This window comes from Hemicordylus capensis, chromosome 3 (assembly GCF_027244095.1).
Source record: "Hemicordylus capensis ecotype Gifberg chromosome 3, rHemCap1.1.pri, whole genome shotgun sequence".
Classification (NCBI taxonomy): Eukaryota; Metazoa; Chordata; class Lepidosauria; order Squamata; family Cordylidae; genus Hemicordylus; species Hemicordylus capensis.
This window is the reverse complement of record NC_069659.1, coordinates 30,410,316-30,482,404: the sequence shown is the minus strand read 5'-3', so window position 1 is coordinate 30,482,404 and position 72,089 is coordinate 30,410,316. Positions and strand designations below refer to the sequence as shown.

The following is a 72,089-nucleotide window of genomic DNA, read 5'->3' as shown; positions in this document are numbered from 1 at the left end:
TTAAAACAATGTTAAAACTATTAAAACAGTATTTAATTAAAAGCCTGGGTGAACAGATATGTCTTTAAAGATTGTTAAACAATTGTCAGAGATGGGGAGGTTCTTATTTCAGCAGGGAGCGCGTTCCAATAATATGACTGTGGACAGCTGGGTAACCTGGATTGCACATACATTCCACACACTATGAGGCTATCATCACAACCCCTGGAAAGCAGGTTAAGGGAGCCCAGCCCACTTTCCAGTGGTCGTGTTCTGCGACGGGAACCGTGTGGCTCGCAGCAGCAAGCCTCTCTAAATTTCTACCATTAAATGAAGTTAGGGGAGTGAGCACTCTGCTAACCCCATTTCCCTGATTGTGAATCGCCATGGCATGGCTCCATGCTGCGGTGACTCATGAGAAGACCCCCCAACAAGGAGGCTCCAACAAGCCTCCTGCCACAGGGGTATCCCCAGAATGCCCCACACACTTGCACGGGGCATTCTGGGACTTCCTGGCAGCCCCCGATCCCATCTGCCCCAACTGGCTCCATGATGGAGTCAGGAGTTGTGTGGGCGGCTGATCCGGCTGTCCAGGGCTAGCAGCATGATCTTCTGCAGGGAGAGTGGGCCAAGCCAGGTCGTCCTGCCAAACCCTCCTCGGCTCTCCACACTGCTCACGTGGAGAGCCTCTATGTGTGAACCTGCCCGCAGTCTTAAATCTGACCTCAGTTTGTCTGTCCAACAGGAAATGTTATTTTACCCCTAGATCAGATGCTTTAGCCAGACTACCTTAGTGAAAGCAGCATGGCTTGTCCAAGATCCAATTATCCCCCAAGAGAGCCTGACTCTTCAGGGCAGACCCTCCCAGTTCATGACAGCCCATACTCCAATACCGGATTTGCCCTATTATTAATTTCTTATCCTTGCTGTCAGTATCTAATGTTCACAGTATCTAATGTTCATTCTCAATATGCAATAGCAGTTTTGCATTCTGTCCTTCCCTGTTTCCTGAGATACTTATTGTAGCAATACTAAAGGAGGCAACAGAAATGGGTTTGCTCTTATGCTGGTCTAGACATTTGGAATTACATGTCCAAGACACAGAAAGAACCAAATTGCTGCCAATGTGGGTGGCACTGGATGCCAGAATAATCTTATGAGAAGGTAGCCAGCAAAAATTCCTGTCAACTCGAGAAGAGCCTCAAGATCTGCCAAATACAGTGGATATTCAGGATGAGCTGGGCCAGACTATGAGGCTCTTCACTGGATTTGTGTGAGGAGCTGTAAGGGGGTTTGCAGGGAGAGTGGGCTTAGCCCTCTCTCTTCGCAGACGATCAAGAGGCAGCCCTGGGCGGCTGGATTGGCTGCCCACATGACTGCTGGCTCCATCATAGAGCTCGCGGGGGGTGCAGGGATTGGAGGCTGTGTGCAATCGTGTGGGGCATCCTGGAGGGACCTCCTGAACCTGGGAGGCCATGTGCCAGGGCAACACCTTATGAAAAAGATGAGGTTAATGGAGCGCTCACTCCCTTAACCTTGTCTAAGGGGAGGGGTATTTATGGAGGCTAGCTGCTGGGAGCTGCACGGCTCCTGTTGGAGAACACGATCACCCTCAAAGCAGGCTAGGCTCCCTTTGCCCACTTTTGGGAGATCATGAGAATAGACTCTATGAACCTCTTCACTTGATCAGAGTGGGGTGGTTGGGGCTTGGGTGATTCCTAGCCCCAACCTGTTTGCATGCCCATAGCCTCCGTTTGGTCCTGCAAACCCTGCTCACGCATGATCATGGCAGCAGCAAGCATAGCACATGGAAGTCCACCCGAGAATCGAGGGAAGCTTCTCACAATGCCAGAAGAAGGGGGAAAGCTCATTACACCATAGCGGAAGTTTGATTGGCAATGAGGGGAAAGGGGGCAGGGCAAGCCCCATTCAAACCAACCTGACCAAGTGAGCATAAAGAGGCATGTGTGGAGGAGCACATTCACTGCTCATAGCCCTGCCAACTGCAGCCCTCTCTGGAAAACATGGCATGTGGCTGCCCAAACCTGAAAATGGATGGGGAAGTGGACACACAATCAGAAAATCCAGGAACTGTGTGCACAGAGTGGAGAGACACTGGGACGGACCTTTAAACCCATTCAGAATTCCAGTGCCAGGTCCAGTGTTGCAGCACATGAAGACCTTGTGGTGTGGGGAATTGCATGAGAGGGGAGCCCTCATTTTCAAGCTACCCTGGGAGAGTGGGGTCGCCAGTTTGGGGCACTGGCAAGGATGCACATGACCATATGGGTGGAGGGGCTCACAGATGATATGCCTTGTCAGTGGCAGTTAGCAGTCACCAAGGAAAGCATTCCCCAGGGCATGCCTCCCCACGGCTTTCCTCCATACAGCAACCTGGCTCGATACAGAGCCCCAGGTAGCCTGTTGGTCCCATGAGGCAGTGATTTGTGGGAGAAGATGATGTTTTGCCATAAGGCTTCAAGACTGAATTTCCTCGACATCTATCTCCCCTCCCACTGATGGTTTTCTTATGAGTTGTAAGGGGGTGTCCCCAGGGCCTTTCACTCTCATGACTGAGCAGTGCGCCTCCCCTGTCAGGTGGCCCTGTTTTCAAAACAGTAGTGCACTTCGCTAAGACTTGAGCACTACTGACCCTGGCGACTGGCATTGCTCATGAGTAAGTCTAGGGAGCACAAACCCCCAAAGGGGAAGAGGCTGGTCCCTGGACGGGGAGACCAGGTTCTGTGATGGACCTTTAAACAGGTCCAGTCTGCTATTGCATCATATGCAGATCTGCCAGTGTGGGAATTTACGGGAGAGGAGAGTTTCCTGCTGCTGCAGGAGAGTGAGGTTGCCCTTCAGGGGTACGGGCAAGGGTGCACACGTCCACAGCAGCCACAGGTGGGCTGCTGACAGCTACTTGGCAGCAGTCTACAGGACCGGTACAGCACTTGTGGAGAAATCCGTCCTTGCAGCTTTCCTCAATAGAGTATTCTCACTCAGTCTTGAGCATCTGGTGGTTTGTTAATCTTGTGAGAGAGCGGTCCATGGGATAATGGGTGGCAAGTGCTCAAATACCATCAAGAAAATTTTACATTAGTACTCACAGATGGGAAGGGATGCAGACTTCATCAAGAGCGTCTCAGAGTACACCCCCTCTCCTCACATATGGTTCTTCTCATGAGTAAGACTAGGACTGATAATCCCCAAGGGGAAGGGGCTGGGCTTCCCACCCTCAACCTTTCTGTTAAAAAACTTGAACTTAGCTGCTCCAGGATCCCTACTTGCAGCTGCAGCCATGGGACACCTCCCCCCATCGGCACATGCCCCTTTTAACTTTGTGAGGCATCTTTTAACGTGGTGATTCTCTTTATTGAGCAGGGGGAGAGTAACTGGCCCTATCCACCCCCAGCACAGTACTTCCAGTGACTGTTGCTGGTGTTTATCTTGTATTTCATTTTAGACTGTGAGCTCTTTGGGGACAGGGATCCAACTTATTTATTTGTTATTTCTCTGTGTAAACCACCCTGAGCCATTTTTGGAAGGGTGGTATAGAAATCAAACAGACAGACAGACAGATAATAAATTCAGACAAGCCTGTTAGTGGATGGCAAGGCTGCAATGGGGAGTCGCTGCGTTCCTGTTGCTGGGCAACTCCATAGCTGTATACGTGACAGGAGGGGCGGGGCTGCTACTCCGAGAAGCTGCCAGTGAGAAGCGCTGCCGGCATAGATCAGCCACCTCCCTGGCATAGAGCAGCATAGAGCTTAGAGCTTCTTTATGATTGCGATTTGCAAACTGGTGCAAAACTGGTTATGGCGGTGTTCAGAGTTAGAAGGGGAGCTTTGGTGGCCAAAGCAGCGGTCTCAGCAGCAAACCTTTGTGCAAACCAAAGGTTCAGTTGTGAATTTGGTGAGGCAAATCAGAGGTCTCTTTTGCCACAAAGCTGTCGTTTCATGCATTCAGATGTACTGGAGTTCCAACTTAATTAGATTAATTAGATACTGTTTAAATTGTGTTATAATTGTGTTTTAACTGTGTTTTAATAGTTTTATCATTTTCAATTTTATTTGTTGAAATGTGTTAATCTTTTTATTGGTTCTTTTTATTGTCTTGTAAATCACCCAGAGAACTTACATTTTGGTATACAAATGTGTTAAACAAACAAACAAACAAACAAACAAACAAACCTCTGCCACATTTAACTCTGGGTTGGCGTTACATATGAAGCGGGCCAGTGACTACTGTGGGGAAAGCGTTTACCCTTGCCAGTCTCGATTGGACCCCCTATGACTGCTATTTGCCTCAAATAGAGATGTGAACAAAACCAGATTTTGCAGATCAGTTTGAGTTAGAACTGTGCTCAAACTGGGTCCCCCATTTCAAGTACTGGTTCTGTCAAATCAGCTCGTGGTTCTGTTCAAGCTTGAATGAGCTCAAACCAATTCTAAAAGATTCGTCCATAGGGAATAATGGGGATTTTTAGCAGCCCATAATTTCCCATGGGTAGCACCTAGGGATACCAAAATGGTTTGGTTGGTAGGGCCCCTTGGATGCCAACTACCACACAACCCCCAAAAGCATCAGGCAAAGGGTGAATTTTTAGGAATTTTTATGTGTTGTGGATTTTTGGTTTGTAATGACTTCTTCATAGGGAACCGCACTGAGCAGATGGTGCCCAGCCTGGTTGCTCCACCCAAGCAAGCCACTGGAACGGGTATCCCAGTAACACCTGTCCCTGTCTTGGCAACTGCCGTGAAGAAGCAGCCCAAGCAGGCCTTCTGCCAGTCTGGCCAGCCATGGGAACATATCCTTGTATATTTTTGCCGAGCATAGTGACCCTACTCTTCTGGGATTGCTGATAGTAGGGGTCCGCTCTCCTGCGATTTCCTGCAGCAGCCAATGTGCATGTGCAATGAACCTGGGAAATGCAAAAGAGAGTGAAGATCTATCCCCAGTCCTGGTGTTTCCCTAGTCTGCCTGCCTGGCACCACCCAGACACATGGAGAGGCAAATGCTCCTTTGGTTGCATGAACGGGTTGCCTGGAGAGGAGGGGGCTACTGTTTAAATTCTATTATTAACCAGAGAGAACGGGTCCCCACACAAGCATGGCCCCCTTTATTTGGTTGGCCTACCTTATGAAGGTCTAGGAGACTCTGGTCATCTCCAGTGGATTGGCCATCTCATGAGAGGGCTAATCCCTGGGCAGCAAGCCAACACAGGTTGGGAATGTGATTTGGTGTCCCTGGACAGCTTTGCCAGGGTTGGCCATCATGAGAGCATCCTTGGTCACAGGGGACCAGATCCCAGGATCCTTTGCTCTCTGTCATATACGTATGCCCTCTTAGGAAGTCATCATGATGCCTTCTTGGAGTAACAGAAAAATGGTGCCCCTCAGCATTCCCCTGTTGCCAGCAATTGTGCTTCTGCCAGACTGTCTTGGTGCACATCTCTTACATGGGCTGTGGTGCAACTGCTGAAAGATGAAGGGCTTGCATGCCATTTAAAGAGATTTAAATGCCCTTTCCCTATTGAGGTCGGCCGGTCAATCCATTCAAAAAAGCCATGATCGCGCTTGGCATGACCTTTTGAAGATCATGGCCAATACCTGAGCCCTGCAGACATTCTGATGCCTTGACCACAGTCTGGCAATTTGAGCTCTATGGAGCTTGCTGGGATGTGGTCTTGGTGGACAAGGAAGAGGGAGGGGCTCCTCTACCCTGAAACTGGAGGTTGCTGGGCTGCAGTTTGATGAACGTCTGTGATGCAAATAATGGTTAAAAAAACTAAATGTGGGTTTGGCAAACTCTGGTTTCATGTTACGTGCAAATGCAGTCTAAGTAACTTGGGAGTTGGCCAGATTCCAAGAATTAGTTTTGCTTACTCAGGAATGAGAAGCATGGTGCATGCAAGTCCTGGTTCCAGGTGGAGGGTTCTCCCCTTTAGTTCTCCCAAAGTGTCTCCTTTATAGTCCAAAGGAGGCATTTTTCTGGCATAATTTTCTCCTGATAACTGTTAATGGAACTGCCCTGGAGTGTTTGGTCAGACTCCAGTGTTCAGGCTTTGTGGGGGAATTAGCTCTTAAAGGGGGTCAGCTCTACCAGTTTTAATTTGTGCAAACATTTGGACTTGGGAAGTGACTGGGCTGAGATAAGGTTGTAATTTACAAAAATAAAAGAAGAATTTATTTGAGGAAGGTGGAATACAGGAAGAGTATTGTGTTGTTAAAACAATGAAGATATGTTACTAAGCAGATTAACTATGGTATGGTGTTTCTAACTTTAAAGAGCAATAGTGTATGTTTCTAAGTAAATCAACTTCCATGAGGCATTTTAGCTTAGATTCCTAATTGTCCAGCTGAGTTATCTAGAGTTGTGAGGGGGTTAGTATGTACCTCACCCCCCTTGAATTTATATTTGGAACCATCAGTCACTCGCTGTGACACGTTTAATGACATTGCCGATACAATCTCTCAGATTTGGGCTGAGCTGGATTCCATAGTTACTGCAGAGTCTAGCAACTCCTCTCATGGGGTAAGATTGGATCATTTTCAGTTTGTGACTCCTGAGGAAGTGGACAAACTGCTTTGGACTGTGCGTCCTACAACCTGTTCTCTTGACCCTTACCCAGCATGGCTTATCACATCTGATAATCATATTATCAGAGAGGGTCTGGTTAATATTACAAAAGCTTCTCTGAGGGAGGGCAGGATGCCTCCTTGTCTTAAGGAGGCTATTATTAGACCACTTTTGGGGAAAAACCGACTCAGAGTTAGCTAATTAGAGACCTGTTTCTAATCTTCCATGGTTGGGCAAGATGGTTGAGCCGGTGGTGGCCTCTCAGCTCCAGGCAGTTTTGGATAATGCAGAATATCTAGACCCATTTCAAACTGGCGTTCGTGTGGGCTATGGGGTTGAGACTGCCTTGGTCGGCCTGATGGATGATCTCCAAGTGGCTATCGACAGAGGGAGTGTGACTCTGCTGATCCTTTTGAATCTCTTTGTGGCTTTCGATAACATTTACCATAGTATCCTTCTGGACTGCCTGAGGGAGTTGGGATTGGGTGGCACTGTTTTACATTGGTTCTGCTCCTACCTCTCTGGCAGATTCCAGATGGTGTCGCTTGGAGACTGTTGTTCCGCTAAGTGAGAACTGAAGTATGGAGTTCCACAAGGCTCCATACTGTCGCCAATGCTCTTTAACATCTACATGAAACCACTGGGAGAGATCATCAGGAGTTTTGGTGCTGGCTGTTATCAATATGCTGATGACACCCAGAACTACTTTTCCATGCTGACCTCATCAGGAAATGGCATATTTTCCCTAAATGACTGCCTGGAGGCAGTAATGGGCTGGATGAGGGATAACAAACTGAAGTTGAATCCAAATAAGATGGAGGTAATGACTGTTCCCGACACCCAAGAAGACACGAGACACAAGGTTTTGGTATAAAATTTGGCCACAATATATTTAACTTTAACAAGAACTTGAAGAGCAAGGATGGCTTCCATCTTGGCAGTTCGTAACTATAGGCATGCGCCCCCAGGGCATGCCTAACCTATGGTATAGGGTGATACACCTTGGCTCCAGGCAACCCCAAATGTTCCCAAATCCGAGGCTGCCTATCCTAGCCAGCCTAGTGCCGGGCCCCTGGCTAGCATCACCCCAAGGTAGCCGTACAGCGATTCCTAAGGGCTTAGCCTGCCAGGGTAGGTTAACAAGGGCAGATCTCCCTGAGCCGTGCAGTCTCTAGGGAGATGCCCTTCTCAACCCATAGCCAAACGCTTACCCGAAGGTGTTCACCAGCCTAAAATCATTTGCCAACCGCACTGCACCTGCCACAGCGCGGGTTAGCCTAGCTTAACCCGAGCCACCCCACCAAGAGCGCAGATAAACAGCCAATCCCTGCTCTAGATCACGTAAAAACAAACTGTTCCCACTGGGCGAAAGGTGGACACCGTCCCCTCTAAACAAACTGGGCTCAGAAAAAAGAATACTAGGATGGTCTATAGGTCCCCCACCGATGGCCGCTAAGAAACGTGCCATCTGTGCGTTAACCTTCCTCCTAGCCCTTTCCACCCTATAAGGGTCCCTCGCGCCTCTCCAAACTCTGCGTTGGAGCATGGCAGACCAAAGAATGAGAATTCCCAGGCACCATTCCAGGACTAGTAAAATGTCCTTGCTCAAGCTATGGAAAATGGACAACCCTGACTTGGACCCCAAATCGTCCTTCCCGAGGTGAAGAACCAAAATGTCGGGCGGCGTATTGACCACCAGAAATTCCTGCAGCATGGGTAAAAACTGGGCGATGACCATGCCCCTGCGCCCGATCCAGGAGATGTCTGCCCACTGACCCAGTCCCAGCTGCGTTCCAGGCTGCGCCACTCGAGCCGTCTTATGCGCCCAAAAAACAATGGAGTGGCCCAAAATGAGTACACAAGCCCTCGCTGCCCATCGCGCAGGGCCTGTAAAGAGAAAAACCGTCAGTGCCGTCACCAATGCTCTTATCGCACGTATCTTTTGTAGGTGGCAGACCACCAATGCCCAATGCGCTGAATGGTCTCACCCGAAAGACCCAACCGGGAGGCAGCCGAAGCAGCTCCGATGCGAAATGAGTGTAGAGACAGCTGCGCAGTATCGACCCCGGCCGCACTCAGTGCACGCCGTGCCACCGTCCAGAACTGGTACTGGGAAAGGGGGCGCCCGTCTTCGTGTACGAATAGGCATCTGGGAGCGGACCCCCGCCGGGACATGTAACTGCCCAAAGCACGTACCGGGCAGAGGAGCACATTGTCGGCTCTGTGTAATGACACCAACTGTCCCCTGCCCCGTTGGTCGGTCTTGGAAAACCTAAGGCTCAGCCGCGCCATGTCCAGCCCCAAGCTAACGTCCCCAAACTGCACCACCTTGAATACGGGGCTGTGATGACCCCTGGGGAGCAATTCACTGGCTCGAACGGCCCCAAAGAACAAAACAAGAGTGACTGCGTGGAAAACAGAGGCCTCATATGAGGACCGGCAGATCGCTGAGAACTGCCCGACCGCGCCCTGTATGGCAGCGGGAAGAAGGGGCCGCCGACTGTCAAGTGGGACCGGGTGTTCCCGTGTCCAACCTTCCAGCATCCTCCTTACCCTGAAATCCCCGGTTGTATCGGACATTCCCTGCACCTTAGCGTGGAAAGCCAGAGCTGCTAAATAACCCACCATGGCCCCAGGAGACAAACCCTTACCCTTAAGGTGGACCAAAAACTGCATCAGCTGCTCCGCGGGCGGGGCAGTCTTGGCACAATCCTACCTGAGTCCTAAAATCCTGAAAGGCCCTGCACTGCCTAGAGTAAGCTGCCCGTGTGCTGGGGGCCAAGGAGGCCCAGACCGCCCTCTGGGCTTCTAGGTGCCAAGGCTCCAAAGCCACGCCGGCATCTGGTCGGGCAAGCTCTCCGCCTCTGGCACCAGCTGGCGAAAGCGCTGAACCTGAAAACAAGACAGCGCGTCAGCCAGGCCGTTCTGCACGCCAGGCACATGGCAAGCCAGAAAAAGGATGTTATTAAACAGACAGGTCAATACAAATGCTCTGACTAGGGACATCACCCTAGGGGACCTGGAAGTCTGCCTATTGATCACTTGTACAGTGGCTTGGTTGTCACACCAAAAGCGCACCGTCTTGTTCCTAAAGAGATCCGCCCATAGATGTATAGCCACGACTATGGGGAAGAATTCCAGGAACGTCAAGTCCCTGGTGGCCCCACTAAATACCCAAGCGGCCAGGCACCGCTCAGCGCACCAGCGGCCGCGTAAATAAACGCTGAAGCCTGAACCTCCAGCAGCGTCGGACTGAACTTGTAGATCCGCTTCCAAGAGGAGTGAATCACACCAGAAAGAAACCCCATTGTATGCTTCCAAAAAGGATGCCCACAGACGGAGGTCAGCCCGCATGGGGGCAGTGACCCGTATCCTATGATGACCGCACCTGACCCCTTTAACGGCGTTGCATAGGCGGCGCAGGAAAGGCCGTCCGGGCGCCACCACCCGGCATGCAAAATTCAAATGCCCGATAATCTGTTGAAGCTGCTTAAGGGTAACCTTGCGTGCCTGGATGCAAGATGCCAACAAGGCTCGCAATGTGTCCAACTTAGTCTGGGGGAGTCTGGAACAGCCCGCAATGGTATCCAGTTCAATGCCCAAGAAGGTGAGAATAGCTGAAGGACCCTCGGTCTTTTCCTGAGCCAATGGGACACCTAGGTCCGCACAAAAGTGCTGAATAACCTCTAACAGATGCTTGCATTGGTTGGTTCTAGGCCAGCCCACCATGAGAAAATCATCTAAAAAATGAGATGTGGTAACAAGACCCGCCTCCCGCCAAAGGGCCCATTCAAGAAAGGAGCTAAAAGCCTCAAAGGCTGCACAAGAAATTGAGCAGCCCATGGGCAGAGCCCGATCAATGTAAAACTGCCCCTGAAAGGCGAAACCTAAGAGATTAAAATCTGTAGGATGAACCGGGAGGAGGCGGAACGCAGACTCAATGTCGCATTTTGCAAGGATGGCGCCCTTCCCACAAGAACGAACTACTCTGACAGCCTGGTCAAAGGACGTGTACTTCACAGAGCACAGGCTGTCTGGGATCCCATCATTAACAGAGGAACCATGTGGGAAGGAGAGGTGGTGAATAAGGCGGTATTCGCCTGGTGCCTTCTTGGGCACGACCCCCAATGGCGAAATGCGCAAATCTGGTAGGGGCAAGTCCCGGAATGGGCCTAGAACCCGCCCCAAAGCTACCTCTTTGTTAATCTTGCGGAGCACCACTGCTTCCATCCCCTCCATGGACTTAAGGTTAGGGGACATACTGTGAACTCTCGAACCAGCGTAGGGAATGCGAAAACCAAAAGTAAACCCCTGTCTCAAATATTGTGCTTGCTCTCTAAGCGGGTAGTCCCGCAGGAGCCATTCTAAGACCGGAAGCTTCACTGGGCTAGGGCCCTTTTCCAGGGGTGGCACCTTGTACAGCGCCTCCACCCTTTCTGCCACTGCTTTGCTGCTCCCTCAGACCCGCTCGGGGGCCCCTGACTCACTGACAATGAATGCTGGCATGTTTTCCGCCGCAGAAACCACACTCATGCTTAAACCTACAAGGGGACCTGTTGCAGCTGCCGCTAGTATTGAAAGCCCAGCATGGCAGGGTACTTTGAACACCCTGCGCAGCTGCAGGCCCTGAAGACTGTGCTGCGGGAGTTCTAGAAATCAGATGACCACTGTCAGCCCGTTCGCCCAGAATGGGTCTCGAGGGGGTCATAATTAGGAGCCAGAGTTCCCGATGCTGCCTGTCCCACGGAATAGCCAGGTTAAGGGAGGCCCTCAGATGAAAAGAACGATCATAGCACTCCCAGGTGTTGCCCATAAAGTCCATGTACCCCCTATGGATGATGTCCATGTACTTAACCATGGCAGGTCCTCTGGATGTGTGCACCTGAAGCACGACACCCATATAGACCGTGTAACCCGACAACCAGTTAGCCCAGTTATGTTCCACTGGCTTGTGTTATGAGTTTAGCACGTTTAGCCCCCCTAGTAATGCTTCGGGAACTAGCTGGAATACCAGAGGGACCACCCTTTTCTGCCGCTGCTGCCCCACCCTGTTTTTCCCTTTCAAGTGCTTCCAAGCGTGCTATAAATGCCCGCACGGCACCCATGTCACAGTCCTCATCGGAAGAATCAGAAACCAGCGCAGGGCGTTGGGGAGGACGAACCCGCTTCCCACCAGACTTAGCCTTGGCCTTCTTTGGACCCATGGCACAGGCAATTGAAGTGAGTGATCAACGAAGCTCCAAACAAGGTCTGTAACCAGAGATGCTCCCAAACCAACACACTAAACCCAGAAAGGGATAAACCGGCCAATGAAACCCAGGCTGCTGCCAAACTGACTGGGAACTGGCCTAGGCCACCTAGCAGGCCGTACAAAACCCACCATGTTGCCCAGGACTAGCCCAGCCCCTGTGAAAGCGGCCCTCCACACGCCAGAAAGCGCCGCGGGGCGGGGAGCACCGCCGAACGCTCGCTCCGGTAGTGTGTGTGTGGGGGGAGAAGCCAAAAGCGGCCCTCCCAAAGCCGAAAGCGTTGCAGGGGCGGCGCCGCCAAAGGCTCGCTCCGGTAGTGGCGGGGAGAGAAACCTACGCCCACCGCTACCGCCCAGGGCTCGCTGCCCAGAAGGAGCACCGCCGGGGCCCAGTGCACAAAGAGGACCACCTGCCCCCAGAAATGCTCCAAACCTTGGGGGAGGCCTTAAAAAGCCACCCCCTGTTGCCGCCGCCACCGCTTAGGGTAGAGAAAACCCGCTCCCGATCTCGCACCGGGCCGACTAAGCAGGAGCCTTAAAAGGCGTCCTGCTCCGATGCCTGTTGAGAGCGAACTGAGCTCGCCCGGGCCCGGAGCAGGACGCGGAGCTGAAGCCCCGCCCCCTGCGCGGGCCCCCTGACCAATCAGGTCAGGAGAAGCCTCGTGCTTCTCAAAGGGGGCCAGGCAAGAGCGCTGCGCCGCTCATTCGAGCAGCGAGCAGCGTAATTGGGGGACAGGATCTGAGAGATGGTTTAGATCTGTTCTGGAGGGGTTACACTCCCCCTTAAAGATCAGGTACATAGCTTGGGAGTGCTCCTAGACCCAAAGTTCTTCCTGGTTTCTCAGGCTGAGGTGGTGGCTAGGAGCGCTTTTTATCAGCTTCAGCTGATACGTCAGCTGCACCCATTTCTAGAGGCAAATGACCTTAAAACAGTGGTACATAGGCTGGTAGCCTCCAGGCTTGGCTACTGTAATGTGCTCTATGTGGGGCTGCCTTTGTACATAATCCAGAAATTACAAATGGTACAGACTGCGGCAGCGAGATTGGTCTCTGGGACAACATGGAGGGACGACATAACACCAGTTTAGAAAGAACTGCACTGGCTGCCAATAGGTTTCTGGGTGAAATACAAAGTGCTTGTTCTTACCTATAAAGTCCTTAATGGCTTGGGTCCAGGCTATCTAAGAGAGCACCTCCTTTGTCATAAACCCTGGTGCCAGTTACGATCCTCTAGAGAACTTGTTTGGTGGTGACCCATGACCGGGTTTTCTCTGTGGCTGCCCCAGGGCTTTGGAATATGCTCCCTACTGAAATAAGAGCATCTCCTTCACTGTTTGTTTTCAGGAAGAACTTCAAGACTCTCCTGTTTTCAAAGGCTTTTAATTAGAATGAATTTCAACAACTTTAAAACTTGTTTTAATATCTGTTTTATTTTATTGTTTTTATTATGTATTTTAATTTGTAACTTTAAAATATTTTAAATTTTGTACACTGCTTAGAGTATCAGGCAGTATAGAAATATGATAGATAGATAGATAGATAGATAGATAGATAGATAGATAGATAGATAGATAGATAGATAGATGATTGTGTAAATTCCCAGGCAGGCAAGAGAAAGAGGCTTGAGAAAGAGAGTGAGTGTGAGAGTGAGAGCGAGAGCAAGAGAGAGAGAGAGAGAGAGAGTAGTTTCAATCTAGAAGTTTGATCTTGAAAGAGATAGTTGGGGGCCTAAGAGCAGGGCAAGCATTCGCTTTCACCTGATCTGGGAGGTGGGACTTCGGGGCTGCAGTGTCTTGTTCCTCAGAGATGCCGGGATTGGAAGCAGGAGGGTTGAGGAGATGAGTGGAGGGAGAGATGGCCATGAGAAGGGATTTCTCCGTGGGTCCAGCTTCCTACAGCAGATAGGCAAGTTGTCTGGATCAGCAAAAAGACCAATTTGGAAGATGGCACGAAACACTGAATGTAGCCTGGCATGGCCTGTGCACAGTGGATCGCGCAAGGACTCAGTGATTTCAAGCTCTTTGGGGAGTGCAGGAGAGCACGAAGCTTGCGGGTTGCAATGGAGTGCCAAGTCAAAGGCATGAGGGAACACAGTGGGTTGCGGAACTGGGGATACTTATATCCCAAAATATGCCCCGGGGGCACATTCCTGCAATTGTACTTTGCTGAGTAGAAGTGCTAGGATGTACCTGCATGGAATGCATTGTGTCTGATCGCTCTTCCGGGGTATGACAATGTGGGGATTGCCTTTTGTGTGCAAGGCTGATTGTGAAGAAAACCAGAGTATGCAGGGGCACCAAAGAATATCTGTGCTGGGATGGGCTCCCTGGTAGTTCTATCAATAGTTTCAGTACTTACACCTTCTAGGTCTACATCACTGACTCATCTCCCTGGTGATGGGGAGGCTGTTGCTCCACTGCCTTCTCTACTTTTCTTCCTGCCTGGCATATTCCGCTTGATAGTGTGTTGTTATCTCTTGCGAGAGGATAAGGGGAATTAAGATAGTTCACTCTAAGTTCAGACTGGCCTTGGATGCCAGTTAACTTGCTATAGTTAATTTTGGAATCTACTTAGTTGAGGCTACCACATAGGGACAGGGGATGCATCTTAGGCCCTGTTCCAATTTGCTTTGTTTGTAGCCAGATCTAGGGGTGATTAGCCCACTACCAACTAAGTGACCTGTCCCCATGTGTACCATAAACTGAGAGAGCTCAAGTTGCTGTGAAGCTCCTGAGCATATTCAAAGTGCAATCTTCAAGCCCGAAGATGCAACTGCAAACAGGGGGCTCCTGGGAGCCAGGCAGAATAATCACAGCTAACAACATCACCACTCTTCTGGATGTTGGGGCAAAAAGACCTACTTACTCAGCATGTTGGAAAATCTTCCAAGCAGTGTTGCCTCTAATTTTTTTCATCTGTGTGCAAAATTAGTTTTGTTCTGGGCAGCACTATCAAGGTAGTGCATTCAGAGTGGGGCCTTCCTGATTCAACCTGAGCAGGATCTAAAATTAACAGAGCAGATATCAAAAAACGTCTGAGCATATCTGCATGCCTTAGAAGGAACAGTACCCCCAAGGTTTCATGTGGGCTTATGGGCTTAGCACAAAACCCCTATGGGCTTCGCACCTGTATATCTCTGAGATTGCCTCTAGGGATGTGCGAACTGGTTCGAAGGTTCGAATTCGAACCGAACCAGCCATCAGTTTCGAGCTGCAGGTTTGAATTTGAACTGAACCAGAGGGTGGTTTGATTTGAACCAGTTGGAACAGGTTCAAACAGGTTAGGCCACCCAATAATTGGTAGTATTGGTAGCTGGCACACAGGGGTACCTGTTACCCTAACCCCAAAGCAATCGGACACTCGTACGATTTTTTATGAATTTTTGAAAAATATTTTTATTCTTTCTCATAGGGTATAATGGTACACAAACCAGGACATTATATCTTTTTGTGGAGCACCCATGGGTGCCAACAACCATGCAAACCCCAAAGCAATCAGACACCCCTATGATTTTTTATGAATATTTGAAATATTTTTAATTATTTTTCTCATAGAGTATAATGGGACACGAACCAGCTCATATCCCCTATTGTGGAGCACCTAGGGGCACAAAAGCGGGGTGGGTGGTATACAGACAGGGGTGCCGACCACTCACAAAACCCCAAGGCAATTGGACACTCCTCTGATTATTGGTGAATTGTTAAATTATTTTTGAATTCCTCATAGAGAATAATTAGGATTGCAGCAAATGTATAGCTTCACATCGGGGGGAAAGGGGTGTCGTAGAGTGGAGTGTGGTGGGTGGTAGTTCCTAACATGGGCAAGGAAGCTGTCAGAATTATTTGAAAGGAATTGGGCAAAGGGATGATTTTTAAGTGATTTTTGGAGTTTACGCGTCTTTAAGGTTTTTCTCCATAAAGAAGCATGGAGGTGTCAGCAAATGTATAGCTTCACATCGGGGGCAAAGGGGTGGCCTAGAGCAGTGTAGGGTTGGTGGTAGTGCCAGGTAGGGGCAAGGAAGCTACCTGAATTTTTTCAAAGGATTGGGCAGAGGGCTGATTTTGGGTGAATTGTTGATGTTTACGAGTCTTTAAGGTTTTTCCTCATAAGGTATAATGGAGCTTTCAGCAGCCCCATAAGTGCACTTGGGGGGTACTGGGGTGGCCCAGAGCAAGTGGTTGTGCAGTGCACATAGGGTTCCAACCGCCCTCATGGGTTTCTAACCCATGGGGTACAGGGTTCTGTTGGTTCTGAGGTTTTCTGAGTGTGGATTCTATGATAGCAAATGAGATTTTCAATGAGACACCATGAATCCACTCTAATTTGCTATCATAGAATCCACTAGGCTTTTGCCCTTTATATTATTATTTCTTGTTTACACAGTCAGACAGGTGTTATTGACTGGTTTGTTTTATCCAGACATCGAGTCCTTCCCAAGGACCTGGGATGCCAGAATTTTATTGTCAATTGTTATAGATATCGTCGCAGAATATAGGCTGTTCCCAGTAAAGATGCTTTTTGTAATTGGCTGATGGTGATTTCTGTGGCTCCTATGGTGTTGAGGTGCTCTTCAAGGTCTTTTGGAACTGCACCCAGGGCGCCAATTACCACTGGGATTATTTTGGTCTTTTTCTGCCACAGCCTTTCAATTTCAATTTGTAGATCTTTGTATTTGGTGATTTTTTCTATTTCTTTTTCTTCTATTCTGCTATCCCCTGGTATTGCTATGTTGATTATTTTGACTTGTTTTTCTTTCTTCTCGACTACAGTTATATCTGGTGTATTGTGTGGCAGATGTTTGTCTGTTTGTAGTCAGACGTCCCATAATATTTTTACATCTTCATTTTCTTCAACTTTTTCAGTTTTATGGTCCCACCAATTTTTGGCTACACGTAGCTTGTATTTTTTGCAGATGTTCCAGTGTATCATCCCTGCTACTTTGTCATGCCTTTGTTTGTAGTCAGCCTGTGCGATCTTTTTACAAATGCTGATTAGGTGGTCCACAGTTTCATCTGCTTCTTTACAAAGGCGGCACTTGCTCTTTGTGGTTGATGTTTCGACTTTTCCTCTTATTGCATTTGTTCTTAGTGCCTGTTCTTGTGCAGCCAGTATTCAACCCTCTGTTTCTTTCTTCAAGTTGCCATTCTTAAGCCATTGCCAGGTCTTGGTGATGTTTGATTTTCCACTCATATAGTGCAAATATTGACCATGCAGTGGCTTATTTTTCCATTTTTCTGCTCAGTTCTTGACTTGTTCTTTCTTGTAGGCCTGCTTTGTTTCATTGGTGTTGAATAGTTTCGCATTATTGACCATTTGAAGTGCATCTTCTTCACTGTCCTTGATATATTCTTCAAGGGCTCTTTTCTCCTCCTCTACTGTTTGATGGACTTGCAGCATTCCTCTTCCACCTGATCTGCAAGGGAGGTATAGCCTATATACATCACTGTGGGGGTGCAGAGCATGATTGATGGTCATGATTTTCCTGTTCTTACGATCTAGCGTCTCTAGCTCCTCCTCCTCCTCCTCCTCCTCCTCCTCCTCCTCCTCCGCCTCCTCCTCATTATTATTATTGTTATTATTACTATTGTTCACTGCCTAGAGTATTTGGAGAAGGCGGTATATAAGAAATTTTTAATAAGTGAAGGAATGAATGAATGAGGGTCAGGTTGGTCCCATGAGGTCAGGCTTTGGCTGCTTGCCATCTCAGGAGTCTCTTAAGACATGTATCTTTTCAGGAGATTAGTTTTTCTTGCTCCTTTGGGGTGCAGTTCTGCCTTCACCCAGTAACCTGCTATTTCCCTGACAATGTCATCCTTACTCCTCCCTCATCAAACACACACTATTGATAAATAGTCCAAGTAAACATTAGGCTACTATGACATGCTCTAAGCTGAACTGTGTCGTGTTTGAGCAAACAGTTGAAGTGGCATCTGGATTTCAGGAAAACTCATGCCATGATTTCTGAGCCCTAAAGCAAATCCTTTCCATGACTGTTATTGGGCTATAGATTTTCTAACCCCCTCTAAGCACAACACTCGTTGAGCATAATGTCTGCATAGGGCTACTGTTTCTGATAGCTGGCTGTACAATTAGCAACCCCCCCCCCACCTGGTTTCTCCCATTCACCACAAACCAAGGAGGAACTGATTGCACAGCTGCCAGTCAGAAAGAGTGGCGCCAGCTGGAGGGCTGCAGTTGGAAGACATGGAGAAGGTTGGCTATCTGCTCGGGTAGCTGAGCACAACCCTCCCCTCAAATTGTCAGTGTTAGCAGTGAAAGAGTCCTGGTCAGAGCCCTGCTGCTTCTGGAGACATTCCTTCTCTGTGGAAAGCAAAGGCCTCTTGGGACCAAAAGAGGTTCATGGGCTCTTTGTCTTGTTCCTTCTCGTTTAACTGGCATTGTTCTTTCCTATCGACACAAACTTATCTTCCCATTAGCAGGTATTATCGCGGTCATAAACCACATTCTGATACTCCTGACCTTAACTTACCTGTACTTTCTTTGCTCTCTGGCCCTAGAAGGCTTCCTCCGGTTTCTTATTTCTGCCAGTCCCACATGCCCCTCTTCACCTGTCTCTTATGCCTAAACTGCCTTTGTGAAATTGAAATAATCTGCATTAAAGAAATAAAATTTGCTTGTAACATGAAACTGGAGGTTGCTGGACCTGCGGTTAATTTTTCCAACCATGAATCACATCGCAGACATTCGTCCAGCCGTGGTCGGGCAACCTCCATTTTCAGGGCAGGGGAGCCCTTCTCTTTCCCTCGTGTGCCAAGGCAACATCTCCATAGCACTCGCATTGCCAGACTGTGGGCAAGGAGTCAGCACATCTGCAGGGCGGCAGTTATTGGCCACAATCTTCAAAGGGGTATGCCAAACACCATCGTTTCTTTTTGGAATAGTCCGCCCACCCTCGGCAGGGAAAGGGAATTTAAGTCCCGTTAAATGCTAAGCCATGTATGCCCTTCTTCTGGCAGTGATTCCCCTGCTGCCCTTGTATGAGCCCCCCAAGAAAATTGTTTTGCACAAGCACTATTTTTGGTGTGTGTGTGTGGGATCTGGGGTGGGGAACAATTTTATTGTTACTCAGGAAAGAGAAGAAAACATTATGACTTCCTAGGAGGGGAGATGTATATGCAGGAGAGCAAAGAATCCCGGAGTCTGGCCCGCTGTGACCAAGGATGCTCTTGTGATGACTCACCCCAGCAAAGAGTCCATGGAGACCAAACCACACTCTTGCCCGGGGGGGGGGGATTGCCACCAGTGGACTGGCACTCTCATGAGAGGGCCAGTCTACTGGAGAGGATCTCAGGCTCAAAACTCCTTAGTCTTCTGTCAGACTCCACACTCATGAGTTGAGCTAACCTCAAAAAGGGGCCCCTGTTTCCGTAGGCCTCTGTTCTCTCTGATTAATGATAGAACTTTTGCAAAGTGACCCTTCACACACACTTCCAGGGATGCCTTTCATGCACCCAAAGGAGATTTTGACTCTCCATGTGTCCAGGTGTAGCCAGGTGGGCAGAATGGAGAAACACTTTAATCTGGCCAGGGACAGATCTTTACTCTCATTCAAATTTCCTGGGTTCAGACCAGCATTTCGCCATATGCAGAACTGCTACTGTGGGTCCATGTGAGAGAAGGGAACCCCGATTTCCAGCAACCCCAAAAGAGTGAGTCACTGTTCCAAGTTAAACCAAGGATGGATGTGTTCAAATGATGGATGGGCTGCCAGAGGGAGTGTTTTGACAGTTTCTTCATGGCAGTCATCAAGACAGGGAGAGCTGTTTCTGGGGTATCCATTCCTGCATTTTGCTTATATAGGCATTCTTGCTGGGTGGCTTGTGCCATCCAGCTCCCATGCCCTGGGACACTCGTGTAAGAGACCAGTCTGTGGGAGAAGGGATGTTCTGGAAGAGAGCTGTGTCTAAAAGCCATGCATTAAGTAAATATGTTAAATTAATAGTATGTCTTAATTTATATTACATAAACTGTCTTCACTGATGGAAAGGCAGGGCAGGTCAGAAAGAGAAAGAAAGAAAGAATGGAGGTAAGTAAGTTCCCAAAGATTGTCAATCTGGTTTGCATTTGAATGGGAGAAATTGGTGAGCACTGTAAGATATTCCCCTTAGGGGATGGGGCTGCTCTGGGAAGTGTATTTGCATGCTTGCATGAAGAAGGTTCCAAGTTCTCTCCCTGATATCTCCAAGATAGGAAAACAAATTTTTTTGGGGGACAACAAAATTTTTATTGAACCAACCAATTACCAAAGCATACAGTGCATTTCCAAAGCACAACTATATACAAAGTGGTTGTTTGTACATCATCTATACAAAGATTTACACTGTGTGTGTGTGTGTGTGTGTGTGTGTATGTATTACATCCAATGTCCATTCCCACAATTTGTTCCATTGTTGTTTAGAAGAGATACACTTGCCTTTCTGCACACAACCATACACGTGAACCTCTTGATCACATCTTTCCTCCCTGTTCCTGTGCAGGACCATTGCATAAATAGCATACAGGTTTACTAACCTGATTACAAGAAGGGGAACGTTCCAATTCCCTAGTATGAGGGCACCCTGTCCGGCTGAACTGGGTCTGGTCCAGTTTGAACACCGAACAAGGCTAAATTGTTTTGTGGGCCAGTTTGGGTATATACTTGTAAAGGGCAATCCCTAGCCTAAGGATGGGCGGAGGGAAGGCGGGCAGAAGAAAAAGTAGATGCCGACCTGCGAGCTATTGACAGCCACTGTCTGTCTATTATGCAACTCTGCCTGTGTAATGCTTGCATTTTGCACAAGTGCACTCTTACACAAGTGCACACACTTTCTGTTAAAAGGCAGGCAGAAGATTGAACAGTGTTTCCAAAGACAGTGTCCAACTTCAGGGGGTGGGGGTGGGCAGTTAGCAAAGAGGGTAAAATGGAGGGAGAACTCTCCCATTATTAATCCTCCATTTCTAAAAACAGAAGTGCTTACATGAGCCTCTAGAGGGGGATTAAGGAGAGCAGTTCCCCTCAACATTGAGCCAATCCCATTGAATTCAATGGGGCTTACTTCCAGGTGTGGGTATAAGATTGCAGATTTTCCCCCACCCCCAGGAAAGGTCTTGCTGCCACCCATGCACAAACTCTGAAAAGTGAAGGTTATACCTTGAATGGTTATGCCCATTAGCCAATAATCGCTCTATCATCCCTTTACCCATTCATTTCATAGCACACGGTAAGATGGTTCTCAGAAGCAGAGATTCCTGGGTAAGAGAAGTTTAATCCAGGAATCTCTGGTCATCTAGGACAGGGGATCCTTAAATGTGAAACTCCAGATATTGCTGGACCACAACTCTTATCATTCCCAGCCACTATAAATTGTACCTGGGGATGATGGGAATTGTAGTCCAGCACCATCTGGAGTACCACAGATTAGGATTCCCTGGCATGGGACATCGGGAATCCTCCACCTTGTTAGTGCAGGGTGCTACTGCTCTTATGAGATCTCTCAGGAGCATGATAGGTCAGTTCCTAACACATTCATACACACCCATGACATATCTATTGATCTTAGTGGTGCTTCAAAAAACCTAGGTGCTCACCTAAGGAGTTAGCAATAAACTCAGAGCTATAGATGTCAGGTTCCTCTTCCAGGTTCTTAATCTCATGCCAAAGATGGGTTACGATCACACCAGTCCTTCCCTCCTGGAATATGCTCTCATCTCAATAAAAGCCTGGTTCCCTTGAGTTCTCTGGATTACACTTGGAGTTTTTCAGTCTCTCTTGGTCCCTTTCCCCCTCAAAATTGGGATCCTGTAAGCTATTGACAATGTTGTCACATTAGGAACAGGAAGGAAAGGATGAGAAACGTTGCTGCCACCCAGGATCTTAGACAGATCAGGGACGCTCCAGGAGTGCAGATTATGAGAACAGCGCACAAATACCTCCATGCCTTTTATAGATCAGTGGATCCAAATTCCTATAGATAATAGCTGTGCATTCTATAGGTATTTTGGAAGCCACTCGACCACAACCCCAGATAGCCTAGAAGCCCGCAATAAAAACAACCCCTATAAAAAGCCTTTCAACTCCTGTCCAGCAGAATGTCAATAGAACAATGACACTCTGCCTATGTAATTATTGAAATTTGGACAAGTGCAAACATCTTCGTTAAAAGGCAGACAGAACATTTCACAGTATGTCAGCCAGAGAGAGCTCAGAAGGATTCAGACAGATTCTGTCTAGGTCAATCCAGCAACCGTGAAAGCAACCTAGCCTCTTCCACAGTTCAAGCAGGAAAGCCAAAGGTGAAAAGGAAACAAAAGGTCCCCCACGGTCCAGTTTTTGACTCAACGACTATGCCATCAGTGCAGTAGAGCTGAATGCCATTCAGAGCTGTATCATCATACCATATACCCTGGTGTGCCTGTACCTGGTGGTGAAGAGAAGGAGTGATGATAACACTGATGCTGCACTCTACGACTGCCCACATTTTGTAAAATTACAGCACAATGTTTTCAGTGGGAATTAGCCATTCACACTGGCTCCCTCCCTGCTGCAATTGGACAGCATCATACTGGTCCAGTCAGATCAATGATGAGCAGCTTCAGCACTAGTCATTGACTACTAGTTGTGCAGAACAACTGCTAGCCAAGCTTGGGGATTTGCATTCACATCCACCTCAGCCAACAGCAAGCCATAGGAGAAATTCAGTCTTGTTATTGGCAGACCTAGATAACCCCAACCTTGCAGACCTCAACTTGCTTTGTGTTTTGCAGGAGATGTTCTTCATCTTCCAGCAATGAAGTTCCCAATCTGATTCAAGTTATTCCTACACTAACAGGTTCGTCTGAAATTATTATTTGTCTGTCTGTTTGTTTGATTGATTGATTTCTATACCACCCTTGCAAAAATGGCTCAGGGTGGTTTACACAGACAAATAACAAATAAATAAGAAAGATCCCTGTCCCCAAAGGGCTCACAATCTAAAAAGAAACATAAGATAGACACCAGCAACAGTGACTGGAGGTACTGTGTTGGGGGTAGATAGGGCCAGTTTCTCTCCCTCTACTAAATAATGAGAATCACCACGTAAAAAGTTGCCTCTTTGCCAAGTTTATTTTATTTATTGATTTATTTATATTTATTTTTGCATTTATATACTGCCTTTCATTAAAAGATAACCCCAAGGTGGTTTACAAAAGTTAAAAACATACAATAAAAACACAATAAAAACATCATGCTAAAAGTATAAAAACATATAAAAACAGGCATAAAACAATACAAACATATAAAAATACACAGAAGCAGCAGTAAAAACGATTATGTAAAAGCCTGGGTAAAAAGCCAAGTCTTTACAAGCTTTCTAAAAGCCGTGATGGAGTCCGAGGAATGAATGGCCACTGGGAGAGCATTCCAGAGTCTGGGGGCAGCAACAGAGAAGGCCCTGTCCCGAGTGCACGACAGCCAGGCCTCCCTCATTGTCAGCACCCGCAGTAGGGCCCCCTCAGATGTCCTTGTCAAGCGGGCAGCAACCCTTGGGAACAGGCGGTCCCTCAAATACCCTGGCCCAAACCGTTTAGGGCTTTAAAGGTCAAAACCAGCACCTTGAATTGGATCCGGAAACGAACCGGTAGCCAGTGCAGCTCTTTCAAAATGGGGGTGATATGTTCCCAACGGGCAGCTCTGGATAAAACCCTCGCTGCTGCGTTTTGCACTAGCTGCAGTTTCCGGATATTCTTCAAGGGCAGCCCCACGTAGAGCGCGTTACAGTAATCCAGCCGCGACGTGACTAAGGCGTGGGTAACCGTGGCCAGATCTGCCTTCTCGAGAAAGGGACACAGCTGGTGCACCAGCCGAAGCCGTGCAAAGGCACCCCTGTCCACCACCTCCACCTGAGCTTCCAAAAGCAGAGCCAGGTCCAGTAGTACCCCCAAGCTGCATACTTGCTCCTTCAAGGGGAGTGCAACCCCATCCAGAACCGGTGAAATCTCCTCATCCCGATTGGCTCTCCTACTGACCAACAGTACCTCCGTCTTATCCGGATTCAATTTCAGTTTGTTAGCCCACATCCAACCCATCACGGCCTCCAGCCCCCAATTCAGGACATCCACCGCCTCCCTAGGATCAGATGACAAGGAGAGATAGAGCTGAGTGTCATCCGCATATTGCTGACAACTCAGTCCAAATCCCCGGATGACCTCTCCCAGCGGCGTCATGTAGATGTTAAACAGCATGGGAGACAAGACCGAACCCTGCGGGACCCCACAGGCCAACGGCCACGGTGCCGAGCAGTAGTCCCCCAGCACCACCTTCTGGACCCTCCCCTCAAGAAAGGATTGGAACCACTGCAACACAGTGCCTCCGATTCCCATACTCGAGAGGCGGCCCAGAAGGATACCGTGGTCGATGGTATCGAACGCCGCCGAGAGGTCCAGCAGAACCAACAGGGACGCACTCCACCTGTCTGGTTCCCGGCATAGGTCATCCACTAGAGCAACCAAGGCAGTCTCAGTCCCATACCCGGGGCGGAAGCCAGACTGAAAAGGGTCCAGATAATCCGTATCATCCAAGAACCTCTGCAGCTTGGACACCACCACACGCTCCATCACCTTGTCCAAAAAGGGCAGGTTAGACACAGGTCTATAGTTGTCCAGGTTGGAGGGATCAAGGGAGGGCTTTTTTAATAGAGGTCTTACCACCGCCTCCTTGAGGCACGATGGCATCCTGCCCTCCCTTAATGAAGCATTAACGATCACCTCCAGCCATCTGCCTGTCCCCTCCTTGGCAGCTTTTATTAGCCATGAAGGGCAAGGGTCAAGAGCGCACGAAGTTGCTCGCACACTGCCCAGTTGCCCGCACACTGTCCGCACACTGCCCACTGTTCACATCCTGAGGCCGCACCAACTGAAAAGAATCCAACACAATGGGACCAGATGGTACCAAAGGCACGTCTGCCAGAACTGCCAAAACTCTGGAGTCCAGGTCAGCACGGATGCAAGTGACTTTATCTGCAAAGCGACAGGCAAACCGATCACAAAGAGCTGTAGATGACTCCTCCCCCATTGTCTGGGGGGATGTGTGGAGCAAAGTTTTCACCACACGAAACAGCTCTGTTTGTCTGCACTGAGCAGAAGCAATGGAGGCGGAGAAAAAGCATTTTTTCGCCGCCCCCACCGCCACGGCGTAGTCCCTAAAATGGGCTCTAGCCCGTGTTCGATCGGATTCGTGACAACTCTTCCTCCAGCGTCGTTCTAGCCGTCGTCCGAGTTGCTTCATCGCCTTAAGCTCCGAGGAAAACCAAGGAGCAGAATGGGCTCCACCAAGCCGGAGAGGGCGCTTGGGGGCAACCGTGTCAACAGCCCTCTCTCTCCATTCCAGAGATCAACCAAGGCCTTGACAGGGTCACCAGCTCTGGACACTGGAAACTCCCCGAGGGCCGTCTGAAATCCAACCTTTTTTCTGAGGTGTGAATTCTCATTCTATCATAGCAAATGAGATTTTTTTCAATTAAACAACTCTCATGACCCCACTTTCACTTTTTCACACTTTCCTTTACTATGAATAATATGAGGAAGTAATCAATTTAGCACACTTCACCTTATGAAGACAAACCTCATACAAATAAATTCACCAGAATTCCCCCCTCTGCCCAATCACTCTTAAATTGGGGGTGGGTGGTAGCCTCCACCCATTAGGCACTATCTACCAGCCCACCCCACTCCTTTGGGGCAGATCCACTTTCTGCCCCCAATCTGCCCCAAAGACACCCAAACTTCAAAAATTCTCAAAAAATCAGCCCTCTGCCCAATCCCCCTGAAATTGGGGTGGTAGCCTCCACCCATGAGGCACTACCACCCCACCCCCACTATTTTGGGGCAGATCCACCTTCTGCCCCCAATCTGCCCCAAAGACACCCAAACTTCAAAAATTCTCAAAAAATCAGCCCTCTGCCCAATCCCCCTGAAATTGGGGTGGTAGCCTGAACCCATGAGGCACTACCACCCCACCCCACTATTCTGCCCCAGGCCCCACTTTCTGCCCCAATATGCCCCAATCTGCCCCAAAGACATGAAATTTTCAGAAATTTACCAAAAATCAGCCCTTGGCCCAATCCCCCTGAAATTGGGGTGGTAGCCTGCACCCATTAGGCACTACCACCACACCCCACTCCTTTTGCCCAGATCCCATGCTATGCCCCCAAACTGCCCCAAAGTCACTAAAACTTTAAAAATTCACCAAAAATCAGGATTTTGCCCAATCCCCCCGAAATTGGGGTGGTAGACTCTACCCATTGGGATCTACCACTTCAACTCAAAATTTTGCCCCTGGGCCCCTTTTTACCCCCCGAATCGATTTGGATTCAGATTCGGATTAAATCTGAATCCGAACCGAATCAAGGGTGATTCGGGTGACCCAGATTCGGGCACAAAACAGAACAGGGGTGATTCGGTTCGGGTCCGAGCCGAATCACCCGAAATCCCGAATTGCACACCCCTAATCCTGAGCCGCACCCACTAGGGGGGCCTCAGCGTGAACATTGAAATCCCCCAAAGCAATAAGCCTGGGGGAACCCAAGGCCACCTCCGAGACCACCCCTGCCAGCTCAGGTAGGGAGACTGAAGTGCAGCGAGGTGGTCGGTACACCAACAGAATCCCCAGCCTATCTCGGAGGCCCACACTCAAGGACAAACACTCGAAATTCTGAGATTGCCTGACCGGGCACCTGGAAACAGGGAGGGTCTCTCGAAAGATGACTGCAACGCCTCCTCCCCAACCATCGAGGTGGGGCTGCTGCACGATCTGGAAGCTGAGAGAGAAAAACCCTGCCCAGCACATCCAACCAGGTCTCCGTCACACATACCAGGTCAGCATGCTCATCCACAATCAGATCGTGGATGAGAGATGTTTTTGCGTTAACTGACCTGGCATTCAGCAGCAGCACCCTAATCCTCGAAGGAGTGTTCTCAGAGCTCCCTAGGGTCAGAGGGTTGGGAGAAGGGCTGGAAAAAGGAACAGGCCTCAATTGCCTGGACCGATTTCCCCTGTAACGGCCTGCCCAACTCCCACCTCCATACCTCCCTCTGTCCGCTACCCGTGATATTGCTGCCCCCACTCCAGACCCACTTTTTCGCTCTCCCAGACACATCTCCCCAGACTAACCCACCACGGCCTCTTGGCTTATTAAAAACCAGAACCAGACTCGCGTAAACTCCTGCTGGCTTCTTAATTGAGGGAAGACGGATCTTCAAGGCAGAAGGAGAGAAATCTTCTGGGCCCCCAGGCAGTTCACCCCACGGCAGAGAGCCACAAGGATGAGAGCCCTTGTGCTCTCGCCCTTCAGCTCACGCCAAGAAGCTCACGCCCTTGGGCTAGCCTGCCCTATATAGCAGCAGTAGCAGCAGCAGCAGCAGCAGCAGCCCAAGGAGATGTTACACCTGAGGAAAGGTGGGGCAGAGGCAAAGACAAAGACAGCAGTCAGTTAGTGCCCCACCCAAGCTGTTCCCCTTCTGTCTTCTTCCCCCAGGCCCTTGGGCTAGCCTGCCCTATATAGCAGCAGCAGCAGCATCCCAAGGAAATGTTACACACACCTGAGGAAAGGTGGGGCAGAGGCAAAGACAAAGACAGCAATCAGTCAGTGCCCCACCCAAGCTGTTCCCCGGGGCTAGGGTTAGGGTCCTTTTCTCGTCCTTTGCTCATGGAGGCAGAGTTTAGTCTCCCTGATTTAATGTGCTGCTGACTTAGATGGATGTTCTACAATATTTCTAACAACACCCAATGTTCAGCCTGTAATTTTCGTGTAAAAAGCCAAATCCTACAAACACACAATGAATCTTCAGTGACTCTCCCTGAAAAGCAAACCAGAATCAAAGGAACATAGGAAACCCCTAAGACTTCTCAATGTTCCAGAAAGTGATTCAACTATGGTAATACAACACTATCACCTTTCTCCATACTTGTGCTGACATCTGCTTTCCTGTCCTCATCAAAACTGATCCCACCACCATCATCATTTTCTTGCCTTCTCCTATTCCTTTAGATGGTTCCTTTATGTACTACTGTTTCTTCATCTTTGCCTTTTGGGGTTCTAAAGCAGTTGTCTGAGGAACGTTCAAAAGAAAGGATGGAAGCAGTGACATAACCTCCATTGGACAATGGGGCAGGATGACAAATGTCCCTGGGCTGCTGGGGTGGGGTGGGGGTTGCCATGGTGCCCCTGGCCTTTTTCACAGCTGCCGCACATTGAGTCGACAGTTTCAATGAGCTGTCCACCATGACCCCAAGATCCCTCTCCTGGTCAGTCACTGACAACTCAGATCCCATCAACGTATACTTGAAATTGGGGGTTTTCATCCCAACATGCATCATTTTACACTTGCCAGCATTGAAACGCATTTGCCATTTTGTTGTCCACTCACACAATTTGGAGAGATCCTTTTGAAGCTCCTCACAATCTATTTTGGATTTCACTACCCAAAAGAGTTTGGTGTCATCTGCAAATCTGGCCACCTCACTGCTTACCAAACCTTAAGGGTTAGGTGGTTGAGCAGTGCCTGGGCTAAGCTGCTCATGAGGGCAGCCTCAATATCTTGCTAAACCCTCAGTTAAGAACATGATCTATTATACCCCATTTAACAAGTTAAAAAATAATAAAACTTTCTGTTCAGTGTTCTGCAACTCTGTCTTCCAGGTCAGGATCAGCCACAATGAGTCTAAGTGCCCTGTGGCATTTCATCCACCATCCCCATGTAATATTGCCTAATGTACTATTATATTTGACAATATTGTTATTATATAATAATTCTATAATAATAGTGGCTGTTGATACCTGTAGCATCCATGTCCACCACAGAGGCAGCTTTATATCAAAAGTGCTTGGGATCAACAGACTTGCAATGAGATGGTAACAGATGCTTCCAATAACTTTTAATGGCATGACACCAACAGGCTATAGTAGACACCGTCCTTGGGCACCAGCCCCCTGAGCCTACTTGGGTTTATGAGCATCCCAGTGGTTATACGTCACCCTCAATCTCATCATTCTACATAATTCTTGTTACCTCACAGGGATCTATAGCCCTATTCTCCCTTCGCAGCTCTCCAGGATGCTCAACAGCTTTGCCCCATCTGCCTTTGGAGGGCAAAGAGTCTCTCCTCCTCGTGGATCTGGGCAGGGCTGTGAGCAGGAGGAGCGGGGCGGTGAAATGTGATTTCCCATCCCAGTTGCCTGCTCCAGGTTTCAGAACATGTGTTCAAAGATTGAAGATAAGTGGATGTGAGAGGAACAAATCAGATGTTAAGGTTTACTTATTTTTATTGAGAACAAAACCAGGAAAACATATCAAGTGTCCTCAAATGTGCCTGTTCTAACTATTCAAGTAAATGCTTATCTTTTATCTTATAACATCACGTCAAACCCTACTAAACCTAAAGATCTAATCTGTCCTCCAACCTCGCCAAAACTGAATCACACAATAACTGCCCCCCAACCCCAACAGTCATTTTCTCAAACAGTCCACCCTCCAAGCTTCTCTCTCACTTCAACCTTCCATGCTCCAAAGGATCCCCCCACCTTCCATCCAGATAAGCTGCAGACCACTACAGTGGGACTAGGCTGTCCTGGACAATACCTGTCATGCTCCACTCCTTCATAACTGAACACAGCAGCAGGTGGAAGGCAATGGAATCTCCCTTCTTCTGCGCCTGCCACATTCTCATCCCTAGTTGCTTTTAACTGCTGCCTCCCAAACCAGGAAGCTGGTTAACTTCCTGGGAAGGACGAGTGCATGAGAAAGGCAAGGGGGGTCATTTCATTATTTTGTATCACAGTGGAGGAGGAGTGCTGATCTTGAGGTAGCAAGCATGAACTGTCCTCTTTGCTAAGCAAGGTCCACCCTGGTTTGAATTTGAATGGGAGACAATATGTGTGAGTACTGCAAGATAGTTCCCTTAGGGTATGGGACCACTCCAAGCAGAGCAGCTACATTGATTGATTTGTTTGTTTATTTGTTTATTACTTACTTAATTACATACATACATACATATGTATTTACTTACTTACATACTTCCTTACTTACTCTGAGCAGAGCATCTATATTTATATTTATTCCTTACTTTCTTATGTACTTACTTACATACTTATTTACTAACATTTCTATACCTCCCCTTTCAAAAAGACACTCACAATCTAAAAACCATTACAACATTGAGACATTGACATTGCATGCAGAAGGTTCCAAGTTCCCTCCCTGGCATCTCCTTGATAGAGCTGAGGGAGACTCCTGCCTGCAACCTTGGAGAAGCTGCTTCCAGTCTGTGTAGACAATACTGAGCTAAATGGACCAATGTTTTGACTCAGTAAAAGGCAGCTTCCTATGTTCCTTTGATCTGTGCTGTAAAAGATCTCTACACCATAGACTAAATAGTCCTTCTCTCTTCTCACTGAATCCAGCCCCAGTTCTACATCTGTGGGAGGAGAAGGAACTAGGGATCTATTAGAATTTTCACCAAACTAACTGCTTTGAATCCCCACAGGTATGTTTCCCAGACTATGGGAAAAACCTATATCAGGCAGCAGTGATATAAGAAGATGCTGAAAGGAATCACCTTATACTGCATGGGAGATGGAAATTGTAAACCCTTCCTGTAAAGAAAAACACATGGCTCTGTAGTCTCCAGGAGTCAACACCAACTCAATGGCACCACAACAACAGGAAGTTCCCAGAATCCCTTGTGGGGAAACAGGGAGAGTTAAACTGATACCAAACTGATATTAATCTGTGGTGCAGAGTTGCCCTCAGAGCAGCAGAATTGCTTAACGAAATCCCCAGGGACATTCAGATTTCTGTGGTGTCAGAATGAAGTGTTTGAACACTTTGTTTGAACACTCCAAATCTGAAGTGTTTCAGAAGGGGATTTCTCTTAGAAATCTCTCTCTAGGCGCCTGATAGAGAGATCAATACAATACATAGTATGCAAATCATAATTCTTTATGAATTTGTCTCAGTCTTCCAGCTAAGAAAGCTGAGTGCATAGTTTGAAAATGAAGTTCAGTGAATGCGATTCTTCATGGCGCAAAAGAGAGAACTTGTAAAGAATGAGCACATTCATGATTAACCTTTAATAAGAAATACAATTTCTTATACACTGTACAAGTATATTTTGTCTTTGTGGTACTTATGAAGTTGCGGACATAGAGCACTATGTGTTGTATTGATTTCTCTATCAGGACCATAGAGAGAGATTTCTAAGACAAATCCTTTATTTAATTTGGGGGAAAGGTGCTAAGGAGAAAATCTGTTGTTTCCTGGCTGATGTTCTTCCAGACATTACATACCAAACTGCTTTGTTTGCAAAAGTGGCTAAGTCTATCCATAATGTGTCTGAAGTATGATAGTTTGAGCCTGGTCATTTGTGTCTTGAGTGAAAATTCTGGATTGAGAAGGCCAGGGCAGTTTACACAGAGAAATAACAAATAAATAAGATGGACCCCTGTCTCCAAAGGGCTCACAATCTAAAAGAAACATAAGACAGACACCACCAACAGTCACTGGAGGTACTGTGCTGGGGGTGGATAGAGCCAATAAATATATTGACTTACTGACACCTGTCATTCTGGGTTCATAGTTAACTCTTTAAGTTAGCAACTAAGTTTTCAGAACCACTAGGACAAGAGAGTGGTCGGCAGAGAGTCAAAGTCCCATTATCCACTGCATAATCCCGAAATGCCCTGCTTTCAGCTCCTATTGCCACCATTCCCATCTTTTGCATATGGGGCTGGCACCTGGTGGATCTGAAGGGAGGCCATGCTTGGTAGCTCCAAGGCTACCAGTTGCTGACCACAAGATTACTCCATATGATTCTGATGCCTCATTCTTTCAGGAACCGAGAAGCAGGAACTTGCTTACCCATTGGGTTGGAAACAGCTTGTTTGTTCCACAAGGAGAGTTTTGTGTACAAATCATTCATTACCTGAAGATCTTAATTAGGATCATGCATTAATTTCCAAACAGGCAAATACACATTGTGCTTCCTGGAAGCAATTCCAAGTTTCTTTTCCAGTGGAGAAAAGAAAAGAAAAAAGAAAGTTGCCTCCTTGGCTCAAGTGCCCCCACTGCTTGACTCTGGTACCCAGGAAATGCACACATGCTTCCTTTGCTGCACATGCACTTTCTTAATCAGGATGTTTGGCAGTATCTTATATACATTTTAAAAAGAGTTGGAAATGTTATGAATAGAGAACTTGTAGGCAAGTGGGAGGTATCAGTATACTTGGTGACCTGCAGATACCTCAGTTTCATAAAAACCTGAAGGAAAAACCCAAGGGGGCCATATCCCCCCCCACAAGATATCCCATGTTAGCCAATGGGATAGAATGTTTGTGAGCTCAGACAGTTAACATGTGGACACAGCAAATAGAAGTGGTGGGAGGAGGGGGAAGAAGGCTTCAGCAAAAAAAGGGCAGGAAATTTTTCAGCTTGAAGGATACTCCTTCAAGGATAAGACGATAACCCATTCTGCTTCTGAGAGGCAAAGCTGTCTAATAGTCTCCACAGAAGATAAAGCTGAAACTCTGTGGCTCCCCACCAGTCTGCTGACTCTGCTTTGTTTCTGAAGAGGAAGAGGTTTGACACATACTGCCCTCCCAGATCCCTTCATTGTAAGCAAGGGCGTAACTAGGGTGGGGCAGGCAGGGCACATGTCCCGGGTGCCACTTGAAGGGGGGCGCCATTTTCTAAAATTAATTTTTTTTTAAATGGCCACCAAAAACAAAATGGCCATTGCACATGCTCAAATGGCCTCTGTAAGTCCCTAGGACAGGACAGGACTCACAGAGGCCATTTGAGCATGTGTGGCAGCCATTTTGTTTTTAGCGGCGATTTTTAAAAAATTAAATATTTTTTTAAAATGGCGAGTACGCAAGCTCAAATGGCCCCTTTGAGGCCCTAGAGGCCAGCGCAGAGAGGGGGCACCTTTGCAGACCCCCCAGACTTTAGGTAGACCCCCAAAGGGGCTACAAGTAAAAATAAATAAAACAAATTAATATAATATAAATCACTGTACACGTATTTAGTTTGGAACTATGTACAGAGAATCAGGGCTTGTGAATACTGAGTTGAAGCTTATGAGCTAGGATTGTATTCATTTGCTTCTTGTGATAAGTGAGTTAAATGTGATGCCTTAATAATATGGCCATTTAATGCAGAGTTTGTCTTTGTATCTGTGTAAAATCCTTAGTATTAAGGCCATTGGGAGTTTCTTGCTCCCTTTCTCTCATTTTAACTGTCTTTCTGAAATACTAGAATATATTCCAAGCAGTGACACAGTTTACTCTACATATCCTTTAATTATTTTCAGAGTATCTGGGAAAAGCCAAATTCTCCATTTATTTTTAAAACTTACATAATAGTGATACTACAATGCATAGTAGAGAATTAGACAGGCACGTTTAGTTTTCCAAGAACATCTCCACATAGTATTTAGGTATTTCATGACCCTCAGCATACTGAAATTGGTAGTTTTCCAGCATTTTTTGGTCTGGCTACATCCACTGCTAAATAGTTTTTGAAATATTAAAACATTAATGAGCTTGACTTGTATTTTTCAGCTGATATTATGGTAACATTATCTGAAAGATGGGTGTCAGATGATTGGACAGGGGGTGCAATTTCAGTGCTTTTCCTAGGCGCTATTTTTCCTAGATACGCCTCTGATTGTAAGGAAATTTTGAGGGAATTTCCTCAGAGCTCTTCAGCTTTGTGGGAACACTCCGGAGGCTCAGATAACCACAATGAGACTTAACAGAAGAAACGTGCATTAGCCCGCTTTGTAGCAGATCTACAAAATTGAAGAGCCCTGTTTCTTTACATTAACTCTTGGAATATTAGGACTGGATGAAAAGGAGATTGGACTGAGCACCAGTGCCACCCCTTTCCTCCGCAAATCCAAAAAACATTAAAAAAATATAATAAAATTTGCACATGAAGAAAGTAGGGGTGTGCACGGAACCTACTGGTCCGGTTTTGTTCGAGTCTGGTCCGGACTCGAATTGGACTGGGCCAGTTCGGTCCGGCACCTCCTCCCCCCCCCCGGTTCGGTTGGGTGTGTGTGTTCACAAACAGTAAAAAAAAATTGTGTGTGTTACTTACCCCCTTTGGGGGAGTTGTTGGAAGCGGCCCAGGCCACACAGAGGCCAATTGCGCAGGTGCGGAAGGTGGGTTCGGACCAAACAGGGGATGGTTCGGTTTGACCGCAAACTGTCAAACTGAACAGGTTCAACGTCGAACCTATTTGCACATCCCTAGAAGCAAGATCCAAGTTAGAGAAGTGGCTCCTGTCGCTGTTGTTAACTTTTGTTTTGTCACCATGGTCAGCCATAGGCTCAGACTAGACATGCACAACAGGGATAGAGTTCAACATTTTGTTGTGGGTCCATATTGTTTTATTTCATTTTCTTTTCAGAACACACACACACACACACACACACACACACACACACACACACAGCTATATCCATCCTAATATCCATCCTCATAGCATTGTCATCACCACACAACGTACCGTTCAGTGAATAAAGGGATAGGAGATCTATCTATGACTAATGGGCACTGGAGCCAAAAGTACAATCTTTATTTGCATGCTCTGGACTCTCAGAAGCTGTGACTGGAGATAATACTGGGATATTTCTTCGTCAGTCATGCTCTGCTTGTGAACCTCCCTGAGGCTGACCAGTGCCTGTACAAACAGCTCAGCTCCATTGCTATTTATGCAGCATGACATTATGTGTCTACTTAGTTGCCATCCATTAATTCCTTCTGAAGTGAAATGGTCTATGACTGCTATTTGTATCTGCACAGTATGTGTGTCTTTCATAGGCCATTAGTATCATTACTTTCTTTGGCAGCTGAGGAACGTGGTTGGAGATTTTGGCTGCCTTCAGACATAATGTGGAACCAAGGGCCCAATGGACCCGTGGTTCTGTGCCTCTCCTCCCATGCCCTCCCATCTGTATTTGGATGCTCAGGAGAGCTGTCTCTCTGCAGTCAGTGAGACTGCAGAGAGGCAGGGGAGCTGGGCTGGCTTTGTTGGCTCCTTTCTTGACAGAAGGACAATCCGCACAGCCAATTGGGCTGGAGTCAGGGAGGAACTTCCTCCCTCAACTCTGGTTCTGTGGGACCAAAATTGCAGTGCCAGCCTTCGGATGTAATGCTGGCACCACAGAAATGGAGTTTGTGGTGCCCAGACTCCACTCTGAACCAAAGGTTCAGACTGGAGTTCAGGGAGGGAAACCTTGGTTCCCTTTCTGCCTCTCAAACTCCATCTACCTGAATTCGGATGTCCTGGTGAGGAAACTGGAGGTGAAGGGACATCCGGTTTTCTGTTATATCTGAATTTGGTCTTAGAGTTGCCCCAATGGCAACTGCATTGCAGAAGAGGACTGTTCACATGACTTTTAATGGGGTAGGGAAAGCATCCTACCCAGTTTGGGGAGCTGTGTGTGCTCCTGACTTCTGTTGATGTGCTAGCGAAGACTTAGGTAGGAGGAGGGGTGTGTGATTGTCTGTGAGATGGGAGCTGGGTAGGGCAGCTATTTCTCCTACCTTGTCAAAGTGCTGGGTACAAATGCTGGATGGGGCAGTGTTGTCCTACTCAGCTCCCACCTCACAGATGATTTAATTATATATTTATTTAAAATATTTATACCCTGTCCCTCCAGTACATTACTGCTTGGGGTGGCTCACAATGTTTATTGTGATCACATCCCACTCCTTCTACCTAAGTTTTAGCTAGCACATGATCAAAAATCAGGAATCTGCACAGTTTCCAAAGCTAGATAGGATGTTTGCCCTACCTCTTTAATGGTTGTGTGAACAGCTCTACTTCCTGAGAAGGGAACCCCACTCCCTGAGGGTGCTGATGCTGCAGCAGCCAACAACTTCTAGTTCAGCTGTCAAGATGGGTCTGCACTCAAACAGCTCACATACTTGGGGTTGATTGTGGCCATGGAGCCTCTGCCACTGCTTCTATGGCTTCATAGGTGGGATTTCACAAAGGCAGGATGGTACAGCATTTAATGGGATGCAATTCTTCTACTGTAACTGAAGCTGAAGTCTTTCCCTCTTCTGTAACATAGCTGCCTGATAGTATTCTCATGGCATTGCTAGACGTAAATATACTGGCTAACATATTGTGCCACACTGCATGCATGTTGCAATATTCATGCAGTTCTGTAAGTGTGCCCTTGCGCTAGCACAAATATTATGCAAATGCAGCTGTGTGAACGTGTAGCCATTATTTCCAATGGCTGTACTGATTCACACATTTTTTGTTGCATAACTGTGCAAACGTTATGTTGAGATGCACATGTAACATTGCACAGCAAGCTAGCCACTTTTATTTATTATATACAGCCACTGTGGGAAGTGGGTCTAATCTAGATTGGGTCTGTGTCACAGAGGAAAAGACTTTAACCTTTTGCCCCAGCACAGTTCTAATCTGGCCCACCTATTCTTTGCAAAGGCTATTAGGGGTGTGCACAAAACCAGTTTGCCTGGTTGGTTTGAGTGTGAACCAGACTCGAACCCAACAGGGCATGTTCGGTTTCTTGAACCTGAACGAGGAGCCTGGCTCAGCTTGAATTCAAGCCAGTTCAGGTTCTATAGTTTTTCAAAAAAAATTGTTTACCTTATAGCTCGGTTTTGCAGCTTGGGGTGGGGGGTGGGCTGCCACAGCCACGGGGAGGTCTTCAGCAGTTCCTCCTCCCCCTGCTGGCATCTCCTTGGCCTTCTAAGGGCTATTTTGGCCTGTTTTCAGGGTGTTCAAGCCTTTTCAGAGGTGGCAGTGGCCATTTTGCAGGCTGCCACACATGCATGGCGGCGCATGCTTGGCAGCCTCCAAAATGGCTGCTGCCACCTCAGAAAGGGCCGAAACAGCCTGAAAACTTCCAGGCTGCCGAACCTGACAATAAGGTTTATTTTTTAAAAAACCAAAAACCCGTAGAACCCCCAAATCATCCCCAGGATGGCCCAGGGCGGGGTTGGCTCAACCTTGAGACCAGCTCAGGGGTGGGTCCTCAAGCAGAACTTGTTTTGATGTTGAACCAACTCGAGGTAAAGCTGGTTTGCACATCCTTAAATTCTATTTGGCCCAGGAAGGAAGTTGTCGTGAGTAGTAGCGAGAGCTTATCTAGGACTAGGAGCAGGGAGACCTGAGTTCAAATACCCATTCAGCCATTATACTTGCTGGGTGGGTGACTCTGGGCCAGTCACTTCTCTCTCAGCCTAACCTACTTCACAGGGTTGTTGTGAGGAGAAACTTAAGTATGTAGTACACCACTCTGGGCTCCCTGGAGAAAGAGCAAGATATAAAATGTAAAAATAAAATAAAATAAATAAAAATATCTCCCAAGACAAATAGCGGCAACCAAAGGTGCAATCCAGACTGAGACAACACTGAGGGCAGAGAGCTCTCCCCTCACTGAAGTCCTTGTCTGGATCCCCCATAGCTGCAATTTAGAAAACAACAGTTAAGCACCTCAGTTCAATGATGCATTTGATGTAATGTTGTTTGGCTCTTAATGACATGGCCATTTATGCTTTTGGTTTTCCTAAAAAAAAGAAGATGAAGAAGAAGTGCCTCATTGTTTATCATGCTGTGGCCAAGTGGGTTTAATATAATAGTTAAGGCACGGAGAGCCATTTTTGTGTGACTGATCTTACCTAAAGGGTAGAGCTGCTGTCTGTTGAATAACACCACAAGAGAGCAGATGCCACCACAGTTGAGCGAATGTAACATGCACCTGAGGGTTACATTCTGTAATGCTGTTATTCTGAGGGCATCTCTGCACCAATCAGTTATGTCATTGTTGTATCATGGGGGCTGACGTTCTACAGAGCAAAGATAGGGAGACTCCCGTCCTTGCTGCTGTGTGGCTTTAAAGCACCACCATCCCGCCACCCCATGCTGCTTGCATAGGCAGGTTGTTCTGCAAATCACCCCTGATTTGTTTTGTATCCAAATCTACCCCCTTGAATTCAGCCCCAATTCAATTTGTATTTGTGGAACACTCTAGCTTTTGCACCTGTAACCGTGAGTTGCAGCATGATTGAGTAACGTCTGAATGAAGCTCCTGAATTGGGAGTAATGGAAGAAATGTCACAGCAGGCAATCCCACAGCACTCCACAGGAGTAGAACACCTATCTATGCAACAGTGCACAGGGTGTGTGTGTTTTAAAGCCACGCAGCGGTAAGTACATAAGAACAGCTCTGCTGGATCAGGCCCAAGGCCGATATAGTCCAGAATCCTGTTTTATACAGTGGCCCATCAGATGACTCTGGCAAGCCCAAAGGCAAGAGGTATGTCCATGCCTGATTTTCTGCTGTTGCTCCCCTGCAACTGGTATTTAGAGGCATCCTGCTTCGGGACAGGCGCCTTCCCTGTCAGCATTCTGCTGTGAGAAATGTCAGGCCTTAACTCTAAGGGCTTTCCCCACAAAGGGTTCTGGGAACTATAATTTGGTGAGAGTACTGAAAATTCTCTTATCAAGATCCCTGATTCCTCTCCTCCTCCTCCTCCTCCCCCCCCACACACCCTCAAGATTTCATGGGGAGAGGGAAAGACTTTTTTTGATGATGACTACTGAACCCATTTAAATCTGTGGTGTAGATATGTGTGGTGGTGGTCAAATACCTTTTGACACCTACGACAAAAAGCTGAAATAATGGTTGCTGTGCCTTTAAAGCAACCATTAGGGATGTGCATAACTTGATTTTTTTGATTTGGTTTGTGCCCCGAACAAATCACCCCTGATTTGTTTTGTATCAAAATCTACCCCCTTGAAATCAGCCCAGATTCAATTTGTTTTTGCTTTGATTCAATTCAGTTTTGGACTGATAGAGACCACTTAACAAGGTCTTAGGGGAACCAAATTTGGGTGGTGGGTAGGGCCCCATGAGTGCCACCTACCACCCAAATGTCTAGGCAGTGGGACACTTGGTTGATATTTAATTTTTTTTTTTTTTTAGTTTTTACTGATTTTGAACATTTCTGCCATAGGAAACAATGGGGATTGAAAATTACTATATCCTAATCCTAACACAGATCCCAAATTTCATTTTAAAAAAACCGCAAAACCCCCGATTTTTGGCCTACCATTATACACCAAAGAATCCAAACACTTGAAAAATAGTGACCACACATTTTGCTCCATAACTCCACTTCTACAAGGGCTAGAGCTTAGCTTTTTTTTTTTTTAATGAAAGCTGGGAATATGGAGGAATTAATAGGAGGGATCTGAATCTTGCATTGATTCAAATCAAATCAGGCATGATTCGATTTGTACCCAAATCTAGCCAATGGACCACAGCGGTGATTTGTTTTGTTGCCAAATCACCCGAAGCAGTTAGATTTGGATGCAAATCGACCCTAACGCAAATCAATTTGCACATCCGTAGCAACCATCCCTCTCCCCTGCAAAAGCTAACGTGCTTCTGTGTTTGGAGGCAAGGATGAAAGGCAGTTAGTGATGGGGATGCAACAGGCACAGAGGAAAGGCTCCATGGCTTTCCATCTGCCCTGCTCAGTCATAGAGCAGCAGAGTGTGACGGAGCTCCTCACAAGAGCTCGGTTTCCCACCTTTTGCTGTCCTGCCCCTGCTCACTGACCTGCCCACATTCTTATTTCACTGCCTTGCTCAATGTCTCTCTCATTCTTCCTTGGAGGCGCTTGACTTCGGTGAAACTGTAAGTAGATTTTCCTTGCTTGGTCTCAGGAGTTAGGTAGGGGGAAGAAGGGAGGGCAAATGTTTATTTGTAAATGTATTATATTTCTACACTGCTGCAAACTTAGGTCTCTGGGCAGTTTAAAATATTTTATTTATTTATTTATTTATTAAATTTATTGACTGCCTGACTTCCTTAGACTTGAGGGTGTTTACGTAAATTAAAACAATGAAGACAAGAGAAGTAGTTTGTGTGTGGGGGGCGGGAGTGGGGAGAAAGAAAAGATAAGAAACCCCCCCCCCCACACACACACATTAAAAACTAAAAGCCTGGTAAAATAGATAGGACTCAAGAGCTTCTTAAAGGACGTAAGAGAGAGAACATTACAAATCTCAGGAGGCAGAGTGTCAATGGGAATTAGGGGGTTCTTCTTGACTCAAGACTAGGTTAGTCTTGAGTCAATGGGAATTAGGGGGTTTGGTTCCTTGAGGTTAAAAAGGGGCTAAAAAGGCAGGGAGGAGGCAGAAATAAGTGGGGGGAAAGTACTGTACCACACTCTCCAATTCTCCAGCTGTCCAGCAATGCCCCCACCCCATATTTGTATGATTTTATGTGAAAAATAGCGGGAATTTTTCCCCTAAGGAGCCACAAAAAGGCTCAGTCCTGAAAAATGGTCACCAGAACAAAATAACATAAGAAAAGTCTTACTGTATCAGGACCAAGGCCTATCTAGTCCAGCATTATGCTTCACACAGTGACCCACCAGATACCTCTGGGAAGCCCACATACAAGAGTTGAGGGCATGCCCCCTCTCTAGGGGTGTGCACAGAACCAGGTGGCCCAGTTCGGTTCGAGTCCGAAGTAGACTCGAACCAGAACGGCCAAGTTCAGTCTGCCCCCCATCGAACTCCCCACTGGTCTGGTCCAGTGGGGGGGGGGGGTTCTCAAATTTATTTTTAATTTTTTTAAAATAATAAAATAAAAATACATGTTGTCCCTTCAGGAGGTTTCCTGTAGGCTGTGGTGTACATGTGTGTGTGTGTTCCCGCGAAGGTTCCCCCTCCCCACACCGGCCTCTGAAATCGCTGCCATGGCCAGGTAAAGCAACTCTTTTCAGCCCGTTCGGGCCTCCGTAAGTGAGTGCGGTGGCCATTTTGGCCAGTGCCCCGCATACATAAATGGTCTCTGTGAGGCCTGGCATGGCCCACGGCCTCGCAGAGGTCATTTGCATATGTGCAGTGGCCATATTGGAAAAAACACAAAATGGTGCTGTGCATGCACAAAAGACCTCTGTGAGGCCGTAGGCCATGCCAGGCCTTGCAGAGGCCATTTACACATGCACAGCTGAAGCCAAAATGGCCACCTTGTGCAGTTATTGAGGCCTGAATGGGCTGAAAAGAGTTGCTTTACTCAGCTGTGGTGGTGATTTCAGAGGCCAGTGGGGGGAGGAGGAACCTTCGTGGACCCCGCTGTGGCCTACAGGAAGCCCCCTGAACGGCTTTTATTTTATTTTAATTTTTTTAAAAAATTGATCGTTGCACAGACTTGTCTGGAGGTTCGGTTCCAGTCCTTAAGGAAACGGGGTGGGGTATGGTTCGATCGCGAACCCCCTAACCTCCAGACCGAATCCCCAAACCCCTGAACCTCTGGACTGGTCCACACATCCTTACTAGGGGTGTGCATGGAACCGTCTGGCCCAGTTCAGTTCGGTCCGCCGCCCCCCATCGAACCCCCACCCCGGTCCAGTCTGGTCCCAAATTATTTGTTTTGTTTTATTTAAAGATTAAATTAGATGCTAAGTACCTTTAGCCCCTTCGGGGATTTGCTCAGGCCGCTACTGTGTGTGTGTGAGAACCCCATACGGGTTCGCTCTCCCCCCGCCAGCCTTCCTCATCACCACCGTGGGTGCAACCTTTTCGGCCCTTTCGGGCCTCCGTACCTGTGCACGGCTGCCATTTTGGCGGCTACTGCACATGCGCCAATGTCCTCTGTGAGGCCATGGCGGGCTGCGGCAGTGATGAAGAAGGCTGGCGGGGACAGAGGGAAACAGCATGCACACACCCCCTCCGGTGGCTTCAGCAAGCCCCCGAAAGGGCTAAAGGTACTTAGCATCTAATTTAATTTTTTTTTTTAAATATGCGGACCCACTGGACCCAAACCTCCGGACCGGACTGCTGGACCACCGGACCGCTGGACTGGTCCACACATCCCTAATCCCTACCTCTCTCCTGTTCTCCTGCAATTGGTATTGGTATCTCTCCAGTTCCCTCTGAGGCGGGAGGAGGTCTAAAGCCCTCAGACTAGTAGCCATTGATAGACCTATTCATGAATTTATCTAACCCCTTCTTAAAGCCATCCAGGCTGTTGGCTGTCACCATATATCATGGCAGAGAATTCCATAGGTTGATCATGCATTGTTTGAAAAAGTACTTCCTTTTGCCAGTCTTAAATTTCTTGGCAATCAGTTTCATGGGATGATCCCTGGTTCTAGTTTCATGAGAGAGGGAGGAAAAATTCTCTCTATCAATTTTCTCCATGCCATGCATCATTTTATAGACCTCTATCATCTCAGTCTTCTTTTTTCTAAACTGAATAGCCCCAGGCCTTGCTTCATAAGGAAGGTTCTCTAGGCCCTGATCATCTTGTTTGCCCTCTTCTGCACCTTTTCTATTTCTACAATGTCCTTCTTAAGATACAGAGACTAGAACTACACTACAGTGACCAGAACTGCACGCAGCACTCCAAATGTGGTTGCGCCATAGTTTTGTATAAGGGCATTATACTATTAGCAGTTTTATTTTCAGTCCCCTTCCTAATGATTCCTAGCATGTAATTGGCCTTTTTCACAACTATTACACATTGAGTCGACACTCAATGAGCTCTCCACCAAGACTTGAAGGTCTCTCTCCTGGTCAGTCACCGACAGCTCAGATCGCTTCAGCATATACTTGAAGTTAGAGTTTTTCGTCCCAATATGCATCCCTTCCTTCCTTCCTTCCTTCTTTTCTTTCTTTCATTTCATTTCATTTTTTTGATTTTTATACCACCCTTCCAAAATGGCTTAGGGCGGTTTACAATTAAAACAAACCATTAAAACAGTAAAGTGCAAAAACAAAAATTAAATACAATATAACAACAATTAAAAATTTAAAAACATTTTAAAACAACAATTAAACAATTGCAATAATTAAAAACCCTGAAACTGGGTTAAAATATTAAAACTGATTTTAAAATCTTGCAAAGCCAGGCCAAACAAATATGTTTTCAGGGCTCTCCTGAAGGCTAATAGAGAATTCAAATTATGCCTTTCTACAGGGAGCGCATTCCACAGCCCCGGAGCAGCCCTAGAGAAGGCCTGTCTCTGAGTTGCCACCAGACGAGCTGGTGGTAACCGGAGACGAACCTCCTCAGATGACCTTAATGTGCAGTGCGGATCATGCAGAAGAATGCGCTCTCTGAGGGAACTCAGGCCTAAGACATAACCAGGAAATTGTATTTTGCCCAGAAACATATCGGCAGCCCGTGCAATTGTTTCAAAATTGGCTTAATATGGTCTCTCCGGGTTACCCAAGAGACCAATCTGGCTGCCACATTCTGAACTAATTGAAGATCCCGAACTACGTACAAAGGCAGCCCCATGTAGAGCACATTGCAATAGTCAAGCCGGGAGGTTACCAGCTGATGCACCACTGTTTTGAGGTCATCCTCTTCAAGGAATGGGCGCAGCTGTCAAATCAGCTGAAGCTGATAGAAAGCACTTCTGGCCATGGCCTCCACCTGAGATACTTTATACTTGTTAACTTTGAACTGCACTTGTCATTTGGTTGCCCACTCACCCAGTTTGGAGAGATCCTTTTGGTTCCTTGCAATCTCTTTTGGATTTCACTACCTTAAATCATTTTGTGTCATCTGCAAATTTAGCCACCTCATTGCTTACCCCAACTTTTAGATCATTTATGAAAAAGTTAAAGAGCACCAGTCCCAGTACTGATCCCCGGGGGACCCCACTTTTTACTTCCCTCCACTTAGAGAACTGTCCATTTATTGTGACCCTCTGTTTCCTGTCCTTCAAACACTTACCAATCCAGACATGAACCTGTCCCCTTATCCCATGACTGCGAAGTTTTCTCAAGAGTCTTCAATGAGGAACTTTGTTGAAAGTTTTTTGAAAGTCCAGGTGGTTTCAATTGACATCAGAAGTCATTTCCGGCCACCCAGGAACCATGGATAGATGAATCTTGCCTCCTGTTTAAACTACAGATAACAAGGTTGGGTCTACATTGCCTGACCATGAATGTTCAAAACTGTGGGTGACAGGATTGTGGATAACGAGGGCCACCTCTAGTGCTATCCACATGTTAAGTTCAACACTCATACAATCTGTGGTCCAGTGTACACAGGTACAGATCTGTGTGGGTTAGTGTTATGTTGAACACAGATGCAGCTGTACACTTCCTGTCTGAGGGACCTGTACCTACCTTCTACTTTTTAAACAAATGTTTAAATGAATGCCATCCTCAATGCAGGTACAACATAATATGACTGTTTTCATGATCCTTTTCAGGTGATCAAATCCACGCTATCCAGGTGAATTGCCCAGCCAGGGAAAGAGAGCAGTGTACCCTCACAGTGGTTAGTTGTGTGTTTGTAAAGATCTAAGTAGGAGAATGGGAGACTGATGAGGTGTGAGCTGGGTAGGACAGGCACTGCCAACCAGTGTTCTCTCTAACAGGGATTCCTAGATGTTGTTGACTACAACTCTCATAATCCCCAAGCAAAGGCTATTATAGCTGGGAATGCTAGGAATTGTAGTCAACAACATCTGGGAGTCCCTGTTAGAGGGAACACTGCTGCCAACCCACATTCTGCCTGTTCCCAGCATTTTTATTATAGGTGAGTGAAATACATGACTGCCAGTCAGGAGCACATGGTTCGCCTTTCCTGGCCAGACATTCCTCCAGTCCTGATTTTGGTTGTGAGAAAAGCCCTACGGTATGAATAGGGCTCCTGTCTTGCCCTTAGTCAACCACTTCAGTCGGACTCCCTTCTGGGAAAGGCCAAGCCTAAGATCCAAGTGGTTTTTCTGTTCCCCTAGAACAGGCCTGCTCAACCTAGGCCCCCTCAGCTGTTTTTGAACTACAACTCCCATAATCCCCAGCCACAGTGGCCAATAGCCAGGAATTATGGGAGTTATAGGCCAACATCTGGAGGAGGGCCGAAGTTGAGCAGCCCTTCCCTAGAGGGCCTGAACTTATAGGGGGAAAGGGCCTCCTCTAGACCATGACACCCCATCCTCCAAAATGGGGTTGCTTCTAACACTATTCCAATTTATTTATTTTTTTAAAAAAATACAAACAACCTTAGTGTTATCATCTGTTTCACACATCTTATTTGCAATATGTAATGATCATTTCTCCCCCCTCTTCCTATACCTGAAATTATTATTAAGGCAATTGGGTCACTAGAAATGTAGAGGGTGTTCATCTAATGACCAAATTAGCTAGAGCCAGATCACTAAGACATACGGAACAGAACAGGGATTCCCAACCTGTAGTGCTCCAGATGTTGATGAATGACAACTCCCATCATCCTCACTACAATACTGTGGCTGGGGATGATGGAATTTGTAATTCAGCAACATCTGGAGAACCATAAGGTTGGGAACCACTGGAATAGAAGACCATTTGGGGAGGGGTTCTAGATCCTGAAAGAGAGCCAGCCAAATTCCCAGTCATTCTGAATTAATAACAATTTATTATGTTATCCAGAAATTCATACAACACAACGGGCTAGTTTTCATAATTGCAGCATTGTTTGTAGGATAGAAATCAGAGATTCTGGTGGGAAGCAGAGGCACTCTTATACCTGGATTTTACGGCCAAATCCAGGGCCTCCACACCCCCGGGGCCCCCCCAATCCTCTTTAGTCTGTCCTGGGTGGTGTGGTCTGTGCCGTCAAGAACCTATGGGTTAAAAAATGATGCTTAGCTTGCATTGGCATGCGGCGGGGGTGGGGTGGGGGGTTGCTCCAAAGGCCTTTAGTTCCAGGTTCCAAAATTACCTGGGCGCACCTCTGGTGGCAAGCATGCTCCCATGGAGTGTGATGTGTGAACCTAGGATTTTCTTTGCTGATCTCTGTTTGGCAGCACAAAAATCTGACATGAGTCCCGCATGGTCAAGCTGACTTCAGATCTAGATTACGCATCTCAGCTCTATGTCAGCTCCATGTCAGGTTAGTGCATTTCCAAACAGAGATTGGCAAAAAATCCTGGGTTTACATGACATGCTCTGTGGGAAATTGCGTGTTAGTTGGATGGGAATAGCCAATTCTCATCCAACTAACATTGCTGCCATTGTGAGAACCAACCTGATGTTTATTTATGGTAAGAGAGAATCTGTCCACTACTTTTGCCCTACCTTTCACTTTGAATTGTAAGGTATTTTCTAGTAGCCAAGTGTGCTTTTCTGAGGACCTTGGAATCGGACAAGCCCACATTTCCCAGCACTTCTGAGATGTTTGTAGGAAGCAAATAGTAGTAGGAACAACCAGTCAGTCCGTTTCTCATATTAACTCAAAGGAATTGCACCTTGAGCCGGTCATCTGGTAGTAAGGAAGAACCAACTGTCCCCTTTGGTTTGGATTTAGATGGATGACTGTGAAGCTATTCACACAACCATGAGAAATTGGGCTAAGGGAGCCTAGCCTGATTTCTCCTGGTCAACTGCTGTGACAGGAACTGCTTGGCTCTCGGCAGCAGACCACCTAAAGCACCCCTATCCTTAAACGAGGTTCGCTGAGCTAGCGCTCCACTAACCCTGTTTGGTTGTTCTTGTGCTGCTGCAGCCCAGCTCCACACCACACCAACACACAAGGAGACCCCCACCAGGAGGCTGCAAGCAGCCTCCTGGGCTCGGGGGCCTCTCCAGGATGCCCCGTGTGCTCACTCAGAACATTCTGGGACTCCTGAGGGCCACGTGGCCCAGATCCCTGAAGCCCCCACGAGCTCGGTGATGGAGCTGGCAGCCATGTATGGGTGGCTGATTCGGCCATCCAGCTACGAGAGGCTGCTCGTCTGCGTGGAGAGCGGGCTAAGCCTGACAGAAGCTCTTCTCACGGATCATGAGAAGAGCTTCTATATGTGAGCACTGACTGCTGTAGGATCTTCTCCTTAGTGGATTATGCTGTAGCTTAATGGTAGAGCATCAGCTTGTATGCATAAGGCCCAGCTTCACTCCCTGGCATCCCCAGGTAGGGTTAGGAAAGGCTCCTGCCTGAAATGTTGTGAGATGCCCTGAGCAGTAGTGTACTGGAGGGGCAATAAATAAACCTTGGAGAGCCGCTGACAGTCAGTAGAGAGAGTTCTTTTGGACATTTAATTTTTATTGATTTTTAACACTAATAACAACCATAACAAACACAACAACAAGAATGGACTTCCCGCTCATCTCCTTCGTGAAATAACAAATCTAAAGTTTATCTTAAAACTTTAAAAGCAAACCATGAACCTGCCTCCCCTGCTCTTCCAACTCCAAAATCATCTGTAAGATCTATATTAGAGGAACAATTCTTTAAATACAATGAATAAAGTTTCCAATCTTCTCTGAAATGTTCCAAACTTTGAACTGTTATCAGTATAGTGATATCTCTAAATAATAACAACTCACTATAATTTACCTTATCCTAATTAATTAAAAAAAAGGGAAAAAAACAAAAAAAAACAAAGAAGAATAACAACATACCTCTGGAAACCTTAGGGAGAAAAGAAATTAAACATTAAGATAAAGAAGAGAATGACAAAAAGAAGAAAGAAAGAAAGAAAAAAGGAATAATAATTAAAAAAAAGACAAACCATTAATCTACTCTCAAATTAAAACTTTATAGACCCTGATCTTCTATCCATATTGTAAATTCTGCTGTCACCACTCAACCCAAAATCTCTATCAAGCCTTCTCCCCCAATTCAGTTGGTCTTTCACTTTAATACATATGTCACTCTAGCCACCATCAACACCTACTAATAAACACCACCCCATTATTTGCTTTAATTCATTGTATACCATGTCTCAATAGGCCCCAACCCTCCCACATATCTACCCAATGTCAAGACAAAAACACAAAAAAGGAGGGAAAAAATAAATAAATAATAGATAAAAAATAAAAATAAAATAAAGATACCCTCAACATCCCCTCATATCTCCAAAATCCAGCCTAGACATTTTTATACATCAGTACCAACTTTTTAAATATCAAGATCCATCTATAAATCATTTTATAATAATTTTCACTTCAAATATATCATGCTGCAAATTTTGACTCATTAGACCATAGCTTTTCCCAGTCCGTCACCTCTATATCATGCCCAACATATTAAACCCATTTTAAAATATCTACCCTAACCAACTCCTCTCTTATCTCGTCCAAAAACAACAATAAAAATTCGGTCAGCTATTGGTTTGATTAAAAGCTGTACTGGAAAGACTTTCATTCGTTCATTTCTTTTAACCACATCCAAGATCAAACAAGAATCTGTCTTAATTTGAGTCTCCTTCTTGTCCACTGTAAATCCCACAGTTGCTGTAGAATTTTCTCCAATTATTTCCCCAACCTTCTGATTAAATAGTTCTAGGGTATCTTGTCTAATTTCCAACAAAGCCATTTGATCTGGAATTCTTTCTCTATTGTCCTTTGATGCCTCCAGATCCTTCTCCCCCGTTTCAATTGTTGGTTTGAATTCTCTCATCTGCGTGGTCTCTGTATCGGCTTGTTGAAAAATAATACGAATTGACCGAAGGACAGCTGCATTTGCCAGCATGATCTTTTTTAGTTCCAGCACCTTTTCCATAGCTAGAACTTAGTGGCATGCAGGGGTTAAAGAAGAAAGTTACTTGCACGGCCGATTTTGACCTTGATCTCAAAATAGAAAGCACAGGCCTGTGCTTATCTTGAAAGTAAACAGTCTGCAACGTCTGTGGCTAGTGTTATGGAGCTTCTGTTGTTTCCATTATTCCGATTGGTTAGACGCAGTGATAGACAGAATAAGTAACAAATAAGCGTCTCTCTTTTTCTTTTAACTTTAAAACCTCATAAATCTCTTCTTGAACTCTTCTTTAAAATTTGAAAGTAACTGTCCCCATTAGTCAACTTCTCTCCCTGTATTAAATTCAATAGTTGAGAACCCTTCTGTATTTAGCAAACCAAGAAAATAATATCCATTTCTTTAGTTATAATCCATAGAAGAACTTACGAGCTAGTCTGTGTCATCCCGGGTGCAGGAGGAGTTTAAATCTTCTGTAAAGCTTCTTCACTGAAAGAGGTGAGCTTCTTAACCTTGAATCATTAATTATATCCCAGTCTTAGAAATTGTCTGCTACGTAGCCTTGAATCGTAAAGATTTTCTGAGGAGGAGGTTAGCAAAGATGGAGCCCCTTCTCTGCCGATCCGCTTCCACTAAACAACTGAGCTCTGGCTCAGTCCCCGTAGTAGCGATTGGCATATGAGAAGACGTGGGTTATCTTGAGCCTAAAAATCCTTTAATCCAGGATGGCATGAAAGTTTTGAAGCCTCAAAACCTTCTTATTTCCCCCCAACTCAGTCTCCCCTCAGCAGGGGAGCAGTTGCTACGCTGGCAGTCCAACCGGAAGTCCAGTAGAGAGAGTTCTGAGCTAGGTGGACCAATGATCTAACTTGATATAAGGTCGCTTCCCATATTCCTATCTTTCCTCTACGGGCAGTGTCTGAAAAGCTCTGTGAAAAAGGATCCAGAGAGATATTGGCTGGAGAAGAATGGACTTGTTATCTTTACAGTGGTAAAAATTCTCAAGATTGTTCTTTCAACTATATTTCTACACTGCAGTTTAGAAAAAACTGTCTTCCATGGACTTCTCCATCGGCATCATGTTCTTCCTGACCTTTGGCTGCATCTCTTCCCGAAAATTTAAATCCAGCATCTCAGTGAAGAATGGATCTCCTTGGGGGAATTGGGATAAACCACACTACTGTCCTAAAGGTTATGCTCACGCGTTCCAATTGAAGGTAAAAATCTCCTTCGCTCCTTTTAGGAACCCCAGTGCTGAGCAGAAGTCACAGCTCACTCTCTCTGAACTGGCTTCCTTCTTTTCTTTCTGTACACTCCTCAGAAAATAGTTCTTGAACCCTGAAAGGAAAGCTGGGGAAACAGTAGAGCTTAGTAGGGATGTGCAAAGCGATTTGGGTGCAAAATGATTTGTACCTGAATCTGGCTGATTCAGGCAATTCGTAGACAAAACAAATCACCCCGTCTGCAATTGCCCTGATTTGGGTACAAAACAAATCACCCCAGATTCAGACCCCCCAAATTCAGAGATTTGGACCTCCATTTTGTGGCCTAAGTGGGTTGGGTGGTAGTGCCCAATGGGCTGAAGCTACAGTACCACCCAAATTTCAAAGAAATTGGGCAAAGGGGTGATTTTTGTAATTTAATAATACTATTATTACATTAAGATATATGCATAGATAGTTAACATACATATATATACATAATAAACACACACATGCTCGCTCCCCAAAAAGAGAGAAAGAAATTTAGCTCGCTTTCGACAAGCAAACACCACCATGTTTCTTTATTTTAATTTTATTTATTTTTACATTTCTATACTGCCTTTCATTAAAAGAAAACCCTAAGGCGGTTTACAAAAATTAAAACATACAATAAAAAGCAACAAAAACATCAAGCAATAAAAACATCAAGCTAAAAACACATAAAACAAGCATAAAAGCAAGACAACAGATAAAAACACACAGAAGCAGCACTAAAAACGATTATGTAAAAGCCTGGGTAAAAAGCCAATTCTTTAAAAGCTTTCTAAAAGCCGTGATGGAGTCCGAGGAACGAATGGTCACTGGGAGAGCATTCCAGAGTCTAGGAGCAGCAACAGAGAAGGCCCTGTCCCGAGTGCACGACAGCCGGGCCTCCCTCATTGTCGGCACCCGGAGCAGAGCCCACTCAGATGTCCTTGCCAAGCGGGCAGCAACCCTTGGGAGCAGGCGGTCCCTCAGATACCCTGGGCCCAAACCATTTAGGGCTTTAAAGGTCAAAACCAGCACCTTGAATTGGACCCGGAAACAAACCGGCAGCCAGTGGAGCTCTTTCAACATGGGGGTGATATGTTCCAAACGGGCAGCTCCGGATAAAACCCTCGCTGCCGCGTTTTGCACTATCTGCAGTTTCCGGATATTCTTCAAGGGCAGCCCCATGTAGAGCGCGTTACAGTAATCCAGTCGCGATGTGACTAAGGCATGGGTAACCGTGGCCAGATCTGCCTTCTTGAGAAAGGGCACCAGCTGAAACCATGCAAAGGCACCCCTGGCCACCCCCTCTACCTGAGCCTCCAAAAGCAGAGCCGGGTCCAGTAGTAACCCCAAGCTGCGTACAAGGGGAGTGCAACACCATCCAGAACCGGTAAAATCTCCACATCCCAATTGGCTCTCCTACTGACCAACACTACCTCCGTCTTATCCGGATTCAATTTCAGTTTGTTAGCCCACATCCAACCCATCACGACCTCCAGCCCCCGATTCAGGACATCCACCACTTCCCTAGGGTCAGATGACAAGGAGAGATAGAGCTGAGTGTCATCCGCATATTGCTGACAACTCAGTCCAAATCCCCGGATGACCTCTCCCAGCGGCTTCATGCAGATGTTAAGCAGCATGGGGGACAAGACCGATCCCTGCGGGACCCCACAGGCCAACGGCCACAGGGCCCAGCAGTAGTCCCCCAGCACAATGAAAATGTTCATTTTCAAAACTTCTCTTTGGTTTTTTTTTTAGCTTACTGACACACAGACACAGACACACACAGAGTGATTAAGCAGGTAATTAAGTAATGAGTGAATAATTAAGTAATTACTCATCTTAAGGAAGGAGGAAATTTGAAGATATTACTACCGACTGCCATTTCCTATTATAAAGGTAAAATGTGCTGTCAAGTCAATTTTGACTCCTGGTGCCCATAGAGCCCTGTGGTTTTCTTTGGTAGCATACAAGCAGGGTTTACCATTGCCTTCTCCCGCGCAGTATGAGATGATGCCTTACAGCATCTTCCTATAGCACTGCTACCCGATATAGTATCAGTAGGGATTCCAACCAGCAACCTTCTGCTTGTTAGTCAAGCATTTCTCAACTGTGCCACTTAAGGTGGCATTTCCTATGATAATTGCTCAATAAATTCTAATTCATGCCAGTTATATTATCCTTTCCTCTTGATCTGTCCAACACTAAATGTCATGACAAAGATGTCATGGGTTAATACTGATCAATATAAAGCATAATTTGATCTGTGGGAAGCTCTGAAAACTTTATACCCTTCTCATTACAAGGAATTTCACAAATAAAAATAACTGCAGATACACTGTATGCAGACTTTTTAAAATATCTCTCTCTCTCTCTCTCTCTCTCTCTCTCTCTCTCTCTCTCTCTCTCTCTCTCACACACACACACACACACACACACACACACACACACACACACACACACATTTATGTTAAGCAATTAATGCGTAGCATCTAGAATATCAGTATATCAAAAGGACCTCTTAAAGGCTTCCATGTTTAAAATAATTACTAATTTCTTTTCTTTTACAATATGGCAGTGACTAACGCAATTATTTAAATTACTTTTCTTTAAGATGTTGATTTTTCACCTTAACGTTGGTCAAAATGTTATTATATCTACCTTTGGAACATTAGCTCTGTTGCATTTCTGCCAACCACATGCTCCTCCCCTGATTTGAAAACGGATGGCTAATGTGAATGAAGGAAACTTTTGTACCTTCATTTGACGTGGAAGCATTTTTTCAGTCTCTGCTCTCAGTCAGTTACCTCACCTGTTGGCCCTCCTGGACTGGTCTGGTTCTGTTTTTTTTTGTTTTGCAATGGCAAGAGAATCTCCTCTCTCCCCAACAACAAGGATACTGAGAGAAAGTCTGTCACACCACCATGTCCGTGTGGCTCCATGTTGACATGGAGAAAAAGATTTGGGTGTCATCAGCATACTGATAACACTCTGCACCGAATCTTCTGATGAAACAGCAGCAGAAACAGGAAGGGGATACTTACCAAACAGTCTGCAGAATAATAAAAACAACAAGACTGGATAGCACTCATGTTGTTTTTTAAATAGTCCCTAAACTAGCTGAAGTAATAAAGAAGACAGTGATTGTAAGCGTGTGCAGAGGATTGTGAAGCTTTGCAGCATGGAGTTGGGGGGCAACTTTGAGGAATAGACTGACTAAACTAGGGGAAGCCACAGGGCATTTTTACTGAGTGGTGTATGTGTGTGTACTCAAAAGAGCACTTTTATGTCATGCAGAGAGACATCTAGACCCATTTCAGACTGGCTTTTGGGCGGGCTATGGGGTGGAGACTGCCTTGTCGGCCTGATGGATGATCTCCAATTGGGAATTGGGAGAGGAAGTATGACTCTGTTTGTCCTTTTGGACCTCTTGGTGGCTTTCGATACTGTCGACCATAGTATCCTTCTGGAGCGTCTTAGAGGCACTGCTTTGCAGTGGTTCTGCTCCTACCTCTCAGGCAGGTTCTAGAGGGTGTCCCTTGGAGACTGCTGTTCTTCACAATCTGAACTTTTGTATGGTGTGCCTCAGGGCTCCGTATTGTCTCCGATGTTGTTTAACATCTACATGAAGCCGCTGGGAGAGATCATCAGGAGATTTGGCGCAGGGTGTTATCAGTATGCTGATGACACCCAAAACTCTTTTACCCTGTCAACATCATCAGGAGAAGGCACAACCTCCCTAAATGCCTGCCTGGAGGTGCTGATAGGCTGGATGAGACTGAATCCAGATAAAATGGAGGTACTTATTTGTGGGGTCAGGACACGAGAGATTCTATCTATCTATCTATCTATCTATCTATCTATCTATCTATCTATTTAAAATATTTCTATACCATCCAAAACCTGTGTCTCTGGGTGGTTTACAATTAATATCATTTAAAACATTGAATCAATTAAAAATTAATATCATTTTAAACATTGACATTTTGATCTGACTGTTCTGGATGGGGTCTGTCTGTTCTGGTTGGGGCCACACTTCCCCAGAAGGAACAGGTATGCAATTTGGAGGTGCTTCTGGACACAAACCTTTCCCTGGTATCCCAGGTGGCCAGAAATACCTTCTATCAGCTTTGGTTGATACGCCAGCTGTGTCCGTTTCTTGAGAGAATTGACTTCAGAAGAGTAGTACATCTGCTGGTCACCTCCAGACTTGACTACTGCAATGTGTTCTATGTGGGACTGCCTTTGTACCTAGTCTGGAAACTGAAGTTGGTCCAGAATGTGGTAGCCAGGTTGGTCTCTGGGTCATCTCAAAGAGATCACATGTATCTTAAAAGTTCCACACTGGTTGCCAATACGTTTCCAGGCAAAATACAAGGTCTTGTTTATAGCCTATAAAGCCCTAAACAGCTTGGGCCCTGGGTATTTAAGAGAACGTCTTCTTCGCTATGAAACACATCGCCCATTGAGATCATCAGGAGAGGTTCGTCTGCAATTGCCACCGGCTCGCCTGGTGCCTACTCAGCGACGGGCATTCTCTGTTGCTGCCCTGAGATTTTGGAATGCATTCCTTGCTGAAATAAGAGCCTCAGCATCTCTTACAACTTTAAAAAAGGCAGTCAAGACACATTTGTTCACCAAGGCTTAATTAGATACAGTTTGAATAGTTTTATGGTTTTTAATAGTTTTAGCAGTGTTTTAAATCTTAAATTATTGTTATGTTTTAACCATTTTATTTGTTGTATTGTTTTGTTGTAAACTACCCAGAGACTTGCATTTTGGGCAGTATACAAATATGTTAAATAAATAAATAAATAAATAAATAAATAAATAAATAAATAAAATAATATTTTAAATATACATTTTAAAACAAACATTTATTTCAGTGAATTTAAGGACACTTAACACATAACTTTTGAGACATCATGTTGCATAGGAATGGACACTGATCTCCATCTCTCAAACAGCAAGCCCTAGAGTTACTTTATTTTCTTTTTTCTTTTAAAATGTGATTCATGTAGAGTTCTATGTTGGGCATAATCAGAATGAGTTTCTGCAGTGACAGGAAGGAGCTCCAACAGTCAGAACGCAGACAAAATTCTCTCCTCTCACTGTAGAACTCTGTAGAGTTCTACAGTTGGAGCTCCAACATGCCTAATAGACCTCCTCCCCTTCATTGCTGGGATTTTGCCATGAACATTGTCTCAGTTCTTCGTGTGGGGCATGCTTGTCTGTGTTTGAATATGTCTATGCACTGGCCTGGGGGTGAAGTTAGAGTTTTGTTTTTTGTTTTTTCCAATTCAATTTTTATTGATTTTAACAATAATAATATTCATTCATAACAAACAAAATAAACATAAATGAACTTCTCGCGCACCTCTCTTCGTGAAACATCAGTTATAAAGTTTACCTTTGCTATAATAATAATTCAAAACATAAATTGAAACCCTTATAAACACAGTTAATCAATCCAAGCTGCATTTTTAAAAAAATTTCAAATCCAGCTGTAAGATCCATAGTAGGAAAATAGTTTTTTAAATACAACAAAAATGGTTTCCAATCTTCTTTGAAAGATTCTAAGTTTCGGTCTCTTATCAGTGTTGTCAGTTTTGCCATCTCTGCATATTCAAAAATTTTTATCAGCCAATCTTCTTTTGAAGGCAGTTCATTACTCTTCCATTTCTGTGCGCGCCGTATATTATTCAGGCTGCCGTAGAAGCATACATGAAGAATGTTAAGTTATTTGTAGAAATTACTCCTTGCGTTATTCCCAGCAGGAAAGATTCTGGCTTCTTAGGAAATGTCATTTTAAATATTTTCTTTAACTCATTATAGATCATATCCCAATAGGCCTTAGCCTTCCCACAGGTCCACCACATATGAAATAAAGTACCTTCAGAATGCCCACACTTCCAACATTTGTTTGAAACATTTTTATACATTAATGCCAATTTTTTTGGTGTCAAGTACCATCTATACATCATTTTATAATAGTTTTCTTTTAAACCATAACATGCAGTGAATTTTAAATCATTTTTCCATAACTTTTCCCAGGCTGCCATTTCTATATTACGCCCCACATCTTGAGCCCACTTTATCATGGTTTTTTTAACCACTTCCTCTCTTATCTCCTCCAGAAGCAAGAGTTTATACATTTTAGAAACTAATTTTTCATCATTTTGACATAATTCCTTCTCAAAATTTGACATCTGATCCTCAAATCCAACATTAGTGTCTTTTTTATATATCTCATTTAACTGATGATACTGAAACCAATCTCTAACCAAATTTTGTATTTCAGTTAAACTTTTTAACTTACAATCCTTTTCCTGGAAATGTAACAAGTCCCTATATGTACCCCAACACATTTGCATATTTACTTCTTTACGTGATAAAGCTTCAATTGGAGATATCCATAACGGAGTTTTAGGTTCCAAACAATTTTTATATTTTAACCACACCCTCATTAAACTCCTTCTCACATAGTGGTTCAAAAAGTCTTTATGTATTTTAGTTTTTTCGTACCACAGATACGCATGCCTTCCAAACCTTCTGTCAAATCCTTCCAAATCAAGAATTCTAGGGTTTCTTAATGTTATCCATTTTTTTAGCCATGTCGAACAAACAGCATCAAAGTATAACCTTAAGTCTGGCAAGGTAAGACCACCTCTTTCCTTTGCATCTGTTAAATTCTTAAAATTAATTCTTGGTCTTTTCCCCTGTCAAACAAACTTAGTTATGTCCTTCTGCCATTGCGTAAAACAAGTTACAGTGTTGATTATGGGAATAGTCTGAAAGAGAAATAACATTTTAGGTAAGACATTCATTTTCACCACTGAAATTCTTCCCATTAAAGACAAATTCATTTTAGACCATCTTTGTAGATCAATTTTCACTGAATTCCATATTTTAACATAGTTGTTTGTGAATAGCAAGGAATTGTTATTTGATAACCAGACCCCCAGATATTTAACTTTCTTCTCCACTTTCAACTCACTTATTTCAGAGAATCTATCCTTAGTTTTCTGATCCATATTTTTAGTCAAGACCTTGGTTTTGGTCTTATTTATATAAAATCCAGCCAGCTGGCCAAATTGTTGTATTTTATCCAAGAGTCTTTCAATCTTGTCCATTGGATTCTCTAAAAAACAGCACAACATCATCTGCAAAGACTCTCAACTTGTAATCTTGTTTCCCAATTTTGGGACCATGTAATTTATCATCTTCTCTGATAGTTCTACAGAGCACTTCTAGAACCAGTATGAAAAGCAATGGGGAGAGTGGACATCCTTGTCTAGTTCCTTTTTGTATTACACAGTTGTCTGATAATTCCCCATTTACAATAATCTTAGCATATTGCTCTGAATAAATTGTCTTATTTGCCCTAATAAAATTGTTGCCAGCAGTCATTACCTCAAGTAATCTCCACATAAATTGCCACGAAATATTGTCAAAAGCTTTCTCTGCATCCACAAAAATCATCACCATCTGTTTATCATTATGTTTCTCACAGTACTCCAATACATTCAAGACTGTTCTGACATTATCTCTCAGTTGTCTCTTTGGCAAAAATCCAGCTTGATCTTCATGAATAAAATCCCTTAATATAACCTTCATTCTTCTTGCCAAAATGGCAGCAAAGAGTTTGTAATCATTATTTAAAAGTGAAATTGGTCTATAGTTTTTAACTAACATTGGGTCTTGATCTGGTTTTGGGATTACTGCAACATTTGCATACTTCCACGAATCTGGCATAATGCCTTTTTGTAAAATTTCATTCATAGTCCATTGAAGAGGCTGTAAGATTTGATCTTTAAATGACTTATAATACAAAGCTGACAGTCCATCAGGCCCTGGGGCCTTGTTGGGCTTAGCTTGATTTATTGCTTCTGTTACTTCCATGATTGTTATCAGAGCATTCATAATTTCTATTTGTTCCTTAGAAAGTTTTGGAATATTATTGGTCCTAAGAAACTGCTCAATTTTTTTTTCCTTCAACTATTTTGCCTTTATATAATTCTGAATAATATTTTAAAAATTCCGCTCTAATTTCCTTTCCATCATAAGAGAGCCCATTTTTGGTAAGTATTTTGGATATATAATTTTTCTTCTTCTCAAATCTAATTTTCCAAGCTAACAACTTGCCTGGTTTATTTGCGAACTCGAATGTCCTTTGTCTAACATATTTCAAATTCTGTTCAAGTTCATTTGCTATTAACATAGAAAGTTGTTGTTGTAGCATTTTAATAGCTTGAGTGACCATCTTCTGATTTTTAGCCCATAATAAAAGTTACAGTTTTGTTTGTCTGCTTCTTACTATTTTCTGTCTTGAATTCAAACTGAGAGATTCTCCCTCTCTCTGCATAAGAGACTGTTAGTCTGTTTATTGTTCTCTATCTATCTATCTATCTATCTATCTATCTATCTATCATATTTGTATACTACCCACAACTGAAGTCTCTAGGCAGCTTTCTTAACCTGTGCTTTTAGTTAGTAGTAAATATCAAACTCTTGTTTCTCAGTTAAAGTTGCTTCCTGTATTATTTATTAATTATCGAGATTAAGTAATTTCTCTGCAGCATTGGGTTATGAGCCCAGTTGTGAAGCAGTAGGTTGTGGGATAACAAAAGAGTTTGTAGGCAAAGAAGCTGGACAAGATGATTACTTTTGCATCTATGGAGAGGCTTCCCACTGTTGAACTGCTCAATGAAATAAACTAGAGAAAATGGTCCTTCAGAGTAAAGATGTTGCTGAATACTTTTGGATTATTTTATATTCTGGAGGAACAAAGACCAACAGAGAATGAAGAGAAATGGTAATGGGATTCTGCATATGGGACACAGATCTCTGGCTGTAAGCAATCTGACAAGATTTAAGACCTCTTATAATGTGTAGGTAAAAACAAATTAAACACAAAGATCTTACAACCTCAGGCAAGGTACTAAGAGCACTTGGAAGCCATGCACCATAATAAAAACCAATTGAAACCCTGGGCAAAACATATGTAAGAAAAAACATGAAGGGAGAGTTATCCAAACAAAGATGTTTGTTTTGACTGTTGAAGAAAATACAGTAAAGTGCAAGATAAAAGAGAGCGTGTATATTGAACAGCTGCAACCACCTATTAATGTTAGGGGGAAATGAAAGAGACAATGAGGTGGTTCCCACGATTGGTGGGAGCTGCCTGGGGAGGGTTTGCGGGAAAAGCGGGCTGAGCCCACTCTTCCCGCAGATGAGCAGACAGTATACTCTGGGCGACCGCAGCGGCCACCCACACGACTGCTGGCTCCGTCATGGAGCCGGCTGGGGCTGGGGAGTTTGGGGGCCGTGCGGCCCCCGAAAGCTCCAGCATGCCCTGCGTGAGCGTGCAGGGCATGCTGGAGAGACCCCCAAGCCAGGAGGCAACTTTTCATCCTCCTGGTCAGAGGTCTCCTCATGAGTAGCCACGACATGGAGCCGCGCCACAACAACTCACGAGCAGAAAAATGGGGTTTGCGGAGCACTTGCAGAGAATCAGAGCTCTGCAGTACAGAGAATCAGAGTTCTGTAAAAGGTGAATCTACAAAAGATGGCAAGTCCAGGCAACACTGATAGTGTGGAAGCAATTCAGGTCTGGTGTTGTGCTGCATACGTGACCTGAGAAAAACCTTGCAGAACACAGAGGGACGGGGACAGGTGGGCAGATGCAGGAGTGTCTAGGCCAGGCAACAGCAATGTTGCATTTCTCTTATTAAGTTTGCTTCTCTGCATGGCAAAAGTAGATGCAAACATTCATGCTAGGGATGTGCAAGTCAGCTTGATTCAAATCATGGGTCAAATCGAACTGGCCTGGTTTGGGCACTCTGAGTTTAAACCAGACCGGCTCCAATTCTAAGAACCAGTTCGTGGGCTGGTTCAAGGATATATTTGTAAAAATGAATCCGGCGAGGATTCTCCTTTCCAAGTAAAGGATTCCGTAACATAAGGGGGCGGGGGAGAGAGAAAGCATTCTTAATACCTTTTATCTTCAGCTGGCGGTGGCAGAGAGTCTCCAGAGGCATCAGGGGGAGGCAGCGGGGACTCCTCCAAGCCCTCCCGCCAGCTCCTGAATGACAGCCCGGTCTGGTCCCACCCCTTCATTTGGGAGGCTGGGGGTGGGGGTGGGGGCTTGGAGGAGCCCCCGTCACCACCCCTGACAATCTACGGAGACATTTTGCCACTGTGGCTACTGCCGTGGCCTGAAAATAAAAGGTATTAAGGACCCTTTCACTTGGTCTCCCCACCTCAAATTAAGGAATCCTCCTTTACTTGTAAAGGGAAATCCTCCCTGGATTCCCCTTTACAAGTATACCCCTGAACAAACCAGTTTGGCCTGGTTCATTGGCCAAACCGGAACAGACCTAGTTTGTCCAGACCAGAATTGGACTGAACCAGACAAACAGGTTCCATGCATATCCCTAATGCATGCAAATGTGTTTTGATACAGATGTGAATACACATCCGCATCTATGGCCAACTGTTGCTGTGTGTAAGCAGTTGCACATGACTAGAGCTAAGATTGCTTTATTGTTTAATTAGCCCATGGAATATCCAATCCATTTTGACTTGTAAGCCAGAGTGCAGTGCTAATCACATTAAAAATGCAAGGGCTGTTCTCATGACCACGATCCTTCCTTCCTTCCTTCCTTCCTTCCTTCACACATTTCTATACTGCCCCACATGCAAATCCCTGGGCGGTTACAATCTAAAACACAAAGCACAATTAAAACAGTTTAAAATACAGATATAAACATTAAAAAACTATAAACTAAAAGCCTAACTAAACAGATAAGTTTTCAGGCCCTTCTTAAAAACCTCCAGAGAAGGAGGGGCTCTAATTTTGTTAGGAAGTGCACTCCAAAGACCCGGGGCAATCCTGGAAAAGGTCCAATTTCAAGTGTCCACCAACTGAACCAGTGGCAACTGCAACCAGAGCTCCCCAGATAATCTTAATAGGTGGTGGGGTTGATGAAGAAGAAGGTCTTCTCTTAAATACCTTTGAACCAAGCCATTCAGGTCTTTATAGGTAATAACATAAGAACATAAGAACATAAGAACAGCCCTGCTGAATCAGGCCCAAGGCCCATCTAGTCCAGCATCCTGTTTCATACAGTGGCCCACCAGATGCTGCTCCACAGGCAGGAGTTAAGGGCATACCCTCCCTCCTGCTGTTGCTCCCCTGCAACTGGTACTCAGGCATCCAGCCTCTGTGGCTGGAGGTGGCCCACAGCCCTCCGACTATTAGCCGTTGATGTACCTCTCCTCCATGAAGTTATCCAAACGCTTCTTAAAGCCATGCAGGTTGTTGGCTGTCACCACATCTTGTGACAGAGAATTCGACAAGTTGATTATGCATTGTGTGAAAAAGTACTTCTGTTTGTTGGTCCTAGAGTTCCCAGTACTCAATTTCATGGGATTACCCCTGGTTCTAGTGTTATGGGAGAGGGAGAAGGATTTCTCTCTATCCACTTTCTCCACACCATGCACGATTTTATAGACCTCTATCATGTCTCCCCACAGTCGTCTTTTTTTCTAAACTAAAAAGCCACAGGTGGTGTAGTCTTGCCTCGTAAGAAAGGTCTCTGATCATCTTGGTTGCCCTCTTCTCCACCTTTTCCAGTTCAACATGTCCTTTTTGAGATGTGGTGACCAGAATTGGACGCAGTACTCCAAATGTGGTTGCACCATAGTTTTTTATAAGGGCATTATAATATGAGCTGTTTTATTTTCAATCCCCTTCCTAATGATCCCTAGCATGGAAATGTCATTTTTCATAGCTGCTGCACATTGAGTCGACCCTTTCAACGAGCTGTCAACCACAAACCCAAGATCACTCTCCTGGTCAGTCACTGACAACTCAGATCTCATCAGCGTATACTTGAAGCTGGGGTTTTTCGTCCCAATGTGCATCACTTTACACTTGCCAACATTGAACCGCATTTGCCACTTTGTTGCCCACTCTCCCAGCTTGGAGAGATCCTTTTGGAGTTCCTCACAATGCGTTTTGGATTTCACTACCTGAAAGAGTTTGGTATCATCTGCAAATTTGGCCACCTCTCTGCTTACCCCTGCTTCTAGATCATTTATGAATAAATTAAAAAGCACCGGTCCCAGTACAGATCCCTGGGTGACCCCACTTCTTACATCCCTACATTTTGAAAATAACCAGCACTTTGTATCTTGCCTGGAAACTTATTGGCAGCCAATGTCGTTCTTTTAAAATGGGTGTAATATGATTTCTTCGGGTAACCCCAGAGACCAACCTGGTTGTTGCATTCTGTACCAGCTGCAATGTTTGGACGATGTACAAAAGGCAGCCCAACCTAGAGTGCATTGCTGTAGTCACGTCTGGAGGATACCAGCATATGCACCACTGTTTTAAGGTTTTTATCTCCAGAAATGGAGGTAACTGGCATCTCAACCAAAACTGATAGAAAGCCCCACTAGCCACTGCCTCAGCCTGAGAAACCAGGGAGAGGTTTGGGTCCAGAAGTACTCCCAGACTACGCATAGGGCAAGAGAAGCCTCCCATTCTAGCTCAGGAGCGATTCCCATTTTTGGCTCATGTTTGAGTTAAAATCAAGGTTGGAGCTGCTGGCAGTGATCACGGGCTAAGCAGCAGCTGGGCCAGAGGGCCTTCCCTCCTATTCCATTAAAGACTTAGGATCATAGGAAGCTGCCTTATTCAGAGTCAGACCATTGGTCTATCTAGTTCAGTGTTCTCTACACAGACTGGCGAAAAAGGGGGAGGGGGAGGGGGAGGAAATCCGACCGTGACAATGAAAAACAAATATACAAATAATATAAAGCAGCCAAACACTGAAAATGTATATTAGCAAACAATGAACCTATAATTAAATATTCAAGAACACTAAAGAGCAAAAATCATTCCAAATAACAAAAAAGGTGCATCAAACGTGGTCTCAACGAGGTGTGGACGCCATCAGTCAGCGAATTAACCCCCTTATGCCCTTTAGGAGAATGCAAAGCATGTGACTGAACAAGGCAAAAGAAAGGGGGGTGCTGGCTTATATGAGAGACGCTCAATACCATCCAGACAGGAGTGAAGGTTTCAAATAACAAAAATGCAGATTGCAGAGAACCCGTTGAGCATGGCTTCCATAAAATAGATGTCATGAATCAAAGATAAAGCCCACTGCATGCCCTAATGGAGAAAAACAAACTTCATGGAGCAAAGTCGAACGGCTCTTCCGGATGTTCACCGTTTCGCCCACAAAGCTTCATCAGCCTCCTTAACATCATTAATACCGGTACCCCATTCCTCAAGCTTAACACAATCTTGCAGTATTATTCGGCAAGACTGGCAGCAGCTTCTTCAAGGTTGCAGGCAGGAGACTCTCTCAGCCCTGTCTTGGAGAAGCCAGGGAGGGAACTTGAAACCTTCTGCACTTCCCAGAGCGGCTCCAATCCATCCCCTAAGGGGAATATCTTACAGTGCTCACATGTGTTCACCCATTCAAATGAAAACCAGGGTGGACCCTGCTTTGCAAAGGGGTCAATTCATGCTTGCTCTCATCAGATCAGCTCTCCTCCCCTGGTAGTGGGTCCTGTTGCTGGATAGGAGGGAACACTCCGACCCTGCCTCCGCATAGCACACAATCACTGCTGGCGCTTCTGACCTTGTTTTTAATGGACAGGAAATCAAATATTGGGAGCTCACACAGCTCCAAAACTTAGGTAGGATATTCATAATCATGAGAACTAGCCTACAGAGGCATGCATAAATGTAGAAAATATTGTCACCTTGTATTGTCCACAGCTTTATCACCTTCTCTTCCTTCCTTCTCCACTAGGTACAAGATTACCAAGGTGCACTTTCGTGGGAGGATGATACAGGCCTGAATGGCATCCGTCTGCACTGTACTGATGGCACAACCATTGAATCTACAGTTGGAAAGTGAGTTACTTTTTTGCTTGCTTTTCCTCTTTGACTTTGTTGCATGGAATGTGGCAGTGGGAGGGGTGAGGCTGAATTCTTTACTGTTATTCCTCCTCTGACGTGCAAGGAATGACTGGAATAGATACACTTGCTTTTGATTTATTTACAAAATAACATAAGAGCCTTGCTGGATCAGGCCCAAGCCTATCTAGCCCCACATCTTGTTACTCACAGAGGCGGGTCTCACGATCAGTGAGACCCGCTTTGCAAGGGTTTGCGGGAGAGCAGGCTAAGCTCGCTCTCCCCACAGACAATCAGGAAGCCCTGCCTGGGTGGCCAGATCGGCCGCCCACACGACTGCCGGCTCCGTTATGGAGCCGGCAGGGGCTTGGGAGTTCAGGGGCCACACAGCCCCTGGGAGTTCCAGCATGCTCTGTGCAAGCACACAGAGCATGCTGGAGAGACCCCCGAGCAGGGAGGCTGCTGCTTTTTAGCCTCCCGGTCGGGAGTCTCCTCATGAGTTGCTGTAGCATGGAGCCGCGCCGCAGCAGCACACAATCCGTTAACCCCATTTAGTGGAGCACTCCCTCTGCTAACCTGGGCTAAGGGGAGGGCTTCTCAAGGGGTTTACACGAGCAGCTAAAATTGGGCTAGGCTCTCCTGGCCTGATTTTTGCTGGTCGTGAGAATAGCCTCACAATGGCCCATCAGGTTCCTCTGGAAAGTCCACATGCAGGAGCTAAAGGCATACCCCCACTCCTGCTGTTGCTCCCCTGCAATGGGTATCCAGAGGCATCCCACTTCTGAATCTGAAGGTAGCCTATAGTCATCAAGATTAGTAGCCATTGGTGGACCTGTCCTCCAAGAATTTGTCTAAGCGCCTTTTAAAGCCACCCAAACTGGTGGCCATCACAACATCCTGTGGCAGAAAATTCCACAGATTAATTATGTGCTGCGTGAAGAAGTACTTCCTTTTGTTGGTCCTAAATTTCTCAGGACATCTTCATCATTGTCTTTTTTGGCAGGTGGGGAACTTGGCAAGAGATTGAGAGTTGCCCCAAAGGCAACCTGCAGCAATTCTCTCTGCAGGTGGAAGAACACCAAGGGATCCGTGACGATACAGCAGCCAACAATATCCGCTTCAGATGTGAATTTGGAGTTGTTCTGGAAGGTCTTGGACACAATTGGGGGAAGTTTGGGGACTGGAGTGAGAGCTGTGCCCCTGGCTTCATATGTGGGATAATAACTAAGATGGATATTGACCAAGGTATTGGTGACGACACAGCTCTTAATGATGTGAAGTTCTACTGCTGTTACTGAACCACAAGAGACTCAGTCTCTTACAACACAGCTGCCTGTGTTCTAAAATATGAATCTCAATGACAATTAAATCTTGAACTAAGAGTTGTCTTTGTCTTTTAAAAATCTCAGTTGCTTATGGGGCTATTTTTATAACCAGGTGGGTGGCCAACTCGTCTTCTCCCAGATGACCAAGTGAATGTTGCTGCACTGCGCCAAGCAGTGTGGATCTCCAGAGGCCAGGACATGTCATCTCGGCCTCCGGGAATCCGGCCTCTGAAAACCATTGCGCTGAACGCGGTTCATTGGGGGATTCCCCCACCAGACAGTCACTCTAGGCACCTGTCTCTGTGTCTCCTTGGGCTGTGTGCAGCACTAGGAGACACACACGATCCCAGCAGCTGAGTTCTTACATCCTTAACCTTGGTCAAGAGCCAGACTCTGAAGTGGGGTTAGGCTGAGTGGGAGCACTGGGATCTACATGGATATAGATCTACATGCATTCCATATTGAGCAACCTAACCCAGGCTATGAGCTCGTGAAAAGTAAACAGCCTCCATGTATCACTTCTGGATGGGTAGTCAACAAAAGGTTAAAGAGTTAACAATGGGAAAAACTATGCAGGGCTTGGTGAATGGACATGGAGATATACTGGTGAGTCATGCTTGTTAAAATCCTTATGCTGCCTCTAACATCTGGCCAGGTACTGTTCCATCACTGGTATCTATTTAGAGTTGACATACAATTTTGAAATGTGTTGTATTCTATCCAGTATCTTCTAAGCTTTTTTGTTTAGAAGTTTGTTCCAGTGGGGATCTTGCGGAGAGTATAGGGGGTGGAGTCAGAAAGGGAAAGGGAGGTAAAGGAGAAGAAGATGGAGTTGTTTGAGCCTGCAAAGCGTGTGAGCCTGCAAAGCTTGTGAATGTTCCTGCAACTTCATTTCATTGCATTACTGGGCCTACATTTACATTCTTGAACTGCTGCATTCTACGATTGCTGCTGCTGATTGTTTCTCCATCTTCCTGACCTGCACAACCCCTGAATGTCATTTTCCCTTCTTAATCCTGTAATCTGTTGTTCACTGGATGCCCACTGCAGCATGGCTCAGTAGGGATGTGCGAACCAGTTTGAATTGGAACCGGTTCGAAATTGAACCAGGGTGGTTTGAAGGTTCATATTCAAACTGAACCAGCCATCAGGTTCAAGCTTCAGGTTCGAATTTGAACCTAACAAGGGGGTGGTTCAAATCGAACTGGTTCAAACTGGTTTGGACACCCAAAAATTGGTCGGATGGTAGCTGACACCCACGGGCACCTGTCACCCAAACCCCAAAGCAATCGGACACTTGTACGATTTTTAATGAGATTTTCAATGAGACACCATGAATCCACTCAAATTTGCTATCATAGAATCCAAACTCAGAATTCTTCAGAAACAACAGAACCCTGTACCCCATTGGTTAGAAACCCATGGGGTGGTTGGCACCCTATGTGCACTACACCACCACTCACTCTGGGCCACCCCAGCACCCCCCAAGTGCACTTATGGGGCTGCTGAAAGCTCCATTATAACTTATTATGAGGAAAAACCTTAAATTTTAAAGCGATGAGCCCCTGGTGGCGCAGTGGTAAAACTGCCGCCCTGTAACCAGAAGGTTGCAAGTTCGATCCTGACCAGGGGCTCAAGGTTGACTCAGCCTTCTATCCTTCTGAGGTCGGTAAAATGAGTACTCAGAATGTTGGGGGGCAATATGCTAAATCATTTTAAACCGCTTAGAGAGCTTCCAGCTATAGAGCGGTATATAAATGTAAGTGCTATTGCTATTGCTAAAGTCACGTAAAGTTCAACAATTCACCAAAAATCAGCCCTCTCTCCAAATCCTTTGAAATAATTCAGGTAGCTTCCTTGCTCCTACCTGGCACTACCACCAACTCTACACTGCTCTAGGCCACCCCTTTGCCCCCGACGTGAAGCTATACATTTGCTGACACCTCCATGCTTCCTTATGGAGAAAAACCTTAAAGACGCGTAAACTTCAAAAATCACTTTAAAATCATCCCTTTGCCCAATTCCTTTCAAATAATTCTGATAGCTTCCTTGCCCACCCTAGGAACTACCACCCACCACACTCCACTCTACGACACCCCTTCCCCTTCCCCCCCGCCAACGTGAAACTATACATTTGCTGCAATCCTAATTATTCTCTAGGAGGAATTCAAAAATAATTTAACAATACACCAATAATCAGAGGAGTGTCCAATTGCCTTGGGGTTTTGTGGGTGGTAGGCACCGCTGTCTGTATACCACCCACCCCGCTTTTGTGCCCCTAGGTGCTCTAAAATAGAGTATATGGACTGGTTCGTGTCCCATTATACTCTATGAGAAAAATAATTAAAAATATTTCAAATATTCATAAAAAAATCATAGGGGCGTCTGATTGCTTCGGGGTTTGCATGGTTGTTGGCACACATGGGTTCTCCACAATAAGTTATAATGGCCTGGTTCGAGTCTCATTATAACCTATGAGAAAATAATAATAATTTTCAAAAATTCATAAAAAATCGTACGAGTGTCCGATTGCTTTGGGGTTTGGGTGGCAGGTAACCCTGGGTGCCAGCTACCATTCTACCAATTTTTGGGTGTCTGAACTGGTTTAATCTGGTTCAAATTGGTTCAAACCGGTTTGAATGAGAACTAAACCAGGGGGTGGTTCGAACAAAACCAAAATCGAACCACCACCCCCTCCTGGTTCGAAAACGGTTTGAATACGAAACGAACCAGGTGAAACGGTTTTGTGCACATCCCTATGGCTCAGATCCCACCACCACATTTTTTTGTCTTGTCCACCCCAGGAGAACCTACTCTTTTCTGGAAACAATGGAGGTCCTATTTCTGCAATTACCTTGTCACCATACAGTAACAGGACACTGATTTTACTCAAGTAAAATAAAAGGCTGCATTGCTTCACTACCTGGACCCTGAAGGCCAAAGAATGTATAATAATTTGCATTACTGTATAATAAATTGCATTACTGGGCCTACATTTACATTCCTGAACTGCTGCATTCTAAGATTGATGCTGCTGATTGTTTCTCCAGCTACCTGACCTGCACAACCCCTGACTGTCATTTTTCCTTCTTAATCCTGGACTCTGTTAATCACTGGATGCCCACTGCAGCATGGCTCAGATCCCACCACCGCATTTTTTTCCTTGTCCACCCCAGGAGAACCTACTCTTTTCTGGAAATAATGGAGGTCCTATTTCTGCAATTACCTTGTCACCATACAGGCCCCTGATTTTTCTCTAGTAAAATAGAAAGCTACATTGCTTCACTACCTGGACCCTGAAGGCCAAAGAATATATAATAATTTGCCTAATCCCCCAACTTGGAAGGGGATGCCGATTCTTATGAAGCTCCTCTTCAAGTCTTAGATGATCATTTCAACCCTACTTTGAATGTGATTGCTGAACGTTCTATTCTAGATTCCAACTGCCTGGTGGAACTATTGATCAGGATGTCACAGCACTGTGTGCCTTAAGTGTAACCTGTGAATTTGCCAGTTTTACTGATGATATGAACAATGATCATATTGTTCTGAAAACAAACTGCTCCAAACTGCATGAAAAACTGTTATTGGAATGGAAACCTACCTTGGATAAAGTTATAGAGATGGCTAGGAGGGTGGAAAATGCTCTTCTCTGTGACTAATCCTATTGGATGATGGAAAGAAATTGAACAGTTCAAGACTTTCCAGCATACATGCTATGGCCACATTCGCATGTAACAAGAAACCGGAGGTTGCTGAACCTATGGTTAATTTTTCAATCTGTGAATTGCATCACAGACATTCATCTAACTGCAGCCTGGCAACCTCCATTTTCAGGGCAATTGCACCACCACCCTTGTAAGAGCCCCACAAGAAAATTATCTCACACTAGCTCTATTTCTTGTTCGGGGGTGGATGGGGGGGCACTATTTTTCTGTTATTCAGGAAAGGGAAGAGAACAACATGATGACTTCCTAGAAGGGGATATGTATATGAAGGAGGACAAAGGATCCTGGGGTCTGGCCTGCTGTGACCAAGAATTCTCTTGTGATGGCTCACTCTGGGAAAGCAATCCATGGGGACCAAACCATGCTGCTGCCCCCATTGCAGCTTGCTGCCAGGGGACTAGCACTCTCATGAGAAGGCCAGTCTACTGGGGAGGACCTTAGGTTTGCAAAAACCTTCGGTCTTCCATTGGACTGAATGCTCATGGGTTAACAAAGGGGCGGGGCTAGTGTGGGGCCACCATTCTCTCTGGTTAATGATAGAACTTTTGCACACTGACCCCCCTCCTCTTCATTTCATGCACCCAAAGGAGATTTTGATGCATCGTAGCCAGATGGGCAAACAGGGGAAACATTGGTGCCTGGGACGGATCCTTACTCTCATGTAAATTTCCTGGTTTGGACCAGAATGGCACCATATGCAGATCTGTCACCATGGGTCGATGTGGGAGAGGGGAGCCTCAATTTCCAGTGACCCCAGAAGAGTGGAGTTGCCGTTCCAGGCAAAAAGAAAGATGGACATATTCAAATGCAATGGGCTGGCAGAGGATATGTTTTAATGGCTTCTTCATGGCAGTCACCAAGACAGGGAGAGCTGTTGTAGGGGTACCCATCCCTGTGACTTGCTGATATACAGCAACCTGGCTAGGTGACATCAGCTGTCCAGCCCTCATTTATGCCTCCATGGCCTGACACTCTCTTGAGAGACCTGTCTGTGGGAAAAGGTATTAGGAATGTGCACAAAACCAGTTCGGAGGCCCTTTATGAGCCATCTGCCGGTCTGAAGGTGGGAGATGATGTTAAGAGTGGGCAAGTCTGCATTTACCCCTCCCCTTGCTTTCCCTCCACCAATGCTCCATTTGCAAATGGTCCCTCAGGGAAACAGTGTACTTCCCTTCCACCCTGTTGCCTCATCAGACCCAACGCCAGAGGAAGTACCTGATGCGTCTTCATGGATTGGGCACGTGCATGTGCACGTTGTGCTTGTGAGTGCACACCTCGGGCACGCAAACATAACATGAGTGATGTGTACGTGCACACACCCAATATTCGCAGACGCATTGGGTACTTCTGCTGGCATTGGGACCAATGAGGCAACGGGGCAGCAGGGAGGTATGCTGCCATCCCGAGGGACCCTTTGCAAATGGAGTGCCGGCAGGGGGAAAGCAGCAGGAGGGGTAAGTGCACCCACCCCACCCTTAAAGTCATCTCCCCACACCGGTTCCGTGTACATCCTTCGAAGGGATGTCATTGCACATTATTAGCGATTCAGCTCAACACCCACCCCCGTCCCCACAGACAGTTCTTTACATGAGTTGTGAAGGGTAATCCTCATGCCCTTACACTCTCTTGAGTGAGTAGTAGGGATGTGCCAAAAATTTCGGGCAGAGATAGATCTGTGCCCGAAATGAGCAATTTCGGGTGATTCGGGGCTGAACCGAATCACCTCTGATATCCCCCAATATTTTTCGGGGCTGAGCACAATCACCCAAATTTCGGGGCCGAAAAATTCGGGTGATTCGGCTCATGGCCGATTTTGGGTTTTTTTTGAACTTTTCGTGACTTTGGGGCAGTTTGGGGGTATAGAATGGGATCTGGGCAAAAAGAGTGGGGTGGGGTGGTAGTGCCTAATGGGTGCAGGCTACCACCCTAATTTCAGGGGGATTGGGCAAAGGGGTGATTTTTGGGGAATTTCTGAATTTTTCGTGTCTTTGGGGCAGTTTGGGGCAGAAACTGGGGCCTGGGGCAGAAGAGTGGGGTGGGGTGGTAGTGCCTAATGTGTGGAGGCTTCCACCCCAGTTTAAGGAGGATTGGACAAAGGGGTGATATTTTTGGAATTTTTGAAGTTTTTGTGTCTTTGGGGCAGTTTGGGGGCAGAAAGTGGATCTGCCCCAAAAGAGTGGGGTGGGCTGGTAGATAGTGCCTAATGGGTGGAGGCTACCACCCATCCCGAATTTCAGAGTGATTGGCCAGAGGGCTGGATTTTGTTGATTTTCTGAGGTTTTTCTTCATAAAGTGCTTTGTGGTAGATTGCTTAATTCATCATATTCATAGTAAATGCGAGTGTGAGAAAGTGAAAGTGGGGTCATGAGAGTTCTTTAATTGAAAAAAATCTCATTTGCTATCACTGAATGAGAATTCACACCTCAGAAAATAAGGGAATAACATCCCTTCAGAAAAACTTCTGAGGTGTGAATTCTCATTCAATGATAGCAAATTAGGCACTACCACTCCACCCCACCCTTTTGGGACAGATACACTTTCTGCCCCCAAACTGCCCCAAAGACACAAAAACTTCAAAAATTCCCAAAAAACCACCCCTTTGTCCAATCCACCTTAAATTGGGGTGGTAGCCTCCACCCATTAGGCACTACCACCCTACCCCACTCTTCTGCACCAGGCCCCACTTTCTGCCCCAATCTGCCCCAAATTGCCCCAAAGACATGAAAATTCAGAAATTTCCCAAAAATCACCCCATTGCCCAATCCCCCTGAAATTGGGGTGGTTGTCTGCACCTATTAGGCACTACCACCCCACCCCACTCTTTTTGCCCACATCCCATGCTATGCCCCCGAACTGCCCCAAAGTCACTAAAACTTCAAATATTTCCCCAAAATAAGCCCTTTATCCAATCCCCCTGAAATTGGGGTGTTAGCTTCCACCCTTTGGGAACTACCAATCCACCCCAAAATTTTGCCCCTGGGCCCTTCCCCCCCGAAACAATTCAGATTCGGGTTAAATCCGAATCCGAACCGAATCAAGGGTGATTCGGGTGGCCAATATTCGGGCACAAAACAGAACAGGGGTGATTCGGTTTGGGTCTCGAACCGAATCACCGAAAATCCGAATTGCACACCCCTAGTGAGTAGTCGAATCAGGAACAGCATCCATCATTATCATAGATGAGGAATCACTCCTTTCACTGGGGCAATGCTGATCCCACTGCCCAGCCATTCTCATGTGTAAACCTAGGGACTGCACACTTTTCTCCAAGTGGAAGGGGCTGGAGCCCTTTCCTCAGCATCATTGTGCAAAAAATAGAGCAGTGCCATTCAAGAATTCCTTTTTGCAGCTGACCTTTAAACCCTACCCGGTGTATTACTGCCCTGTGTTAATAGAACTGCTCCTGGGGAATTGGCAAATGCCCCCGGCAATGTTTTGTGCTAGTGTGGGGATCTAACAAGCTTGAATGGAGCAGTTCACCTCAGAATAAATCTGCTCAAAGCTTTGATCTTGGAAAGAACTGAACAGAGAGGTT

At 45.8% G+C, this 72,089-nt stretch overlaps 1 protein-coding gene across 1 annotated transcript; it reads left to right on the top strand.

Annotated features, from left to right (window-relative positions):
* The first annotated feature begins 48,490 nt into the window (after positions 1-48,490).
* On the top strand, positions 48,491-64,883 carry LOC128348865 (vitelline membrane outer layer protein 1-like). The gene is made up of 4 exons (XM_053304549.1): positions 48,491-48,825; positions 49,366-49,544; positions 63,395-63,498; positions 64,505-64,883. Exons 2-4 carry the CDS (start codon positions 49,386-49,388, stop codon positions 64,797-64,799), a joined length of 558 nt encoding a protein of 185 aa, XP_053160524.1. The 5' UTR covers positions 48,491-48,825; positions 49,366-49,385; the 3' UTR covers positions 64,800-64,883.
* The last annotated feature ends 7,206 nt before the right edge of the window (positions 64,884-72,089 follow it).

Coding starts and splice junctions, on each gene's coding strand:
- LOC128348865 (XM_053304549.1), top strand. CDS start 49,386: ATGGACTTCTCCATCGGCATCATGTTCTTCCTGACCTTTGGCTGCATC. Junction 49,545..63,394: donor CTCACGCGTTCCAATTGAAG/GTAAAAATCTCC, acceptor CTTCTCCACTAG/GTACAAGATTACCAAGGTGC. Junction 63,499..64,504: donor ATTGAATCTACAGTTGGAAA/GTGAGTTACTTT, acceptor CTTTTTTGGCAG/GTGGGGAACTTGGCAAGAGA.